Raw genomic sequence first — 65,352 nt, forward strand, 5'->3', positions numbered from 1 at the left:
TGTAGAATTTATAAAACCAATTTTGAGTGCGAAAAAAATTTAAAACTGTTATTTAAATTTAGAAAAACTTTTGTTATGTTTAGAACCGCAAATCACCACCTTCCAACTGAAACAGGTAGATGGAATGGTACTCAGAGAAATGAAAGAGTTTGTAGCTTATGCAGTAGTAACCAGATAGGAGATGAATATCATTATATCTTAGAATGTAGTGCTTTAAACCAACTGAGGAAAGTTTATTTGAACAAAAAAATTTGTTCTAATCCAAATATTATCAAGTTTCTTGAAGTCATGTGCCAAAATGATGTTGATTCTTTGAAAAAAAATATGTACATTTATTTCTAAAATTAATAATATTGTCTCTTCTCCTTAGTTATCATCTTCTGCTAGACCAACTGTATTATATGTATATATGTTTTATGTGTTTTTGTACCTCATGTACCATTTACATGGTTTTGAGTGAATAAATTGAATAGAACCTCATGTACCATTAATTGGTTAGAGTGAGTAAATTGAACTTGAACTTGGCGACTCTAGAGTAGACGCTCTAACCACTGCGCCACGCGGGCGACTTATGTACATTGTATTTAGATTAAAGCTGAAATTACATACTCTTCAATTCTATCAGTCTATATGCATTCAGAAGATATTCAATTGGTATTTTTGTGCATGATTTTAATACTTTCATTACACACATAATTATCATTCATTCTTTGCACAGCCTGCAATGACAGCCCCAGTGCCAATTGTTCTCTCTACAACGACACGGTGATATGTGATCTACACGGTGCTTATTACCTCTGGGCAAGGAAACACTGTCCTCTATTTTGTGGATTTTGCCACGGTACGTACACAATCAGACAGATCTATAGTTTAGAGTTAAAATGTTACAAAAATATAGATTTCAGGATAGGTATACAATTTGTATTTTATTAGGCCTCATTATGGTGTAAAAAATGTAAAAATAAATATATTAAGAAATTGTTAACTTTCTATGAAATCAATATTTTTATTTATAAATATGTAGATGCCCAGCGCACAAAGCTAGAGATGGATAATTTTCAATTAAAAAAAATGAAATAGGTTGATTATATTCAATTAAATTTAATTGTGCATAAATACGTTAGTGGCTTCGGGACCAGCAACGGTGATGATTAATAAATTTTATATTACAAAAATTAAATGAATTCGTAGTTGTTACGTGCAATGATAACCCAAGTGCTAACTGTGCTCTTTATAATTCAACTGCAATTTGTGATGTGAATGGTCCTTACTACACTTGGGCCAGAAGGAATTGTGAGAAGACCCGTGGATTCTGTCAAGGTAACAATCTTACTATTCAGTTATATCCAGAAAATGGTTTTTTTTCCAAAGATGCTCTACAAGTACAAATGTACTTCTATTTGCCATTTTATGTAAAAAAAAATAATTTCTTACTGAAAGGAACCAACAAAGAATCAGATGACAGTGGAATCATTTTTATTTGTGCGGATTAGCAATATTTTCTTCCTTCTGGGGAGTGTAATTTCGTCGGTTACTTGTATATTTTAGAGATTAAGTGAATATATAATCATATTGACAAAATAATTGTTCTCGGGGATGTAAATTCGTGGATAAAGGTACCTTTGTCCACAAACATTGGTCCATCACAAATATGATGATGCAACAGCATACAGTTTAACATACCTATGCGTAATTTACATCTTTCATCTAGCAGATATTAAAGTAAAACTGCGATAATAACTCGTCACCTAAAGAACATGAGCTCGATCTGCATCATTGATAAATAGCATGGTTTAAATTCATGCATTGCTGATTCGATAAAAAGTAGACCCGTCACTTCTTTCCCGTATTTTAGAATATAAAATTAAAACTCTTATTTGCTGTAATTTTTTTTAACAATTGGAACACCCCAAGGAAACACTAGATCCACCACTGAAGTTTCTAGTTTTGTCATACCTGAAGGTAATCTACACTCTTTCAATTGAACTTCCGTTTCCCATATTTGTTGGTGAAAATTAAAAAAAGATTTGCGAGAAATGAAACAAAAGTTAGGACAAAAACATTGATCAATCTTAAAAAATCTACAATCATTACAAATCTTTGAAGCTGTGAATTTAAGAAATTTCTAAACATTTGATATTAATTAAATGGCACATTACTACTTCGAGGATTGTTAAAAATTCCAAATGTTTTAACTTACTTAATCCTCTTCGTGCTGGATAGCACATAAGGCCGTCACCAGAGACTTCCATGCTGGCCTGTCCTGTGTCCATTTCTGTATCTGTCCCCATGTCCAGCGGTTCTTTCCCATCTCTTTCTCTACAGATCTTCTCCATGTTTCTTTTGGTCTTTCTCTCTTTCTCTTGCCAGGTGGTGTCCATTTCAAAGCAACCCTTGGGATGGAAGTTGGGTGCATTCTACGTACATGCCCTATCCACAGCCATTTTCTTCTCTTTATAACTTGAGATAGAGGGGTGGTGTTGGTCTTTTTGTATAGCTCCTCATTTGAGATGGTATTTGGCCAGAAGATGCGCAGTATTCTGCGAAGGCAGCGTGTCTGGAAGGTATCTAGCTTGTTTGAGATGGTTTTAGTAACTTTCCATGCTTCAGCACCATATAGGAGGACCCCAAGCACGTTGCTCTTGAAGATCCTTATTTTGGTGTTTGTGCTGATCTTTGCTGACCTCCAGATGTTTCTTAGTGCAACATACGCTCCTGTGGCTTTTGAAATTCGAGCTAGTACATCTACCTCTGAGTTCCCATCTGTGGTGATCTTGCTTCCTAGATAGACAAATTCTGAGACTTCTTCTATTTCTTCGTTATTTAAGGTGATGGGCTCCTCTGATTTAGTATTGACCTTCATGATCTTGGTCTTGGTGTTGTTGATATTAAGGCCAATCTTCCTTGCTGTTTCTGCTAGTTGTTTTGTTTTTCTTGCATGTCACGATGGCGGTGTGATAGCAGTGCTATGTCGTCTGCAAAATCCAGGTCTTCTAACATCTCTGTCATGGCCCAAGTAATTCCCGTCCGCTTATTCTTGATGGTTTCTCGCATAATCCAGTCAATGCAGAATGTAAAGAGAAGAGGGGAGAGCAGACATCCTTGTTTTACTCCAGTCTGTAATTCGAACTCCTCTGATAAGCTTGATCCACAGATAACTCTGGCATTTAGGTCTGTATACAACATCTTAATGATGGAGATAATTTTATCTGGCATCCCATAATGACTGAGAATTTTTTCTAAGGCTAGGCGATTAACACTGTCAAAAGCTTTTGTAAAGTCGATGAAGTTGATGTAAAGCGGAGAGTTCCATTCATTGCTCTGCTCTAGTATTTGTCTTAGAGTGAATATCTGGTCAGCACATGATCTCCCCTTTCTAAATCCTGCCTGTTCTTTCCGCAGTAGAGGATCTGCTATGTCTGTGATTCTGTTCAATATCACTCTGCTTAGCACTTTCATCGATACTGAGAGCAGCATTATCCCTCTATAGTTGTTGCAGTTGGAAAGGTCTCCTTTTTTTGGAAGTTTTACAATAAGGCCTGTTCTCCAGAAGGTTGGTGTCTCTTCTGATTCCCAGATGTTCTGTAGAATATTTGTCAAGATGGTAGGTGTCCAGTACTCTTCGGCCTTGAGGAGCTCTGCATTTATCTGGTCAATGCCAGCAGCCTTTCCATTTTTTAATCTCTTTATTGCCTTTTTTACCTCTTCTATACTGGGTGGATCTGTATTAATGTCCAGTATGTTAATGGCTGGTGTTATCAGGACCTCATTTCCTGTATCATTTGTATTGAACACTTCCTCAAAATGTTCTTTCCATCGTTTCTGTATATCTTCTTCCTTTGATAAGACATTTCCTTTTTTGTCTCTTACTGGTTAATCTGCTGTCTGAAATTTACCTGCTAGTGTTTTGGTAATTTGATAGAGGGTTAGCATATCTTGTTTAGAAGCTGCTTGTTCTGCTCCATTATAGCTAGTTTTTCAGTGTATGCCTTTCTGTCTGCTCTTGCATTTTTCTTAACTTCTTTGTCTATAGTTCGATATTCTGCTTGGAGCTGGTCTTTTTGTCTCTTTGATTTAGTGGACAGGATTTTCTTTTTCTTTTCTTTTCGTTGTTCTACTATTTTCCATGTGTTCTCTGATATCCATCCCTCTTTTTTCCTCTTTCTTGGGCCAAGTATTTGTTGCGCATTTTCTAAGAGTATCTCATTAAATGTTTCTATATCAATTTCATCTGGGTGTTCCATAAGAGCCTCAAACTTGTTCTGCACTTTCAATTGAAAAGATTTCATAACTTTTGGATCTTTAAGCTTTTGGATGTTAATAGGAGGCGGTCTTTGATCTTTCTTCCTTGATTTCCTTAGCTTCAGCTTGACTTTAGCCAGTACTAATGAGTGGTCACTTCCCACGCCTGCTCCTTGCTTTGCAACCACATCCAGAAGGCTACTTCTCCATCTTTTGTTGATGATGACATGATCAATTTGGTTTTTCGTATGTCCATCTGGGGAGTTCCATGTTGTCTTATGGATATCTTTGTGCATAAATATAGTTCCACCAATTATCAAGTTGTTTTCTTGGCAGAAAGTGCACAGTCTCTCTCCACTGCTGTTACATTCTCCTAAGCCTTGCTTACCCATGATGCTTTCTCTTCCTTGATTGCTTTTCCCAACTTTTGCATTTAAGTCTCCCAAGATAAGTAGGACATCGTGAGATGGTGTATTGTCTACTATTTCTTGTAAGCTGTCGTAAAAGGAGACTTTTTCGTCGTCTTCTGCATCATCTGTTGGTGCATAGCATACCACTACTGTAAGTTTGGCAAAGGCTGAGTTGAATCTTGCTGTTATGATTCGTTCATTCACTGGCTTCCATTCTAACAGACTTCTATAAACTTCTTTTGTTGTGATTATTGCTACTCCTCTGCTATGATGTTCATCAGTTCTTCCAGAGTAGAGTATTTGATGTCCTGACACTAGTTGTTTTGATCCCTTGCCTGTCCATCTAGTTTCACTTACTCCAAGAAGCTCGATCTTGTAATGCTCCATTTCTCTCACCACTTGTGCTAGTTTTCCTGTTTGGTAGAGGGTCCGCACGTTCCAGCAGCCCACTCTACGTGTTATTTTTGGTCGAAGGACATCTCCTATCAGGGTGGGGGATTCACCCGTCATACTATCAGTATCCTGAGTGGTTTCAATCCTTCTTCCATCATTTTGTTCTCTGGTTAAGGTTTCTGTAGCTGCATTGTTTGACATGTTAGGGTTGTTGGCCCTAAGCAAAACCCCTTGAACTCGGAAGCCCGGGACAGTGGTTTTCTTTCAGGGTTGTCCTTTCCTTAGATGATTGCGTTCCCTTGCTTTCGTGCTCATCTACACGGATTTTCTGTGTGGATTATCTTTCATAGCCTTTGACTTTCCCAAGCCTCCCCGCAAGGCAGTGCGGCTGTTTGACCTATAGCTGGGGGCTAGAATTGCAGGCATCAGGGCATATCCACACGCCGGTGGGCCATGCATGCCGTGCATTTAGGGGCCTAGTCTCCTCCAAGACCCTGTGGTTCTGCTTGGGGCCGCAAGGTACCCAATTTCCATCTGCTACCTCGAGGAGGATCCCATATCTGGGCCACATAGGTCTAACTGCGGAGAGGCTATACCTGGCAGAGAAGACTTACATATTTTGCTAACTCTTTCGCAGCGAACTGCTAGCCAGGGGTGGAGCTGAAAGCGAGAGTGACAAGCACAGACACAGACAGACACACACACTGTACGCATCACACAGCCATTAAGCAGACAAATGTTTTAAACATTTCATAATAAACTATTGGACAAAAATTAATCCTCATAGACTTTTTTGCACAATGTTTGAAAATGACATAGGTAGTGAAAGAAATGTCTACTTTAATCATATAATGACATATGCCTATGACCCCCCCCCCTAAAAAAAAAGCTGTATCTGTTCATTTGTTTGTATCTAAACTTGTTCAGTTGATAGCTTGTAGAGATACATTGAATTGTAAAGTGTTCAATTCGGAGAGGATATGCAACAAGACCGGAATATACTTTCCATGGGCAACAAAAAACTGTCCACTATACTGCGGATTCTGTCAAGGTACGTGTATTAAATAAGAAAAGCTTTATGGCATAGATTTAAACAGAAACAATATACTTATCATTGGAATGAGTTCTTTTTTTTTATTTTGGTTAAATGTCCCTTTTGAGAAATGTTCACTCATGTTAAGACACCAACACTTGTCTTTGGGGGCAGAAAGACCAGTTCTGGGTACTCAGGGCCAATAATACATAAATAATTATACAAGATAGGCTATGAGAAGAAACTACTGAAGGGAAAAAAAAATTAAAAATATGGCGTTATGGATAGAGCGTTTGCTCTAGAATCGCGAAATAAGGAATTGATCTTAAAACTTGCATGTCAGTAATTCACCTCATTTTAAAAATTGTACGTACACATGTACTATACGTAGAGCATGTTTTTGCGTATCGAATCAACTGAGAGATATCAACTCCGTACGCAGGTGACCAAGGTACAATGTATATTGCTGCATAAGTAAGGGAAGTTGACGATTGAAAAGTTAAAACCATCAGTTTTATCACAGAGCTTGGTTGTTAGATTATCATTAACAACTTTTTCAAGTAAAATATCTAAGTATGAAACAGATGAGTTACACTCTATGGTATCTTTTATCTCAAGCTCACCAGGATAAATCGTATCAGTATAAGTATGGAAATTACCATTGTTAATTGACAATACGTCGGAAATATACTAGAATCTAAATGTCGAATTGAAGGCCACGGCGGTACGACTTTACTTTGCCGGTCCCCAGAAAAACGCGCTAAAATGTAGTGTCGCCGAAGGTGACTTCAGTATGTATGAGATCGAAAAAATTTTTAAATATGAAGTTTTTTGGCCTTTTGACCCCAAAATTGAATTCTACGGTTAAAAGTTTAGTTTAAAACTTTGTTTTTAAACAAAGTTTTTAACCTTGTTCTCTGAAAAAATTAATAAATAGTTGTTTATTCATGGAAAAAATTGACAAAGAATAATTCTGAACGTGCGGCGCATGCTTAGTGTCATTTCTTTCGGACTTAGCCAATCTTCCATGTAAACAAACGAAGGAAATGCCTATGAATCTGAATTATGATCTTGGAAAAATTACAGAAACAACTGAATTTCTTAACTTAACTAAAAGAACGATTCACTAACCCTAATCCATCGTATGGTATGCAAGGACTAAGACGTTCAGACGAAATCTCCCGGGCAGATGCTAAACTAACCCTAATCAGTCGAATAATGTGCGAGGACTAACCCTAATCTCTCGGATGGACGCGAGACTAACCCTAATCAGTCGAATACTAGTGCAATGACTAACCCTAATCTCTCAGGTGGGTGCAAGACTAACCCTAATCAGTCGAATAGTGTGCAAATTTCAGTTGAGTGACGTAGTTGTTACGTCATAGTCCAATGAGCGCGAGGATCTTGCGGATCTGGGGACCGGTAAGGTAAAGTCTACCCAAATATTCTTATACTAAACGTGTGCTGAGTAAAATGATAAATTTAAAACATTATTTTTTCCTTCTTAGCACCGACAGTAACAATAGCGTGCCAGGACAAACTTTCCAATTGTAACGAATATCAAAGTAATTTATGCATCGAGCCTCTTTATCGTTTATGGAGGGAAGAAAACTGTAGAAAGTTTTGTGGAATTTGCACAGGTAACTATCTTTGTAAAGGAATTGTATGAAGTTTCATATACTAGTGTTCTTATTTTTCCTCTTTCTGTCTTGCACACTGACAAATATTTCACATAAAAAGATAATTTGTACGTTCTACTAGATCTTTAGGTACAGTTCCACTACAGCTTATAATTTTCATTTTGCATACTTTATAGTATGTACTCACCATCTTAAAGTATACAATTACTTTAGAACTGGTAATTGAATTGCGTAGTTAAAGGCTCAATTACCGACTCATAAACTTATACTTTAATCACTTTTTTTCTTCTAATGAAATGACAGACCAAGCTACATGTATGATTACACTTCTGCATAAAAAGCTTAAATTTCAAGAGAGCTTTCATCTCTACATTGAAAGCAGTTTTACATTGAAAATTTCAGTAACATTTTCTTGAATTATAGGGACTGACTCAGTGATAGACCCTTCTTCAGCGCTTGGATGATATCTTCGGAAAGAGTTTTATAAAAGAGCGTAATACTGTATTCAATTTTATCAACAAGTTTTTTTTCAATAAAAATGACGAAATGCAAAAAATCCAATTATTATTGTTTGGAATGTGTTTGATCCTCGTGTGAATTTTTCATTGATACCCTACAGAAAGTTTACACAAAAGCCTTGAAATAACGAATTATTTTAAAGCAACGGGTAATTTGTAATACATATTTTTATTTAGTGAATATAAACAAGAAAATAATTTTAAGTTCTCAGAAAATCTTTTAAATCAAAGAATATTACTACTTTTATCTTACCATAACTCGTACTAGTAATTACACTTCTATAAACATTCACTTTATATTAATATCATAAAACCTCAGTATCTCACAATATTAGGACATAAAAGTTAATCTTGCTGGACTGCCTATTTACTGTGCCATGTAAATATGATTACTTTTTTTTTTACCTGAAGATAGTACAGTAACTGTTAATGGCACTGTCCCGTTAATCATATATTGCTTTGGTTCCAAAGATTAGATTGATTGACCTAAAGAGTCGCCAAACTCATTAAAATTTTTAAAATCACAACTTGGGGACTACCATTTCCTTGTTTTGCTCTCAGGACATTAAGTCGAAAAACTTAATATGTGCATGTGCCCACAGAACAATCGTTACTGATTGAAATTATCTAAGAAGAGAAAAGTTCAGTAAAAAGATCCTTTGCTTGCCCTGTGAGACAGATGGCAAATATTCAGATGAATCAAATTATGGAACTGTTTGCCGGGATTGATTGTGGCCACTTCAAACAGGTATGCTGTGAGGTGAGTTTGATGAAAGAGCAGTTTTGACTGAAATTTTGATATTTTTTCCTGCTGAAAAACCTTTTCTTCTGTATTTGAAAGAATTTTCACCTTAGGTTCAATGTTTGTTATCAGTCATATAACACTTGAACTTCTTGATATAAACATTGCTAGAAGTTTTATCCAATTGAAGTCAATTATACACGAGATAAGAGGAAAGTGAATGTCATCACTGTACTTATCGTTCAATCTTTTACTTCATAAAAAGTGTGTAAAATATATGGGACGATGTTTCATTTGTGGTTTCTAGTAATATTAAGTAAGCTTATATGTGTTTCTTGTTTACAGACATGTACATGTAACTTAAATACAAAAGAGTGTTTTAAAAGAAATGACCATGTAAATTTAGCCTTATAATAAATGGAGATAATTTTAATTCTTTTTCAGGCGTGACATCGAACTTTGCAAACGCGGGTCCAGTAGTTCTGGAGGAAAGTATGTTTAAAAGTGTCTGTTTGTAAGAAACCTTTTGAGGCCTGATCAGAATGATTTTTTTTTGCCTTGAAACGCAAAATTTTGCGTTTAATGGCAAAGATTAATGAGTATTGCGTTGTATAAATGCAATAAAAATATTTCTTTCACTGAACTGGCCTCCACGGGATTTCGCTAAACCCAAAATTGCAGATTTTTATTCTCTCGATCATAGATACTTATCAATTAACTCACAAACATGGGTATGGCGAATATCTGGTATCCTTGTATCATGATTTTGCAGTGCCTAAAGAGACATCAAATAATGCGATTATTGGTCTGTCTTACGCTATCACAAAACAAATTTTCCAGTTTATCAAATAACTGTACGTGGAATTATGACAATATACGAGTACTAAGGATATTAAATTTTACTAAACTCTGATTTGCACAGAATCATGGTCCACGACTAGCAACCCATCCATGACTGGTGCATCTGCATGGACAACACCCAAAGGTATATTGGACTGTCGCGCATAATGGTGAATTTGGAAAGAACCTTCTTGCAATACTATACCTTTTGCTACATAAAAATTAAAAATGGATACAACAGAACAAATCAAAGGGGTGATTAAAGATAACTTGATAGTTAATTTCCACACCTAATTAAAATAGAAACTATGTCTCTAATTTTCTTACATGTATAGATTCTATGTTGCAGTGTGCATGGACACCCATCCTTGTGCTGTATATAGAAAGGAAGAGATTTGTAGAAGGAGTGGACCATTCTATCAATGGTCTGAGAAAAATTGTCCGCTGTACTGTGGATTTTGTCAGGGTAATGTTGAAAAGATATTATTATTTGTAGACAAAAATAGCCATTGATATAAACTTACAAAAATACTAAAAAAATAAATTGATTCAAAATTTTGTGCAAAAAAGAGTTTGCTATAGCGTTCATACAAGATGTTCTGCATGAAAACGATTTAAATTTTTTTATTATATATTTTTTTGCAGGATAATTTTCCTGCTACTTTAATACATGTATGCACCTGTAAATACATAAGCCCGTTTTTCTCCTGCAGCGCCAACTATAACTGTACCCTGCGAGGACAAACTTTCTAACTGTAATCAATATGGTCAAGATATGTGTACCAATAGTCGTCAGATTTTATTCAGGGAGAAAAATTGTAGAAAATATTGCAATATTTGTTCAGGTAACATATGTTTTTAAAAACATGAAACTCGGGATTGTTTACTAAAGACTTTTTTAAGTGTGTTTTTTGTGTTACTTGTATGTGTTTTGCTCTTTTATTAAAAAAGATCTTAAATTAAACTAAATAAAGGTTTTCAATTTTTATTTTAAATTTGACAATTGAATGGAACAAAATTTGTTTGAAAAATATATATTATAAAACAAATTGTCCTTATTTACTGACATTTAAATACCATTGTTCGCGTTGAGGTTAGTTTGGAAGGAAATTGCTTAAATTTCATCGCAATTATTAGCGTTAGAAGTTCTTTTACCTCAAATCGTACTTCATATTCTTTTCAATCTCCTTTAAGGTTCATTTATACTCTGATAAGAGAGATAACTCTTAATGACATAAATGTCTATTATTCCTTTATAGATTTGCCAAGTTGAAGTACTTGTTTTTTTTTTCTCCAATTTTGCCCCGCAAGCTATGCTATAATTGTTTGCATTTGTATTTTACTGATAAAATACACATCTTTTGGAAAACCAAATAAAGTTCAAGCAACATTTTATATGAGTGAGCAGAGGGTTTATTAGCCTAATGTACATTTACCCAGTTCTGATCCTAGAATAATTCCTTTGTGGTTTATTTCAGGTACAGACTCTGTAGTAGACATGTTTTCCATGCTGGGATAATGTAAATTATCAAAATTATATTCGTGTATTCAACGTTTTAAATAAAAAATCTCAAACAATTGGGTTTTGTTTTTGTTGATTATTTTGTAGTAAAAAAAATTCTAGTCCAAATAATTGGCAATATACAGCTCAACAAACTTTTTAAGCTCACATCGTTTTTCACACAAATTAAGGTCACATTGTTATAATGTAATATTGTGTATTAAGACATCAAAATACATTTTAAAAGTATTTGTTTACATTATTTGAGTTTTATTTCATTTACCAACTTTTAGCACAGGGTGATAATAGTATTTTTCATCTGTTTTACTGCTTTGTATGTTAATAAGGTGGCATTTTTCAGAGTCACCTTCTAAAATCTAGAATCATGAAAGATTCACCCCACACCAAAATTTTAACGTTTCAAACTGTAAATGCATAAGAATTTTCCTTTTCATAGAAAAAATTTACTATTTAAAAAAAATAAACAATACTTCATAATCCTACCATGTAGTATGGTTTCTTTCTGCAATGTTATCCCTTTTCGGTGCTACATTTCGACAAAATCCAGATGAGTATGGTAAATGAGCAAAGAATTTTTAAAAAATACTCACCTTTAAGAAGAAAATTAAAAATTTTCAATTACATTATATCAAAGAAAGCACATTTTATATTATTTGTAAATAACCTATGGTAGAGGCCTATAGTAGAAACATCGAACCATTTATTGATAAATTCTCCTCTGAAACATCCACTTTGGAAACTTAGATAATAATTTTAAAGGACATTAATATTTGACATTATACAGTGTATATGTAATATTACGAAGGACCATGTCATCTTTCTGAGGTTCGAAAATGTACAGCTCAACAAACTTTTAAAGCTCAAATGGTTTTTCACACGAATTAAGGTCACACTTTTTAGCTCACCTGAGCCGAAGGCTCAAGTGAGCTTTTCTGATCACATTTTATCCGTCGTCCGTCGTCCGTCCGTCTGTCTGTCTGTCTGTCTGTCTGTCCGTCTGTAAACTTTTCACATTTTCGACTTCTTCTTAAGAACCAATGAGCCAATTTTAACCAAACTTGGTACAAAGCATCCTTGGGTGAAGGGGAATTTAAATTATTAAAATGAAGGGACATATTCCCTTGCAAGGGGAGATAATCAAGAAAAGACAAAAATAGGGTGGGGTCATTAAAAAATCTTCTTCTCAAGAACCACTGGGCCAGTAAAGCTGAAACTAATGTGGAAGCATCCTGGGGTAGTGTAGATTCTAAATTGTACAAATCATGACCCCCAGGGATAGGGCGGGGCCACAATGGGGAATCAAAGTTTTACATAGAAATATATAGGAAAAATCTTTGAAAATTTTCTTCTCAAGAACCACTGAGCTGGAAAAGCTGAAACTTATATGGAAGCATCCTGGGGTAGTGTAGATTCTAAATTGTTCAAATCATGACCCCCGGGGGTAGGGCGGAGTCACAATGGGGAATTAGTGTTTTACATAGAAAGATATAGGAAAAATCTTTGAAAATCTTTTTCTCAAGAACCACTGGGTCAGAAAAGCTGAAACTTACTGGAAGCATCCTAGGGTAGTGTAAATTCTAAATTGTTCAAATCATGACCCCCAGGGGTAGGACGGGGCCACAATGGGGAATCAATTTTTTACATAGAAATATATAGGAAAAATCTTTGAAAATTTTCTTCTCAAGAACCACTGGGCCAGAAAAGCTGAAACTTATGTGGAAGCATCCTGGGGTAGTGTAGATTCTAAATTGTTCAAATCATGACCCCGGGGGTAGGGCGGGGCCACAATGGGGAATTAGTGTTTTACATAGAAATATATAGGAAAAATCTTTGAAAATTTTCTTCTCAAGAACCACTGAGCCGGAAAAGCTGAAACTTATATGGAAGCATCCTGGGGTAGTGTAGATTCTAAATTGTTCAAATCATGACCCCTGGGGGTAGGGCGGGGCCACAATGGGGAATCAAAGTTTTACATAGAAATATATATAAAAAAATCTTAGAAAATCTTCTTCTCAAGAACCACTGGGCCAGAAAAGCTGAAACTTATGTGGAAGCATCCTGGGGTAGTGTAGATTCTAAATTGTTCAAATCATGACCCCCAGGGGTAGGGCGGGGCCACAATGGGGAATCAGGTGAGTGTTGTACATAGAAATATATAGGAAAAATCTTTGAAAATTTTCTTCTCAAGAACCACTGAGCCGGAAAAGCTGAAACTTATGTGGAAGCATCCTGGGGTAGTGTAGATTCTAAATTGTTCAAATCATGACCCCCGGGGGTAGGGCGGGGCCACAATGGGGAATTAGTGTTTTACATAGAAATATATAGGAAAAATATTTGAAAATCTTTTTCTCAAGAACCACTGGGTCAGAAAAGCTGAAACTTAGTGGAAGCATCCTGGGGTAGTGTAAATTCTAAATTGTTCAAATCATGACCCCCAGGGGTAGGGCGGGGCCACAATGGGGAATCAATGTTTTACATAGAAATATATAGGAAAAATATTTGAAAATCTTCTCAAGAACCACTGAGTCAGAGAAGCTGAAACTCATTTGGAAGCATCCTATTGTAGTGTAGATTCTTAATTGTTCAAATCATGACCCTAGGGGGCTGGGGGCCACAATGGGGAATCAATTACCGGTATATAGAAAATCTGAAAATCAAAGCTAAAACCTTATTTTGAAGCATAACTGGAGTAGTGTAGATTTCAAATTGTTTAAATTATGATAAGTGGGGTAGGGTGGGGTCACAATATGTATTACAAGGGGGAAATCTGGTGAAGAACAGAATGGCCAAAGCTTCTCAGGTGAGCGATGTGGCCCATGGGCCTCTTGTATAATAAAAATTTATGTTTTATCAAATGATCTGTAAAAAATCATATTGAATCTAGGCAATCTATAAAGCAAATGAGTACTTGTTGTAATTTTCAGAAAATTGCTTTGTAAAACCTTTTGCTTTTTACGACAATAGTTTATTAATAGGAATTGATAAGTGTACCGTCAATTAGATTCAAATTAGATATGATCTTAATATAAGCCTTTTAATCTCTTACATGTATCTCTGCTTGAGAAATAACCTAAAGAGACAACCACAACAAAAATGACAATCATTTGAATAAATGCGTAGTTATTTGACCTAAAAATAATTGATAAGAAATGTATAAATGTAATGTATATTTTTCAATATTGGAATTCGAAGAAACCAAGATAGACACTAACTACGAGAAAATTCGATTGAACAGGGATCCTAGTGTGACAAGATGCATCAAAAATGGTTAATTCTTGGGCTGGTAATAGTAGGTAAAAGACACTCTTAGAATTCAGTAATTAAAAATTCAAATGAAAAAAAATTCTTTAATGATTTAATTCTGGTTGTAACGCTGTATTTGATTGGATGAAAATACAACTTTATATCGTATAAAATGGGTTGCCTACGTCACAATGACTGGCGTCAAAAACGTAACAATCCGCCTGATGTTACAATAAATTTTTTGTACAAATTGAAGTCATTTTTAAGAACAATCATCTTTTTTTCTTAAAGCAAATAAATGAAAATCAATTTATATAGAGAATAAAACATACCCTTTTCCATATCACATCCTGTATCACCCTGAGACACCAATATTAGCCAAAGGGCCGAAGGATGTGATGTGGAATAGGGTATGTTTTATTATATCTATTACATACTTAGTAATAAAATACAGAACACATTTAGTTGAGAAGAAAATGAGTAAATAATCTTCTTAAAATGTACACAGTCTATTTTCTCATACAGTTTCGGTTTGTTTCTGCATGTACTTCTATTTCAAATGTCCCCAATTCGTAATTTTAAAATAATCTATTTTTATCAATTATATTATCATTACATTCAAAAAGGTATTAAAATTAAGGACAGATGGTACAAACAATTTTTTTACTTTGAAAAAGATTTAATATCATGTCACAAATTTAGAAAAGTGGATTTTTCTTTAGGTTAGAATTTTTTCACCTAAGAACTGGAGTATGAAAAAGGCTTGGAAAATATAAGTAATATTTCAATGAAAAACCAAATATAGACAAATCACATTCAGTACAGGTTTACAGGTAAAAACAAATTTCAGAATATGTTACCATCGTGCTAAAAGTGTAATATAAACTTAAGAAAAATATACCAAGCCAGGTGAATTTTATTAGGTAAAACTAAATGGTAAAAATCACCCTATGTGATATTGCTAAATTTTTGTCATTTTGATATGCCTCTTAAAATTCACCTGGCTTGGTATATTTTTCAAAAGTTAATATTACACTTTTAGCACCAAGGTAACATATTCTGAAATTTGTTTTCACCTGTACATGTTAACCTTTACTGAATGTGATTTGTCTATATTTGTTTTGTTTTTTTGAAATATTACTAATATTTTCCAAGTCTATTTCATTTTCCAGTTCTTCAGAGAAAAAATTCTAAGGACCATCCACTTTTCTAAACTTGTGACATGATATTTAATCTTTTTCAAAGAAAAAATTTGTTTGTATCATCTGTCGTTAAGAGAATTATGTAACCCCCAAAATATGTGTATGATCACAATTACTGTTTTTTGAGGTTTAATTTACTAGGGATGTGATATTAATCCCTATCAGCCCTGCAGGGTTGATAACCTATATCAGCCCCGCAAATCCATATCAGTCCTGCAGGGCTGATACGGCTATTGTGACGTCAGCCATATCGCATATATGCAAAAAAACCTGTATTTATTACTAAGTACCGTATGTATTCTCAGTGAATATGTTATTGATATCATCATATGCAAATTCGTTTAATGACCGTAATTTTAATGTTAACAGATTACAGTACAGGCTGCTCAGAATAAAGTGTAAAATTCACAGATTAAAGTGTACAATTTACAAATTAAAGTCTCAATTTTACAGATTAAAGTGTAAATTCTACAGACTAAAAAATTTACCGATTAAAGTGTTGAAATAAAAAAAAAAGTGTCCAAGTGGCACTAATACGCTTCCAGTAGCTATTAAATTGATTTCTTAAGGCTTAACTAACTTCATGATCCGTATTATTTAGGCATGGTGACAGTGGAGTCTTTTTTCCCGGTAGTGAATGTCCCCACAGAAAACCCTGCAATAAAGAATGGGAAACGTTCTGGCATCCATAACTGTGATGGAAAGTTTGTATTAGGGGTGATAGTGGGTCATAATTAAAAAAACATGTTTAAACGAATTAAACATATTCATTCCGAGGAGTTGGACAAAGAGATTTCCAAAGTAAGAGATTGATTTTTTCTCAGAACAGTGAAATGAAGAAGCAGAGAACACCCATTCTCAATATAAGGGCACAAATGCCTCTCTGATTTTTTAAAAAATGAAGTTCAAGAAAACAATTTTTCTATCAATTATCTTTGAAAGAAAGTATCTGAAGATTTTGTTTCCAGATTTTTTTTCATCAAATTATAATACATGGAATAATGACAAGACGATAAAGCAGAGGGTGATTTTATTCAGAAATGTAGCTTGAAATGTACGTTACTCTTTCTTCAATGTCCAAAAAGATATGTAAAAAAAAATGTAGTCATTAAAATCACAATCGGAATAGCTCATCTTAACACCAGCACATCCTACCAACTCTGTCAGCAACATATTTTCTCAGCATACGAACTTGCGTTTGATTTTTCCTTTCAAAAAACAATGGTTACTTTTTGATCCAGATGTATAAAAACATTTTTTAAATATATGCTTTAAATTCTTCTCTCTGTTTTGTTTAGAGCGATCAGTTTTGGAATCTTGTCATTTTCTATAGATACTGGAACCTAACATGTACATGTAGTAAAATTCTATTTTGTAGTTACTGTCTTTTTTTAACATATATCCATGCCGATTTAGAAAACTACGTAAATGTAACGTACATTTCAAGATATATTTCTGTTTAATAAAATACTTAAAATTCATCTAAAAATTCATCGTTTTGTTTCAGTTTATTAAAAAAAGATTCTCTATGTAATCACATTGTGTTATATGTCGCAATCACAATTATAAAGACATGATTGCCTCAGAATATGAGTAGGTAACGTACATTTCAAGCTTGTAATAATATGTAAATTAGTAATAAAAAAATTTTGAAAAAAAAGCAATTATTGACATAAAAATCATTTTAATGAAGCGTTTTAAGGCAGTAATATAAGAAATCATAATGTAACAAACGAGGTTATTTGTCATCAACTACATGAATGTCACGTCACTTCGGTAACGTTCATTTCACATATTATTGGAGAGTCCCCTCCACCTCAGTTCATTACCATTCTTTTGTGCTATTTCGCTGAAATTGACACCGGTCGTAGCCTGGTTATTTCTACCTGTGTGCAAGGGTACAGACAAAAAATATAAGAGTCAGACGTATTTTGCTATGATCTAACAAATGCTCGTGTTTGGCCATTGAAACTTGACATAAATCTATTCCGAATATATTCATCGACAGTTTGTTAACAGTTTCATTTAGTATGTTGCAACTTCGTTTTTCAAAACACAAGCATACGTGCTTTTCAGCAGATCTGGAAAAATATAACCCAAAATGCAATAATTCAAACAAAACTGAGTATTGTGTGCCTTTCAGTATTTGAAATGTACGTGACCGTCTTGTGTTCTGGGTTTAGGCCTATTTGTTTCTTTTTTTCTATTTTTTGTTTCTTTTTTTACCAATTATAAGCCTATGCATACCTTGTTTTAAATTATCAACAACAATTAAATTAATATTGACGAAAAGTCGTATATTAAAAGTAAACAAACTGCAAAAAGGTTGCCAAAGATGAATTTAAGACACTTTGAAATAAATTTTCTAGCATGTGGTAACAGTCTAAAACATTTACGAGGATTAGGGGTGCATTTAGATGGATTTATGTGGCCAGTTGTCAAATGGATTGTAACGATAATTTTGTTTCGCTCGTGTAAACGCAATTCATTGACTAAATTAAAAAAAAATGTCAGTAAAAATACGAAAAATGTACGTTACCATACGTAACGTACATTTCAAATATAAAAATCAATTCTCTTCCACAAGCGTACGTTAGACACGCAATATATTGATACTATTCGAACTTGCATATGATAAGAAATGCATCATACAGGATTCGTATTCAGAAATATATACCAGGTATCAAAATTATATTACATATAATTGACCTTAATATATTTTTTTCCTCAGCAGAAACGTTTCTTTTCATTAATTTTGGGATTTAGCCGACCTACAACCTTTGAAACTTTCCTTTGTGTACACATTCGAGTGTATGAAAGTATGAGAATACATGAAAATTCGTGCGAGATTCACTTAATTCGAATTTCATGGTAACGTACATTTCAGTCACGTACATTTCAAATGATCACTTTTCATGTAAAAAATAATTTTTAATTGTGTTACGCAAAACGTCTTTGCCAGTTTACAGGATACAAGGGGTTGCTTATTCAGAGTCGTCTCATATTTTCTACTTAATATATATTCTTAATGGAAGAATATAGGTAACGTACATTTCTTTCTTATCTCTACGATTGAAAATGTCTTTCATTCCGTAAACATATTTATAAAAGTTGCTCAAATTGTTCAATTTCATATTACATTATCTAAGTAGGAGTAATTAATCTATTGAAATTTCAAATTTAGCCCATCAGTAAATAAAGGAGAACAAAACTATCAGGTGTATAATCTTTGTGTTTGCTTGTAATGTGGTTGAAATAGAATTAAGCGACAGGGACATTGCACAATAAAAATTATTTATTATCACAAAGAAAATGTATTTATTGTTATGAAAAGAAATATATATGATACAAGGTTTAACAATAATCTTCTTAAAATGTACACAGTCTATTTTCTCATACAGTTTCGGTTTGTTTCTGCATGTACTTCTATTTCAAATGTCCCCAATTCGTAATTTTAAAATAATCTATTTTTATCAATTATATTATCATTACATTCAAAAAGGTATTAAAATTAAGGACAGATGGTACAAACAATTTTTTTCTTTGAAAAAGATTTAATATCATGTCACAAATTTAGAAAAGTGGATTTTTCTTTAGGTTAGAATTTTTTCACCTAAGAACTGGAGTATGAAAAAGGCTTGGAAAATATAAGTAATATTTCAATGAAAAACCAAATATAGACAAATCACATTCAGTACAGGTTTACAGGTAAAAACAAATTTCAGAATATGTTACCATCGTGCTAAAAGTGTAATATAAACTTAAGAAAAATATACCAAGCCAGGTGAATTTTATTAGGTAAAGCTAAATGGTAAAAATCACCCTATGTGATATTGCTAAATTTTTGTCATTTTGATATGCCTCTTAAAATTCACCTGGCTTGGTATATTTTTCAAAAGTTAATATTACACTTTTAGCACCAAGGTAACATATTCTGAAATTTGTTTTCACCTGTACATGTTAACCTTTACTGAATGTGATTTGTCTATATTTGTTTTGTTTTTTTGAAATATTACTAATATTTTCCAAGTCTATTTCATTTTCCAGTTCTTCAGAGAAAAAATTCTAAGGACCATCCACTTTTCTAAACTTGTGACATGATATTTAATCTTTTTCAAAGAAAAAATTTGTTTGTATCATCTGTCGTTAAGAGAATTATGTAACCCCCAAAATATGTGTATGATCACAATTACTGTTTTTTGAGGTTTAATTTACTAGGGATGTGATATTAATCCCTATCAGCCCTGCAGGGTTGATAACCTATATCAGCCCCGCAAATCCATATCAGTCCTGCAGGGCTGATACGGCTATTGTGACGTCAGCCATATCGCATATATGCAAAAAAACCTGTATTTATTACTAAGTACCGTATGTATTCTCAGTGAATATGTTATTGATATCATCATATGCAAATTCGTTTAATGACCGTAATTTTAATGTTAACAGATTACAGTACAGGCTGCTCAGAATAAAGTGTAAAATTCACAGATTAAAGTGTACAATTTACAAATTAAAGTCTCAATTTTACAGATTAAAGTGTAAATTCTACAGACTAAAAAATTTACCGATTAAAGTGTTGAAATAAAAAAAAAATAAAGTGTCCAAGTGGCACTAATACGCTTCCAGTAGCTATTAAATTGATTTCTTAAGGCTTAACTAACTTCATGATCCGTATTATTTAGGCATGGTGACAGTGGAGTCTTTTTTCCCGGTAGTGAATGTCCCCACAGAAAACCCTGCAATAAAGAATGGGAAACGTTCTGGCATCCATAACTGTGATGGAAAGTTTGTATTAGGGGTGATAGTGGGTCATAATTAAAAAAACATGTTTAAACGAATTAAACATATTCATTCCGAGGAGTTGGACAAAGAGATTTCCAAAGTAAGAGATTGATTTTTTCTCAGAACAGTGAAATGAAGAAGCAGAGAACACCCATTCTCAATATAAGGGCACAAATGCCTCTCTGATTTTTTAAAAAATGAAGTTCAAGAAAACAATTTTTCTATCAATTATCTTTGAAAGAAAGTATCTGAAGATTTTGTTTCCAGATTTTTTTTCATCAAATTATAATACATGGAATAATGACAAGACGATAAAGCAGAGGGTGATTTTATTCAGAAATGTAGCTTGAAATGTACGTTACTCTTTCTTCAATGTCCAAAAAGATATGTAAAAAAAAATGTAGTCATTAAAATCACAATCGGAATAGCTCATCTTAACACCAGCACATCCTACCAACTCTGTCAGCAACATATTTTCTCAGCATACGAACTTGCGTTTGATTTTTCCTTTCAAAAAACAATGGTTACTTTTTGATCCAAATGTATAAAAACATTTTTTAAATATATGCTTTAAATTCTTCTCTCTGTTTTGTTTAGAGCGATCAGTTTTGGAATCTTGTCATTTTCTATAGATACTGGAACCTAACATGTACATGTAGTAAAATTCTATTTTGTAGTTACTGTCTTTTTTAACATATATCCATGCCGATTTAGAAAACTACGTAAATGTAACGTACATTTCAAGATATATTTCTGTTTAATAAAATACTTAAAATTCATCTAAAAATTCATCGTTTTGTTTCAGTTTATTAAAAAAAGATTCTCTATGTAATCACATTGTGTTATATGTCGCAATCACAATTATAAAGACATGATTGCCTCAGAATATGAGTAGGTAACGTACATTTCAAGCTTGTAATAATATGTAAATTAGTAATAAAAATTTTTTGAAAAAAAAGCAATTATTGACATAAAAATCATTTTAATGAAGCGTTTTAAGGCAGTAATATAAGAAATCATAATGTAACAAACGAGGTTATTTGTCATCAACTACATGAATGTCACGTCACTTCGGTAACGTTCATTTCACATATTATTGGAGAGTCCCCTCCACCTCAGTTCATTACCATTCTTTTGTGCTATTTCGCTGAAATTGACACCGGTCGTAGCCTGGTTATTTCTACCTGTGTGCAAGGGTACAGACAAAAAATATAAGAGTCAGACGTATTTTGCTATGATCTAACAAATGCTCGTGTTTGGCCATTGAAACTTGACATAAATCTATTCCGAATATATTCATCGACAGTTTGTTAACAGTTTCATTTAGTATGTTGCAACTTCGTTTTTCAAAACACAAGCATACGTGCTTTTCAGCAGATCTGGAAAAATATAACCCAAAATGCAATAATTCAAACAAAACTGAGTATTGTGTGCCTTTCAGTATTTGAAATGTACGTGACCGTCTTGTGTTCTGGGTTTAGGCCTATTTGTTTCTTTTTTTCTATTTTTTGTTTCTTTTTTTACCAATTATAAGCCTATGCATACCTTGTTTTAAATTATCAACAACAATTAAATTAATATTGACGAAAAGTCGTATATTAAAAGTAAACAAACTGCAAAAAGGTTGCCAAAGATGAATTTAAGACACTTTGAAATAAATTTTCTAGCATGTGGTAACAGTCTAAAACATTTACGAGGATTAGGGGTGCATTTAGATGGATTTATGTGGCCAGTTGTCAAATGGATTGTAACGATAATTTTGTTTCGCTCGTGTAAACGCAATTCATTGACTAAATTAAAAAAAAATGTCAGTAAAAATACGAAAAATGTACGTTACCATACGTAACGTACATTTCAAATATAAAAATCAATTCTCTTCCACAAGCGTACGTTAGACACGCAATATATTGATACTATTCGAACTTGCATATGATAAGAAATGCATCATACAGGATTCGTATTCAGAAATATATACCAGGTATCAAAATTATATTACATATAATTGACCTTAATATATTTTTTTCCTCAGCAGAAACGTTTCTTTTCATTAATTTTGGGATTTAGCCGACCTACAACCTTTGAAACTTTCCTTTGTGTACACATTCGAGTGTATGAAAGTATGAGAATACATGAAAATTCGTGCGAGATTCACTTAATTCGAATTTCATGGTAACGTACATTTCAGTCACGTACATTTCAAATGATCACTTTTCATGTAAAAAATAATTTTTAATTGTGTTACGCAAAACGTCTTTGCCAGTTTACAGGATACAAGGGGTTGCTTATTCAGAGTCGTCTCATATTTTCTACTTAATATATATTCTTAATGGAAGAATATAGGTAACGTACATTTCTTTCTTATCTCTACGATTGAAAATGTCTTTCATTCCGTAAACATATTTATAAAAGTTGCTCAAATTGTTCAATTTCATATTACATTATCTAAGTAGGAGTAATTAATCTATTGAAATTTCAAATTTAGCCCATCAGTAAATAAAGGAGAACAAAACTATCAGGTGTATAATCTTTGTGTTTGCTTGTAATGTGGTTGAAATAGAATTAAGCGACAGGGACATTGCACAATAAAAATTATTTATTATCACAAAGAAAATGTATTTATTGTTATGAAAAGAAATATATATGATACAAGGTTTAACAATAATCTTCTTAAAATGTACACAGTCTATTTTCTCATACAGTTTCGGTTTGTTTCTGCATGTACTTCTATTTCAAATGTCCCCAATTCGTAATTTTAAAATAATCTATTTTTATCAATTATATTATCATTACATTCAAAAAGGTATTAAAATTAAGGACAGATGGTACAAACAATTTTTTTCTTTGAAAAAGATTTAATATCATGTCACAAATTTAGAAAAGTGGATTTTTCTTTAGGTTAGAATTTTTTCTCCTAAGAACTGGAATATGAAAAAGACTTGGAAAATATAAGTTATATTTCAATGAAAAGACAAATATAGACAAATCACATTCAGTATAGGTTTACAGGTAAAAACAAATTTAAGAATTTGTTAACATGGTGCTAAAAGTGTAATATAAACTTAAGAAAAATATACCAAGCCAGGTGAATTTTATTAGGAAAAGCTAAATGGTAAAAATCAGCCTATATGATATTGCAATATTTTTGTCATTTTGATATTTCTCTTAAAATTCACATGGCTTGGTATATTTTTCAAAAGTTAATATTACACTTTTAGCACCAAGGTAACATATTCTGAAATTTGTTTTCACCTGTACATGTTAACCTTTACTGAATGTGATTTGTCTATATTTGTTTTGTTTTTTTGAAATATTACTAATATTTTCCAAGTCTATTTCATTTTCCAGTTCTTCAGAGAAAAAATTCTAAGGACCATCCACTTTTCTAAACTTGTGACATGATATTTAATCTTTTTCAAAGAAAAAATTTGTTTGTATCATCTGTCGTTAAGAGAATTATGTAACCCCCAAAATATGTGTATGATCACAATTACTGTTTTTTGAGGTTTAATTTACTAGGGATGTGATATTAATCCCTATCAGCCCTGCAGGGTTGATAACCTATATCAGCCCCGCAAATCCATATCAGTCCTGCAGGGCTGATACGGCTATTGTGACGTCAGCCATATCGCATATATGCAAAAAAACCTGTATTTATTACTAAGTACCGTATGTATTCTCAGTGAATATGTTATTGATATCATCATATGCAAATTCGTTTAATGACCGTAATTTTAATGTTAACAGATTACAGTACAGGCTGCTCAGAATAAAGTGTAAAATTCACAGATTAAAGTGTACAATTTACAAATTAAAGTCTCAATTTTACAGATTAAAGTGTAAATTCTACAGACTAAAAAATTTACCGATTAAAGTGTTGAAATAAAAAAAAAATAAAGTGTCCAAGTGGCACTAATACGCTTCCAGTAGCTATTAAATTGATTTCTTAAGGCTTAACTAACTTCATGATCCGTATTATTTAGGCATGGTGACAGTGGAGTCTTTTTTCCCGGTAGTGAATGTCCCCACAGAAAACCCTGCAATAAAGAATGGGAAACGTTCTGGCATCCATAACTGTGATGGAAAGTTTGTATTAGGGGTGATAGTGGGTCATAATTAAAAAAACATGTTTAAACGAATTAAACATATTCATTCCGAGGAGTTGGACAAAGAGATTTCCAAAGTAAGAGATTGATTTTTTCTCAGAACAGTGAAATGAAGAAGCAGAGAACACCCATTCTCAATATAAGGGCACAAATGCCTCTCTGATTTTTAAAAAAATGAAGTTCAAGAAAACAATTTTTCTATCAATTATCTTTGAAAGAAAGTATCTGAAGATTTTGTTTCCAGATTTTTTTTCATCAAATTATAATACATGGAATAATGACAAGACGATAAAGCAGAGGGTGATTTTATTCAGAAATGTAGCTTGAAATGTACGTTACTCTTTCTTCAATGTCCAAAAAGATATGTAAAAAAAAATGTAGTCATTAAAATCACAATCGGAATAGCTCATCTTAACACCAGCACATCCTACCAACTCTGTCAGCAACATATTTTCTCAGCATACGAACTTGCGTTTGATTTTTCCTTTCAAAAAACAATGGTTACTTTTTGATCCAGATGTATAAAAACATTTTTTAAATATATGCTTTAAATTCTTCTCTCTGTTTTGTTTAGAGCGATCAGTTTTGGAATCTTGTCATTTTCTATAGATACTGGAACCTAACATGTACATGTAGTAAAATTCTATTTTGTAGTTACTGTCTTTTTTAACATATATCCATGCCGATTTAGAAAACTACGTAAATGTAACGTACATTTCAAGATATATTTCTGTTTAATAAAATACTTAAAATTCATCTAAAAATTCATCGTTTTGTTTCAGTTTATTAAAAAAAGATTCTCTATGTAATCACATTGTGTTATATGTCGCAATCACAATTATAAAGACATGATTGCCTCAGAATATGAGTAGGTAACGTACATTTCAAGCTTGTAATAATATGTAAATTAGTAATAAAAATTTTTTGAAAAAAAAGCAATTATTGACATAAAAATCATTTTAATGAAGCGTTTTAAGGCAGTAATATAAGAAATCATAATGTAACAAACGAGGTTATTTGTCATCAACTACATGAATGTCACGTCACTTCGGTAACGTTCATTTCACATATTATTGGAGAGTCCCCTCCACCTCAGTTCATTACCATTCTTTTGTGCTATTTCGCTGAAATTGACACCGGTCGTAGCCTGGTTATTTCTACCTGTGTGCAAGGGTACAGACAAAAAATATAAGAGTCAGACGTATTTTGCTATGATCTAACAAATGCTCGTGTTTGGCCATTGAAACTTGACATAAATCTATTCCGAATATATTCATCGACAGTTTGTTAACAGTTTCATTTAGTATGTTGCAACTTCGTTTTTCAAAACACAAGCATACGTGCTTTTCAGCAGATCTGGAAAAATATAACCCAAAATGCAATAATTCAAACAAAACTGAGTATTGTGTGCCTTTCAGTATTTGAAATGTACGTGACCGTCTTGTGTTCTGGGTTTAGGCCTATTTGTTTCTTTTTTTCTATTTTTTGTTTCTTTTTTTACCAATTATAAGCCTATGCATACCTTGTTTTAAATTATCAACAACAATTAAATTAATATTGACGAAAAGTCGTATATTAAAAGTAAACAAACTGCAAAAAGGTTGCCAAAGATGAATTTAAGACACTTTGAAATAAATTTTCTAGCATGTGGTAACAGTCTAAAACATTTACGAGGATTAGGGGTGCATTTAGATGGATTTATGTGGCCAGTTGTCAAATGGATTGTAACGATAATTTTGTTTCGCTCGTGTAAACGCAATTCATTGACTAAATTAAAAAAAAATGTCAGTAAAAATACGAAAAATGTACGTTACCATACGTAACGTACATTTCAAATATAAAAATCAATTCTCTTCCACAAGCGTACGTTAGACACGCAATATATTGATACTATTCGAACTTGCATATGATAAGAAATGCATCATACAGGATTCGTATTCAGAAATATATACCAGGTATCAAAATTATATTACATATAATTGACCTTAATATATTTTTTTCCTCAGCAGAAACGTTTCTTTTCATTAATTTTGGGATTTAGCCGACCTACAACCTTTGAAACTTTCCTTTGTGTACACATTCGAGTGTATGAAAGTATGAGAATACATGAAAATTCGTGCGAGATTCACTTAATTCGAATTTCATGGTAACGTACATTTCAGTCACGTACATTTCAAATGATCACTTTTCATGTAAAAAATAATTTTTAATTGTGTTACGCAAAACGTCTTTGCCAGTTTACAGGATACAAGGGGTTGCTTATTCAGAGTCGTCTCATATTTTCTACTTAATATATATTCTTAATGGAAGAATATAGGTAACGTACATTTCTTTCTTATCTCTACGATTGAAAATGTCTTTCATTCCGTAAACATATTTATAAAACTTGCTCAAATTGTTCAATTTCATATTACATTATCTAAGTAGGAGTAATTAATCTATTGAAATTTCAAATTTAGCCCATCAGTAAATAAAGGAGAACAAAACTATCAGGTGTATAATCTTTGTGTTTGCTTGTAATGTGGTTGAAATAGAATTAAGCGACAGGGACATTGCACAATAAAAATTATTTATTATCACAAAGAAAATGTATTTATTGTTATGAAAAGAAATATATATGATACAAGGTTTAACAATAATCTTCTTAAAATGTACACAGTCTATTTTCTCATACAGTTTCGGTTTGTTTCTGCATGTACTTCTATTTCAAATGTCCCCAATTCGTAATTTTAAAATAATCTATTTTTATCAATTATATTATCATTACATTCAAAAAGGTATTAAAATTAAGGACAGATGGTACAAACAATTTTTTTCTTTGAAAAAGATTTAATATCATGTCACAAATTTAGAAAAGTGGATTTTTCTTTAGGTTAGAATTTTTTCACCTAAGAACTGGAGTATGAAAAAGGCTTGGAAAATATAAGTAATATTTCAATGAAAAACCAAATATAGACAAATCACATTCAGTACAGGTTTACAGGTAAAAACAAATTTCAGAATATGTTACCATCGTGCTAAAAGTGTAATATAAACTTAAGAAAAATATACCAAGCCAGGTGAATTTTATTAGGTAAAGCTAAATGGTAAAAATCACCCTATGTGATATTGCTAAATTTTTGTCATTTTGATATGCCTCTTAAAATTCACCTGGCTTGGTATATTTTTCAAAAGTTAATATTACACTTTTAGCACCAAGGTAACATATTCTGAAATTTGTTTTCACCTGTACATGTTAACCTTTACTGAATGTGATTTGTCTATATTTGTTTTGTTTTTTTGAAATATTACTAATATTTTCCAAGTCTATTTCATTTTCCAGTTCTTCAGAGAAAAAATTCTAAGGACCATCCACTTTTCTAAACTTGTGACATGATATTTAATCTTTTTCAAAGAAAAAATTTGTTTGTATCATCTGTCGTTAAGAGAATTATGTAACCCCCAAAATATGTGTATGATCACAATTACTGTTTTTTGAGGTTTAATTTACTAGGGATGTGATATTAATCCCTATCAGCCCTGCAGGGTTGATAACCTATATCAGCCCCGCAAATCCATATCAGTCCTGCAGGGCTGATACGGCTATTGTGACGTCAGCCATATCGCATATATGCAAAAAAACCTGTATTTATTACTAAGTACCGTATGTATTCTCAGTGAATATGTTATTGATATCATCATATGCAAATTCGTTTAATGACCGTAATTTTAATGTTAACAGATTACAGTACAGGCTGCTCAGAATAAAGTGTAAAATTCACAGATTAAAGTGTACAATTTACAAATTAAAGTCTCAATTTTACAGATTAAAGTGTAAATTCTACAGACTAAAAAATTTACCGATTAAAGTGTTGAAATAAAAAAAAAAAAAGTGTCCAAGTGGCACTAATACGCTTCCAGTAGCTATTAAATTGATTTCTTAAGGCTTAACTAACTTCATGATCCGTATTATTTAGGCATGGTGACAGTGGAGTCTTTTTTCCCGGTAGTGAATGTCCCCACAGAAAACCCTGCAATAAAGAATGGGAAACGTTCTGGCATCCATAACTGTGATGGAAAGTTTGTATTAGGGGTGATAGTGGGTCATAATTAAAAAAACATGTTTAAACGAATTAAACATATTCATTCCGAGGAGTTGGACAAAGAGATTTCCAAAGTAAGAGATTGATTTTTTCTCAGAACAGTGAAATGAAGAAGCAGAGTTCTAAGATATAAGTACAGTATATACATGTAACTCTTTTATTAAGCGCTTATGGGCACGGCTGCAATTGCAAAAAAATTAATGGACCGTCGGCATATTAAAGGGAAGCTCTAAAGAGAGAAAGAAATTCAGCATAAAATATTCATAAACAAAGTACAGAACTTATATTATATCAATGGATGTTTAAGATTTTAGTTTTACGTGGTATTTCGATAAATGCTTACCAAATGGTTGTATACATGTATACTTTTTAGGGATCCTCCATTTTGTTATTCTACTTACCCACAATCCTGCATCTCGAATGACACCAGACCTCTGTGTCCATTTGTTTGTAGTATGTGTAAATATACCGGTACTCCAGGTACATTCTAGAAATAACTATTTCATTTCTCTTACCAATGGCGAAGAAAGCTTGTTTATCTTCATACTTCTATATACTACAGTAAATACTAGAATTTGCTTCACACATCAAAAGATAGAATTAAAAAGCCATTCATCCTTTTCCCTTAGAAAATAACAATCTCTTCAACAGGATATCTGAATAATAATATTTTCTCATTAGCGTGATGTATACTTATTTTTATATGATATACGAAGATAACGAACTGTAATTTTGCTCAACAGTTAAGGTGGGACCAGGTGCCACGAAGGAGGAAATATCTGTCACACCCATCATGTGTTTCTTGTCACGATTACAATAGGAAACACAAAACCGGATAGACTCTAAATCCCTTTGTCCTTATTCTTGTAATATAAATGACAGTAAAAAGATTAAAGAGATATTTAAATGATTATCACATTTTTATGTGGCAAAAAAATAGTTTTTTTTTTGAAACTTAACCTGAAGATGACAAGGAGCATACCGCGTATGTGACCCGTTGACAAAGGATACTTATTCCTCCATGATACTGGTCCCACCTCTAATGTTTTAGCGACCCATGTTTGCTCTGCTCCTAAGTCGTAATTTACATGGACTATCAAGAATGATATCTTCATTTTAACAGATTATACGTGATTATCAAAGGATAATCGATAATAACCTATTTTTTATTCAAATGAAGCAGAATTTGTGCAAAATCGTACGCGTGTAAAGAAGAAAACACTTGCTATGGCCTTCAACTCGACATTTAGATAAATCGACGACGTATTGTCAATTAACAGTGGTTACTTCCATTGTTAATTGACAACTAAGCTCTAAAATAAACGTGACGACTTTAACGTCTCTATCGTCAAGTTTCCCTTATGCAGCAATATACCTTCATCACATTCATACGGAGTGTATATATCACAGTGATTCGATAAACAAGGGGATGCTCTAAGTATAAGCAATTTCTTAAACGAGGTAAATTGTTAATAAAGAAGTTGATGAAACAAGAATACCAGTATCAGCAGTCTCATTGAAAGTCATGATTTCGTAAGTTCTATGATCCATACAATACCTTGTCTGCAAATATAAATTATTATTGAGTAAAATTCTGACTGATGGTTTTCATACTTATTGTTAGTCCAATATTTATACACTGAATTGACGACAGATTTTTCCCGTTATTTCCTGATCATGACAAGGAGCACAAGGCGGGTGTGACCGGTCGGCAAGGGATGCTCACTCCTCCATGGCACCTGATCCTACCTTTGATGTTTCGGGGGTCTGTGTTTGCTCTGCTCTTATTTTGTATTGTTTTATGGACTTTGAAACTGAATACTGTTCGCTAACTCCATATCCTTCATTTTCCCGTTATTTTGCGATCATGACAAGGAGCACATAGCAGGAGATGCTCACTCCTTCATGGAACCAGACCCCAACTGTAATGTTTTCCAGGTCCGTGTTTGCTACGCTCCTATTTTGTATTATTTTATGGACTTTTAATCTTAAATATTGTTCGTTATCTCCATATATTTAATAATGCATTGTTTTGTCATTATCAAGAAAAACTTAAATAATTCAGTATAAAATATCACTTTGTTTGAACGCAGTTAGCATTTGACTTCACAAAAATTGCTTTTCTTACCAATGCTATTGTTTAAAACATAGAATTTGCGAAATGTTGACCTTGAAAAATTAATGCCGATTTTTGGAATTAACTAATTATTTGTCAATAGCCTGTTCCTTTGAAGAAATTGTGCGAAGAGCATAATCTTGAGTATCAAATAAACATGGAAAATTAAACTCCATATGCAAATGAAAATGTATGGTGTACTGCTGCAAAATTTAGGAAAGTAGTCGCGTTTTTTTTCTGTGTTACAATTTTACAGTAAAATATCCAAAAATATTTTTTTTACATTATTCGTGGTGTTTTATATTGGATATTTTCTTTTTCTAATGAAGTTACTTGGACAACTCCTTTTACAACTCCATCCTCAACACGGACATCACTTTTAGCTTCTGAAAGTTAGTATATAAAGGCTTAATGAAATACTTAAAGAAATTGAAATCAAGAAATAATAATAAATGTGTCTGGCTTTAGTATACTATATAGTATTTATCACGTACAATACAGTAAATTACTTTTGGAAAAGAATATCTCCCACATCCAAGATATTTTTATAACTTCTAATTAGTGGTGACTTTCTGTTTTCAGAGCAAAATACGCGTACGCACTCAACAATACCACCGTCTATTTCTACAGCACAAACAGGTTATGTTTTAAATCACTTTATTATAAATTTCCACTTAAAACAGTGCATTTGATTTTCGAAGTCTACTCCAGCATACTCTTATTATTTTCATTATAAAATAATGATTTGTTTTGAAAAAGTTCAGAGTAGAAAATTGAAAGAATATTGTTTATTGGCATTATACAATTTTTAAAAACAAAAATATCTTATACGATAAACAGAATCTTCTGCATGCATTTTTAGCTTCTAATAAACATGATAAACACATAATTATCGTTGATTCTTTGAACAGCCTGCAACGACAGCCCCAGTGCCAATTGTTCTCTCTACAACGCCACGGTTATATGTGATCTACACGGTGCTTATTACCTCTGGGCAAGGAAACACTGTCCTCTGTTCTGTGGATTTTGTCACGGTACGCCAAGCAAGAATTATATAACATTTTTATATATTCCGAAGAAATTTTTTGCTTTTTAAATCAAATAATAAAAATCCAAACATTTGGATAATTATATTTGAAAATGAAGAGTAAACTGGTATTATAAAAGTAATGGATTTGAAATATTTTTCAATGTGTATAGCTATAGTTTAGGTACATATAAAATGGTTAATTAATGTACATGTACTAGTAAATATTTTTGTAGTAGCTTTATGCAAAGATGAACCAAGTGCTAACTGTGCTCTTTACAATTCAACTGCAATTTGTGATGTGAATGGTCCTTACTACACTTGGGCCAGAAGGAATTGTGAGAAGAGCTGCGGATTCTGTCAAGGTTTTGTTTGTTTGTTGGTTAACGTCTCTTAGGATAATTTTTCACCAATATCGAGACGCTTCCACTTACTGATGGAAAGTTGCAAATTTTGACATGCTCAGCAACTAGGGCAATTCAGTAGTAAGGGATCTTCTTCGTGCCAGCACATACTGCGACACAGGACCTCGGTCTAAATATAGTGTCAGCAGAAGGACTGGTCTCCACGTCCCGTAATCGAATTCGAATCCACGATGTAAGAATCAATTCCTTACTTTGCGTATTTAGAGCAGATGTCTCATGATCGAATTCGAACCCGCGAAGTTAGGATCAACTCCTTACTGCTATTTTGTCAAGGTACAATTATTCATTTGTTTGATCGAGAAGTATGCTTGAATGTTAGAAAAAAGAAATACTGTCAAAAAATGTCTTTAATTTTTTTTTACAACTCATACTAATCTATTCATCTTTACTGTGTTAATTCAATTTCAAACATAAATTTTATCACAGGGTAAATGATAATTAATATGATAAAAATACCTAATTATTATTCATATCATTTTCAGCATTGCGTAAATTCTATTGTCGATACGTCGACATTATGAGCAAATATAACCAATAATAGGATTATATTTTGGCTAACTTATTTCATATTAATTGTAAAGACTACAGAGGTTCTGTCGCTTGATTATTACCTAGAACTCACGACGGGTGACCAGCCAACAGGGGATGTTTACTTCTCCTAGGTACCCGATCCCGCCTCTAGAATTTATCTTGAATTTCGAGGGGTGTTTTTGTATTCCATTTTTATAACTTTTACTGAGTGATGACTTTCTGTTTTCAGACCAAAATAGGCACTCTACAATTTCACTGTCTATTCCTACAGCACAAACAGGTTATATTTTATATTAATTGAATTCCCAGTTAAAACAGTGCATTAATTTTCGAAGTATACTCTAGCATTTTAATTTTTAAATAACTAGTGAATTAAAACAAGAAAAAGTCGTTCCAATAAAGTTACATTGACGAATTGATTGTATGTTATTCAGCGTCACATTACATATAGTTACTCAGAGAGGGTTTTTTTTATCGCACCAACAGTGACACGATATTTGCTATATACCCAGCAGATCAGTACTTTTCATATTTAATATAGGGTGCTTGGTGGATGAATAATTACAACGTTTTCATCAAAATTTTCATCAAAATTCTACAATAAGACACATTGATCATAGAGCTAGAATTTCTTAAGGTAGATATAGTCAGCGGGTTTTAGGAAAGCATAATGTTCAAATATAGCAGATTAGTCCTTGTTGGCTAAGCGGGAAAAATTCATAATCATTTCTGTCTAAAATTATTTTCTAACAATTTCTATCAAAGACGTCATTCAACATTCAAATTCAAGGCGTTTTTTAAAATTTGAAAACAAAGTTTATGCATCATTCATCAATCATAGACTTTCCTAATTGCTGATTGTAAAAAAAAATGTCGATACATGTAACCTTTTGTTATTAGCTTTTGGTCAATACCCTGTCTCATTGTTATGTTCCCATTTTCTGAATGTGGTCTTCTTTTTTAGCTCTACTGGTCAGAGACCAGAAGAGCTTATGCTATAGTAATGCGTCCGTCGTCCGTCCGTCTGTAAAAAACTATTCAAAATGCTACTCCTCCTACAGTTTTGGTCTGATTTCAATATAACTTGGCACATACATAAACTTCACTAAGATAAATATTTCTGTATATCGTTTTTTTTTAATTTCGATGAATGGTGTTACCGTATTTACTTAAAATAGATATTTTACTTAAATCCTTTAAAATGCTACTCCTCATACAGTGTTGGTCTGATTTCAATATAACTTAGCAAACAAGTAGACTACAGTAGTATACGGAATTATGTATATCGGTTTATGATTTCGATGAACGGTGTTGCTGTATTTATTAAAAATAGAAATTTCTGTGAAATATTTTAAAAATGCTATTCCTCGTACAGTTTTGGTCTGATTTCAATATTACTTGGCACATAACTAAACTACACTAAGATACGTTATCCTGTGTATGAGTTTTTGATTTTAAAGAGTGGTGTTGCCTTGGTAACTAAAAAAAATAATTTCTGTGAAATACTTTCAAAATGCTACTCCAAATACAGTTTTAGTCAGATTGTAATATAATTTGGCATGCATGTAGACTACACTAAGATACATAATTATCAGTTTTGTGTTTCTGATTTTGATGATTAATGCTCCTATGGTAACTAAAATTGAAAATTTTGTAGATTGTAAAGCTACTTTTACAACTGGGCTTATTGCAATCTTGCCATAAAAAGAAAATTAATAAAGGATCATTATTCTATTTATTGCTGTCGTAAATTTTTAAGTCCCAACTGCTACTTTTCTCTTCCTTATTATAAGTTTAAACTAGTAGAGCTACAGTCTGAACAGATACTTCTGGTTTTTATAATATCCAGTTATAAATATATCTTTGAAAAAAAAAGAACTTGCTAAACATATGTATTTCCAATTTACATTTCGTTATTTTTGGCTATCAAAAAGTTATTTTTGTGAGTAAATATAATTGTATAAATCAAAATGAAAAACATTTGATTGTTGTATTCTAACTTGTATCTTAACTATTTTTTGTGTAAGATTGCAGAGATACACTAAATTGTAAAGTATATAATTCGGCAAAGATATGCAGCAGGGATGGAATTTACTATCCTTGGGCTCAGAGTAATTGCCCGTTGTATTGTGGATTCTGTCAAGGTATGCCATTAAGAAAGTAATGAGGTGATTTGTCTTGTGTATAAACCGGTGGCAATTTTCTATAACAAAATTTATAAATCAATTTGTCTCTGCTATTCTCCAGAAAAAAAGCTTTGACAGGTACCAGTAATACAAATATAGTTTCATATTAGGGAACTGATACAGTTTTAAGGTGTATCGATTCTTAAATAATAAATTAAATTTTGAATGTAAAGTAATCCTATGAAATTACTAGTTTTAGTCAATCTTGTCAATATTACAGATTTCTCAAAAGTATTAAAAACAAAACAAAACAGAAATAAATAAATCAATTGAATTAACAAAAACTCGCGAAAACATTGAAGGGTAATAGAGGATGTTTGATTCTTTTAATTTGTTTATGCTTTGACCAAAAAATATGGGATAAGCAAAATCTAAAACAATATTTTTATTTTTTAGCACCGACAGTTACAGTTGCATGTCAAGACAAACTTCCTAACTGTGACGAATATCAAAGCGATTTATGCATAAATCCTCTGTATCGCCTATGGCGCGAAGATAACTGCAGAAAATTCTGCGGTATTTGCAAAGGTAACCATTTTTACAAAAAGAATGCCAAAGTTTATAATTTTTTGGATTCCTCTCTCTCTCTCTCTCTCTCTCTCTCTAGCCATTCAGAGTAAAATAATATGATGTTACCATTCATTAATCCAATGAAAGGTTCGAAATATTGAATTTTATTAAAGATTTGTTTAATTTTAAAAATATTGTATTGTAGGAACTGATTACATGTATGTGGTAAAAACTTCCTCAGTGCTTGGTTGATGTCTTTGAAAAAAATTTGTCAAAAAGCTAAATTAAAAAAAAATATTTGTCAATATTGAAGCTTTTATATTCTCATTAAAAATTCTTTGGACCTTTTTGGCCAAAAATATCTCGTATTGAAAAATGGCGGAAATCCTACTATGAAAAAGAAAGGGGGATTGTAAGATTTCACCTCGGGTGGAAATCTTACTTCATGGAAGAGATTCCGGGAGAGAGCTAGCTGAGGTTGTCCTGCTCTACTACACTGGTAATTTTTCAGACATTTTGTGCACCCGTTTTATCAGTACACAGTCTTTAAATGAACTGATGACACAGAGTGCTTTGCCTATCGGCAATTTTTGTACTACAGTTTCAATGCATTGAAAAACTGTAGTAATACAGGAACTCTCCAGGCATTAAAGGCACAAAAGTAAATTCATCGATATCAATACGGAGACCTCAGGTCACCTTATATATTAATTGAATTTTATATGATAGACAATTTTCTTTGTCTTACTCCAAAATAATCATATTTATAACTTTATAAAGATCAACTTTCTAATATATATATGTATTAGCAGAAACGTGAAAGTAATAAAGGGTGACCAGAGGTAACCTCATATTGTACATCAATAGGGGGACCAAAGATCACCTTACATTGTACATCAGTAGGGGGACCAGAGGCCACCTTATATTTAACATCATTAGGGAGACCAGTGGTCACCTTATATTGTACATCATCAGAGGGATCATAGGTCACCTTACATTTTAAATCAATAGGGGTCCAAAGGTAATCTTTTATTGCACATAATAGGGGGGACCTGGGGATACCTTATATCGTACATCATTTGGGGGACCAGAGGTCACCCTATATTGTACATCAGTAGGGGGACTACAGGTAACCTAATATTGTACTGTACATCAGTAGAGGGACCAGAGGTCACCTTATATTGTACACCAATAAGGGGACCAAAGGACACCTTATACTATACATCTGTAGGGGACCAGAGGACACCTTATATTGTACATCAGTAGGGGGACCAGAGGTCACCTTATGTTGTATATCAGTAGGAGGGAACAGAGTTCACCTTATATTGTACATCAGTAGGGGAAACAGAGTTCACATTATATTGTACATAAGTAGGGGGACCAGATGTCACCTTATATTGTCCATCAATAGGAGGACCAGAGGTCACCTTATATTGTACATCAGCAGTAGGGGACCAGAGGTCACACCTTATATTTACATTACATCACCTTATATTGTACGGGGACTAGCGGTCACCCAGTATTGTACTGTACATCTGTAGCGGGACCAGAGAACACCTTATATTTAACACCAGAAAGGGGACTAGAGATCACCTTATATTGTACATCAGTAAGAGGATGAGAGGTCACTTTATATTGATCATCAGCAGTTGCACCAGGGGTCACCTTATATTGTACATCAGTCGGTTGACCAGAGGACACCTTATATTATACATCAGTACGGGGACCAGAGGTCACCTATTTTACATTGTACGGAGACTAGTGGTCACCTTATATTGCACTGTACATCAGTAGAGGGACCAGAGGTCACCTTATATTGAACATGAATAAGGGGACCAGAGGACACCTTATATTGTACATCAGTAGTAGGACCAGTGGTCATCTTATATTGTACATCAACAGAAGGACCAGAGGTCACCTTATATTTAACATGAGTAGGAAAACCAGAAGTCACCTTATATTGTACATCAGCAGGGGGACCAGGGGTCACCTTATATTGTACATCAGAAGGGGGACCAGAGGTCACCTTATATTGTGTAACAGTAGGGGGACCAGAGGCTACCTTATATTGTTTATCAGTAAGGGGGACCAGAGGTCACCTTATATTGTACATCAGTAAGGGGTACCAGAGGTCACCTTATATTAACATAAGTAGGGGGACCAGAGGTCACCTTATATTGTACATCAAAAGGGGGACCAGAGGTCACCTTATATTAAACACCAGTAGGGGGACTAGAGGTCACCTTATATTGTACATCAGTAAGGGGATGAGAGGTCACTTTATATTGATCATCAACCAAAGGTATACCAGAGGGTCACTCTTATATTGTACATCAGTAGGGGGACCAGAGGTCACCTTATATAGGGGGACCAGGGGTCATCTTCTATTGTACATCAGTAGGGGGACCAGAGAACACCTTATATTGTACATCAGCACAGGGACCAGAGGTCACCCGATATTTTACATCAGTACGGGGACTAGTGGTCACCTAATATTGTACTGTACATCAGTAGAGGGACCAGAGGTCACCTTATATTGTACACCAATAAGGGGACCAGAGGTCACCTTCTATTGTACATCAGTTGGGGGACCAGAGGTCACCTTATATTGTACATCAGCAGGGGGACCAGGGGTCACCTTATTTTGTGAACCAGGTGGGGGACCAGAGGACACCATATATTATACATCAGCAGGGGGACCAGAGGTCACCGATATTTTACATCAGTACGGGGACTAGTGGTCACCTAATATTCTACTGTACATCAGTAGAGGGACCAGAGGTCACCTTATATTGTACACCAATAAAGGGACCAGAGGACACCTTCTACTATACATCTGTAGGGGACCAGAGGACACCTTATAAGGTACATTAGTAGGGGGACCAGAGGTCACCTTATATTGAACACCAATAAGGAGACCAGAGGTCACCTTATAAGGAGACCAGAGGTCACCTTATATTGAACATCAGTAGGGGGACCAGAGGTCACTTTATATTGTATAAGTAGGGGGACCAGAGGTCACCTTATATTGTACATCAGTAGGATGACTAGAGGTCACATATGTACATCAGCAGGGGCACCTAGGGTCATCTTATATTGTACATCAGTAGGAGGACCAGAGGTCACCTTATATTTAACATCAGAAGGATGATCAGAGGTCACCTTATATTGTACGGGGACTAGCTTATATTGTACTGTGCATCTGTAGGGGGACCAGAGGTCACCTTATATCTAACATTAGAAGGGGGACCAGAGGTCACCTTATATTGTACATCAGTAAGGGGATGAGAGGTCACTTTATATTGATCATCATCAGCAGTTGTACCAGGGGTCACCTTATATTGTACATCAGTAGGGTGACCAGAGGACACCTTATATTGTATATCAGTACGGGGACCAGAGGTCACCCGATATTTTTCATTAGTACGGAGACTAGTGGTCACCTTATATTGTACTGTACATCAGTAGAGGGACCAGAGGTCACCTTATATTGAACATCAATAAGGGGACCAGAGGACACCTTATATTGTACATCAGTAGTAGGACCAGAGGTCATCTTATATTGTACATCAGCAGAAGGACCAGAGGTCACCTTATATTGTACATAAGTAGGGGGACCAGAGGTCACCTTATATTTAACATCAGTAGGATGACCAGAGGTCACCTTATATTGTACATCAGCAGGGGGACCAAGGGTCACCTTATATTGTACATCAGAAGGGGGACCAAGGGTCACCTTATATTGTACATCAGAAGGGGGACCAGAGGCTACCTTATATTGTTCATCAGTAAGGGGGACAAGAGGCTACCTTATATTGTTCATCAGTAAGGGGGACCAGAGGTCACCTTATATTTTACATCAGCAGAAGGACCAGAGGTCACCTTATATTGTACATTTGTAGGGAGATCAGAGGTCACCTTATATTGTTCATCAATGAGAGGTCACCTTATATTGTACATCAGTAAGGGGATGAGAGGTCACTTTATATTGATCATCAGCAGGGAAACCAGAGGTCATCTTATATTGTATATCAGCAGGGGACAGAGGTCACCTTCTTTGTATCAATAGGGGGACCACACTTTATATTGATACATCAGTAGGGGGACCAGAGGTCACCTTATATTGTACATCAGTAAGGGGACCAGAGGAGTCACCTAATATTGTACATCAGTAGGGGGACCTGAGGCCATTTTTCATTGTATATCAGTAGGGGGACCAGAGGTCACCTTTAATTGAACATCAGAAGGGGGACCAGAGGTCACCTTATATTGCACATCAGTAAGGGGATCAGAGGACACTTTATATTGTACATCAGCAGGGGGACCAGGGGTCACCTTATATTGTGAATCAGTAGGACCAGAGGCCACCTTATATTGTACACCAGTAGGGGGACCAGAGGTCACCTCATATTGTACATCAGTAGGGGACCAGTAAGGGGACCAGAGGTCACCTTATATTATACATCAGTAGGAGGACTAGAGGTCACCTCATATTGTACATCAGAAGGGGGACCAGATGTCACCTTATATTGTACATCAGTAAGGGGATCAGAGGCCACTTTATATTGCACATCAGTAGGGGGACCAGAGGTCACCGTATATTGTACATCAGTAGGGGGACTAGAGGTCACCTCATATTGTACATCAGTAGGGGGACCAGAGGACACCTGATATTGTACATCGGTAGGTCACCTTATACAAGGGTCGTTTAATAAATAATGTCTTCGGTGCTCGGAAAGAAACAAAAGTCGCTTTTCAATAATTTAGTTATAATGATTTAACCTAAAATTATCTTTTCATTAAAACACATGTAAGTAACATTTTTATCCAATTTCTGATTCATTTTCAATTGTTTTTTGAACTCATTTTCTGGTATGAACCTTTGTATACTGGATTATTGCAGATCCTATGATTTCCTGGACTTGTTTCTTCCTTCTGAAAGGCGTTTTCTCAAGTTTGGCAAATGGAACAAGTCAAAAGGCGAAAGATCTGGCGAATATTGTTAATGTGAATGAACATTAACTTTTGTTTATCCCCAAGACTCCTTTACTCTTCAGGGCTTTCGGGTTTGGACGCTGTCATGAAAAAAATCTAATGTTGTGGATTCCTTATTCTCATTAACCTTTTGATTTTTTTGCCAAAAAATTGCTTTCTAGATTCCTCCAGAAATTAAACTGCATCCCCGAATACGAATTTGAACAATAAGACCACTAATATTTAAGAAAATTGCCTATAAATCTATCTTTGTGCTCTTGCAATTCTCTGCTCTTCTCAGACCTTTGCTGTTTTTGTCAAGTACATCTTATTGTAAATTTTGTTTTGAGGGTTTTAAGCAATAGATTCAAGTTTCATTATCTGTTTGAAATTCAAATAAACGTGGATAACTACAATTACTGATATTTTTAATAATTGTTCATATATTCTTATACGCAGTCGTTTTCACTCATTTTTTTAAAGGGTTACTTTTGAGTACTAAGCTTTTTTTCTGTCAAACATTTTTAAAACAGTGTGAACTACTCCCGAAATGATGTCTATTTTGAAAGAGGGCGTATAAGGCGTGTAAATCCCCCGCTCTGAGACAAAATGTTTCTCATTTTTCAAAATTCACAGAAAAGATATATATTTCTAAAATCATGTTCTCAGTAATGTCATCTTCAAAATATTTTATTATTTTATTTTTCTGAACGACTTATCATTTGATAATATTTATTTCAAAGTTGACAGTTAAGCATATTTAGTGGAAAATGGGTTTAATAGAGCTATAAAAAACGAATTTTGAACATGAATGGGTCAAGTCTCCATTCTTCGTGAACGCTTAAATGATGGAAATGTAAATGTGAAATCTATTTCATTTGTCCAAAAAATGGAATCTGAACCCATTCTATGTGAAAATCGAACTTTTCTGATAAAATTTACGCTTCAACAAACCCGTCCATTGAATAACACTGAAAGACGTCAATAGTGGATATACTTCGTAGCGTAGTGGTTAAAGCGGTTGGTCTTGGACTAAACCTGAGCTATGAAGAGAGTTCGAATCATACATGAAGCTTTTTCTTTTTTTTGTTTTCAAATGTCTTAAAAACATGTGTAAAAAATAAATTAATTATTAAAACAATGAAATACAGAATTTGATATGTAAAAGATGATATAAACCATAAAATTTTGAAAAAATACTACTTTTCGAATTGAGAAATATCTTTTTTCAGAGCGGGGGATTGTCCTCGCCTTGTACGCCTCCATTCTTTGCTATGTGTCGTATAGTCAATCATACACCATCAGTGATTATTTGTTGAAATTTGGCAAACAGTACATTATTTGTTTAATTTTTGTTTGCAAGTACGGTATCCATTTTTGATGCCCATTATATATTTTTATCATTGAAATCCACCTGCTCAATTGTCTATAAAACAAACATTGATTGCAGTAAATTTTTACATATTTCAGTGAGTATTTCTTTGGGATTCTTAACAAGTTTTACAGCAGCTTTAATGGACGGTTTAATTTTACTTTAGTTTACTGATTCTTTACAATTCATTTTTAATGCAGTGTCTCGAATACCCTTGTTTTCCAGCTTCTCACAATTAAACTATGTGATGAAAAGTAGTCACATCAATTGTTATAAATTCATTAAAGATGCAATAATGCGAAAAATTCAAGCTTAGTATTGTATGTCATACAGTTCAGGACATTATTTATTGAACAGCCCTCGTAATTTGTACATCAGTAGGGGGACAAGAGGTCACATTATATTGTACATCATTAAAACTAATGATAACACTATTTTGAACGACAATGAAGAAACCGGAAGACACTTTATATTTTACATCAATAAGAAGACCAGAGGTCATCTTATAATATTATATTGTAAGTCAACAGGGAGACCAGAAGACACCTAATATTTTACATAAATATTGAGACCAAAGGACTCCTTATTTGGTCACCTGAATCAACGCATGTGACTTATTGCTATCAGTTTTTTTTTCTGGCGTCGTGCGCTGTGCATTGTGCGTTAACATTCGAACATTTTCAGCTTTTCTCTGTAATCCCTCAACCATTTACAACCAATTTTGGCATAAAGCATCTATGGGTGAAGGGGAGATTTTTTAATTCATGGTCCCTGCCCTCCACCCCCTAAGGCAAGAAAGTTTGGGCGAAACTACTACAATTGATGAAATCTTTAAGAATCTTCTTTACTCATTAACATCAAACTGTTGGCATAATTATTATAAGCATTGACTCCATACCAAAATTGTGAAATTCATTGTCCCAGGGTCAGGGGCCCTGGGTTAGGACAGGGCTATAAAATTTATATTAATTTATATTCTTCCTCACTTCGTTCGTCCGAATATAAATTAATTATACTTTTTATTCTGTATTGAAAGAATAATCAACTCATATGTATGGAATGCTGCTCGTCAGAACGTTTATTACAGATTTAAGACATTTGTATTCACTTCAACACATTTCAACACACGTTATTTTTAATCATTAAATAATACATACATATATGTGTGTGTGTGTGTGTGTGGCTTATTTACTGGTTTCCATTCCTTACACGTTCTGTACGAGCGGTAGAGTAACTTTTTAAGCACGCACCTGCTATTTATATGACCATGTCACGTGACATAAAAACCACACAGATCCACCACTCTGTTCACACAGGAAATACCCATAACAACAATAATAATAATTATGAAATGCATTTATTCTTTGAAAATATTTCCCTCTGCCCCTGGATATTAAACAGACTAACTACATGAAAAGTTGTGATGAGGAAGGGTATTCTCTCCAAAGTTTTGAAATTCGTGACCCAAAGGTCAGGGGTTCCGGTGTTACGGTGGGGCTATATAAACTGTAAAGTTTAAATTCATTAAAGAGGCTGGGGGGTGGCAGCCATTTTCAGACTATTTTGATCTCCTTTAAAAGAAGAGCTCCATATAAAGATATACAAAAATGATAAAATTTTAAAACTAAAATGTATGAATTTTTTCTTTGCCAAATGATAGTTGACATTCTATGATACCGTATCTAAAAAAAAATTAAATATGATGGTTAATTTGTTGACCCCCAAGCCTCCTTAATTCTTTAAAAAAATCTTCCTCTCTGCTCCTGGATATTAATAGCCATTCTCTGTAACCACTTAAACTTCGTTGCCACGCATGGTCACCGATTTTGATGAAACTTCACCCATTCTTAGTACTTGACCCCAGAAACATATGTCAAACAAAATTTCGTTGCTAATGTTTTGCCATGGTAACAGCCGGAAAATATGAATAAGAAGCCCCTTTAAATCCTGAGGCTTAATCTATGAAAAGGCAAACCATCCTCACAAAAAATGACACCTTGTTGCCACTTATACTGTAAAGAAATTAGACTCCTTATATGCTAATATAAGTGGTAATTTGAAACATTTGGAATACATTTAAAATGGTGACCTGCTGAAAAACACTTATTCACTAATTGTAGGTGTTACATGCTCAAACTTTAAGAAAAACAATGAAAATGTTTTACCTTAAGTATATAGGCATAAGCAATATTTCTAAAAATAACGTTTATGGTTGCCTTTTGTAACCAAGCAAAATCAGACACTAAGATTGGGTTAAGCTCATTAAGGAAAAAATGGAAATTTTTCTTAGGACCTTGCAAAACCAACACCATAAGAAAAATGTACTTTGCCCTCCATGGAAACAACGTACTAGTGGTTAAAAAATTATTTTTTGCTGCATTCAAATTAAGTTTGATGAAACATCTATTGAAAACCTTTTACTCATTAACATCAAGACGAAGAAAACAAACTGTTGCTAATTACCAAGAAGGGCATTCGATTACCAAATGTGAACTTTAATCAATATTAAACCCTGTGTGCCAGCTTTTGCCCAGTTAGAGATTGGATGATAGTCAAAATTAAAAGTCAAGTTAGCTGTTAATAAGAATATCAATCATAAAAGTTTTGGGAATTGCATTTACAGGTACGTAAAGGAAACAAAATATTTTTTTAAGCATATTTTTTCTTTAAAATATTTATTTAAAGAATCCCCAAATGGATTTAAATATAAGGACCACACAACATCATCATTAGTTATGAAATGTGCTTTCTTAAAAGATAAATGATTTAAACATACAGTGTAAATTTAAAGGTTCTCTCTTGTATAAAATCCTTGGCAACCATTGCCAACCAAACTGAAATATCATAATTTGTTCTTGGTATGGGGCTATATAAACTTAAAGTTCAAATTCATCCTAAAAATGCTATTTTTAGGTGTATGCACTTTATAAAATTCAGTGAATATTTTTTGACTTTTTAATACTTTGAGCTCCATATAAAGATATACAAAACCTGTTTATCAAATTTTTAAAACTAAAATGTCATTGAATTTTTTCTTTGCCAAATGTAAAAAATGTCATTTTTTGACATGTTGCCATGATACCGTATAAAAAAAAAAGCAACCAATTTTTCTGATGGTTAATTTAAAGTTTAATTTGAGAAATTCCCCCATGCCTCCTTAATTCTATATAAAATTTCCTCTCTGCTTCTGGATATTAATTAAACTAACTACATATAGTTATGATAAGCAAGGGAGCGTCTTCCAGAATTATAAATTTCAAGGCCCCTGGCTCATGGGTACCATGTAATTTGTAGACAATACTGTAATTGAATTAATGCTTTGAAATTTGTTCTTTGGTATAAACCAATTTTTTTTAATGAACAATGGTCCTTTTTTCAAAATTGTGAAATATATGACCTCAGGATGAGGGTTTTTGTGGTCAATGAGCACTACTAATTATTGCTAATTATTACCGATTATTTGAAATGAAAGTTTTAAAGTTTTACAAGATGTTCAGATGACCTATAAGATCAATAGGCCTCTTGTCGTGTTCTTAAGTGAACCTCTAGCATCTCGTTAATAAGCATTTTATCTGTACTCTCTGGTCCGCCCTTGGTTTCTTTTTAGGTGTCTGTTGGTTAAGACGGGTCTAGAATCGTTGATGCTTTATCTCTCTGCATTCATATTTCTTTTATGCCTGATTTCTTTAAAAAATGTACAACAAAGGGGACCACTGGTCTCCCTATTTATGTACAATACAAGGTGACCTCTGGTCCCCCTTGTGATGTAAAATATAGAGTGACCTAAGGTCCTCATAATGATCTACAACATAGGGTGACCTCTGACCCCCTATTGATGTATAAGGTGACCTCCGTTTCCCCTTATGATGTACAATATAATCTGACGTCTGCTCTTGTACAGTATAAGGTGACCTATGGTCCCCTTTCTGTTGAACAATATAAAGGTGTCCATGAGTCTCCATAATGAAATAACATATAAGGTGACCTTTGGTCAACTTATTGATGTACAATATTAGTTTACCTCTGGTCCACCTAGTAACGAACGTTAAAACTGAACTGAAGGCTCTGTCCCCCTACTGATGTACAATTTAAGGTGACCTCTGGTACCCCTACTGTTATCTCCTACTGATGTACAATATAAGGTGTTCTTTCGTCCCCCTAATGTTGTACCTACTGATGTACAATATAAGGTGACCCCTGGTCCCCCTACTGATGTACAATATAAGGTGACCTCTGGTCCCCCTACTGATGTACAATATAATGTCTCTGGTCCCCCTACTGATGTACAATATAAGGTGACCTCTGGTCCCCCTACTTATGTACAATATAAGGTGACCTCTGGTCCCCCTACTGATGTACAATATAAGGTGACCTATGGTCCCCTACTGATGTATCAATATAATGTGACCCCTGGTCCCCCTATGATTAATATAAGGTGTCCTCTGGTCCCCTACTGATGTACAATATAAGGTGACCTCTGGTCCCCCTACTGATGTACAATATAAGGTGACCTCTGGTCCCCCTACTGATGTAAATATAGGTGTCCTCTGGTCCCCTACTGATGTACAATATAAGGTGTCCTTTGGTCCCCCTACTGATGTACAATATAAGGTGACCTCTGGTCCCCCTACTGATGTATGATAAAGGTGTCCTCTGGTCCCCCTACTGATGTACAATATAAGGTGACCCCTGGTCCCCCTACTGATGTACAATATAAGGTGTCCTCTACCCCTGGTCCCCCTACTGATGTAGTAATATAAGGTGTCCTTTGGTCCCCCTACTGATGTCCCCTACTGATGTACAATATAAGGTCCCTGGTCCCCTACTGGTGCACAATATAATGTGTCCTCTGGTCTCCTTTTTGATGTACAATATAAGTTGACCCCTGGTCCCCCTGCTGATGTACAATATAAAGTGTCCTCTGGTCCTCCTACTGATGTACAATATAAGGTGACCTCTGGTCCCCCTACTGATGTACAATATAAGGTGACCCTGGTCTCCCTACTGGTGTACAATAAAAGATGTCCCCTGGTTCCCCTACTGATGTACAATATAATGTGGCCTCTGGTCCCCCTACTGATGTACAATATAAGGTGACCAATGGTCCCCCTACTGATGTACAATATAAGGTGACCTATGGTTCCCCTACTGATGTACAATATAAGGTGACCTATGGTTCCCCTACTGATGTACAATATAAAGTGATCTATGGTCCCTCTACTGATGTACAATATAAGGTGACCCCTGGTCCCCCTACTGATGTGCAATATTAGGTGACCTCTCGTCCCCCATATGATGTACAATATAAGGTGTCCTCTGGTCCCCCTAATGATGTACATTATTAGGTGACCTCTGGTCCCCCTACTGATGTACATTATAAGGTGTCCTCTGGTCCCCCTACTGATGTACAATATAAGGTGACCAAGGTCCCCCTACTGATGTACAATACAGGGTTACATCTGGTCCCCCTATTGATGTAATGTGTAGTATTGTCCTCTGGTCCCCTACTGATGTTCAATATAAGGTGACCACAGGTCCCCTACTGATGTACAATATAAGATATCCTCTGGGTGACCTACTGATGTCCCCCCACTGATGTACAATATAAGGTGACCCCTAGTTCCCCTACTGATGTACAATATATTGTCCTCTGGTCCCCCTACTGATGTACAATATAAGGTTACCTCTGGTCCCCCTATTGATATACAATATAAGGTGACCTCTTGTCCCCCTACTGATGTCCCCTACTGATGTACAATATAAGGTGCCCTCTGGTCCCCCTATTGATCTAAAGTGTAATATAAGGTGTCCTCTGGTCCCCCTACTGATGTACAATATAAAATGACCTCTGGTCCCCCTACTGATGTACTATACAGGGTTACCTCTGGTCCCCCTATTGATGTACAGTGTAATATTAAGTGTCCTCTGGTCCCCTACTGATGATCAATATAAGATGACACATTTCCCCTACTGATGTACAATAAAAGGTGACCTCTGGTCCCCCTACTGATGTCCCCTACTGATGTTAAATATAAGGTGTCCTCTGGGTCCCCTACTGATGTACAAATATAGATGATTACTGGTCTCCCTACTGATTTAGAGTATAATATAACTTTTGTTCCCCCTTGTTATTTGCTGATTATAAGGTTTCCTCTGGTCCCCCTACTGTTATTCAATTAAAGGTGACCTCTGGTCCCCCTACTTATGTACAATATAAGGTGATCCCCGGTCCCCCTACTGATGTACAATATAAGGTTTCCTATGGTCCCTCTACTGATATACAATATAAGGTTACCTCTGGTCCCCGCAGTGATGTACAAAAAAAAGTGGCCTCTGGTCCCCCATATGATGTAGAACAGAAGATGACATCTGGTCTCCCTTTTGATGTACAATATAAGGTGACCTATGGTCGCCCTAAAGATGTACGATATAAAGTGACCTCTGGTCTTATTAACTTTTTATTACCTCTGGTATTCGCATAAAGATTATGGAAACAAGCGGAAGTCTTATATTGTCCATCAATAAGGATTTCATACTTCACAAATTGTAGTATATGAATGAGACAAAGGTAATCTTATGTTGTACATTATTACGATGTTATTGAAAGTTGTAAGTAGGCAATAATTTAAAATCATGGTATGTGTAGAATTATTTTTCAAATCCTCTCAAAAAAAGAATTGCGACCCTAATTTTTTGACCGAGGAAAAAGTGCACAATTTCTCCGAATTCTCTAAATGTACATGTATGTAATTGGAATTTGGAGGATTAGTCAACTTGCTTGTCTTCAAATACAGTATATGTATCCCAAAGTTAAATAACAATTGGTGCATTTTTTAAATTTTATTTCCTTTTTTAATGTAGTTTTGATGGGTTTATGAATTTGATGTGTTAATTCCAGGGAAAGGGGAGGAGAACTCCATGCAGCCCCAAACTTTGCAATACAGGGTGTACATCTTCTTTGTAAGATAAATAAAAATCAGGGATTTCCGGCAAAGAGTGTTAAAGTGATGAGGTCGCCTATTTAAGCATGACCTCATAAGGAAGACAAAAGAGACATTAAATAATTTATTAACAAATAATTATTCCATTATGTTAAAGGATTGGTGAAAAGTCCGAGCGAAATGAAAAGGGGGTGGTAGGGGGCAAAATCTTCACCCCCCCCCCCCCCCTGCTTGTTAGAGATCTGCGAATGCAGAGATTTGACGTACGTCGTTTACTCTGAGTCGCTTACTATTAGTAAGGAGATCAGAAGTTAGGCACTGTGTTATATAGATACTATAACCTTACATGGAATAATAAAATCATAGGGGAGACCACAGGTCACCCAACATAATCCATAAATGTTAAACTCTAATATATCATATATCTTATAATATTGCAGTTAATGTTGCTCAGCAACCCCCCTCCCCCTCTTTGTTTTCTAATACCCATCACAGATGGTTATTCCCTTGACAAAAACAAATTTTCTGTTTTTTTTTTACACTGAAAAGGCTTCACAGTATTACGATTTATTCTATTTTCACTTTACGTATGCAACGCACTACATTTTGTAGCGGAGTAAACAGACCCGATAGACGTGAACTGCGCGGGGGACCTAAGGTCCTAGTTCAGCGTACGTTTTTGTAAACATAATCTCAAAATATTAATTGTAAAACACACTAGATTTTCAAAAAGGTTACAGTGTATGTGGTCGTTGTTTAAAATCGTGCATTGAACAGTTCGCCTGTCAAATAGTTAAAAATATAGAAATATTAAAAAGATACTATAAATGATCAAGATAAACTTATCATTTAAACCCACACTGCTGATTTCTGAGTGAGGGACAGTAAAGTTCATCTTTTGAAGATGGTTCATTGTTCAATAATTACATTTCCAATGTCTTTGTACAAGATAAAATTACAAATATTTTATGTACTTTATTTCTCCGTCAATGTTCTGGTTCATCGATGGGCGCGAATAAAAAAAAAATCACAGGGCAGGACAAATAGAGACAAGAAACGGGGGTTTTAGCACGTGGATTGGAGGAATCAATACCATGTAAATATAAGGAATAACTTAGATTTTTCGATTTCATGACAATGATCAATCGATTGGCTTGCGTGATAATTTTATGCGTAAACGCCTTCGGCGTATATCAATATATTACTCATTATGAATTCAATATTGTCACGGACTTCATTTAAAATTCACTTGAACGTATTGAAAATCTGCTACTCTAGGAGATGAAAAAGATAAATGCACTTTTTTCAGTGACATTTAATTTTTTTTATTGTGTATATCTGCAAAGCATCATTGCTACAATGAGAAGCACTAATAGAGCGGAATATTTCGGTGTCTAATTTTGTAGGATATTACGTACATCGATTTGATCCAAACTGACTAAAAATTTAATGTACACGACTTGTTAATTTTCTCCTAATTCCCAATACTACCATAAAGATATGAAAAGGTCATTTTCTTTCAAGACATTTCTGAAGATCTAAACCATAGTTAAAGATTTTTTCCTAAAGTCCTAAAACTATGTTATCAACAATTACGTTTTACAATAGACTTATTTTTATTAATTATATTAAATTGATGGAGATACCGCACAGTATTCAAACTCAAAAGTCCGTTGAACAATGCAAATTTTGGAGTAGAGCAAATATGAACATCCAAAACATCAGAAATGGCATCAAGTGCAATGGAGTAATGCTGACCGTTCCACTGCTGACCGGTCACATCGGCGGTGTGCTTCTTGTCATGATCGGGGATCACCGGAAAAATCCTTCGACAATTAAGTGTGTAGATAATGGCTTACAATTAGTGTGAAAAGTGTTAGTCAGAATTCAAGTAAATGATAGATTGTATTTGCTGACAGGGTCATTTTATCTACCATACAACTAACGGAATTATGACTTTAAGCGAGACTGTTGATATTCTTGTTTTATCAACTTGTTTGTCAACAACTTATCTTGTTTTAAAAATTGTTTATTCTTTTAGCAGTTTGAACGTTTATTACTTATTATGTTCCCCCAATGACTTGAAAGACCATGACTTGAATCCACACCAGAAGAGTTTTGAAGAATCCTATACTATCATTGTTATTTTAATTATTTAATTAATAAGGAACTACCCCTTGAAATGGGTTAAATATGCCTGAAAATATTATTTCGCAGAAGTGAAAGAGATTTTGAGAAAAATATATTTCAAATCATATTAAATTTTCACTAGCATGAATTTGTAGATGCGAGGAATAAATAAACCTAAAAAACGGGTATTCATATTCAATCCGTCTAATACATAATTTATGTATTCATCATCTAAAATTCATCAAATAGAGGAGAGAAAGGCGATAGATATTGATATTTATTTGTTCAATCCATATTCCTAGTATTAAGAATGTTTTTAAAATTTTTAAAAGGGGTAACATTTTTTCCACAACGTAAGAGTTGATAATTCGCCGCGATGCGGTACATGTAACCATGCAGTGCTGAAAGTAAATCTAAATAATTCTTATATCATTTATCTTATTAATTTACATAGAAAATAGAGTTCATATTTGAAATATTGAAGAGGACACTCATAATGGAAAGGCTCCGAAAACACATTCAGGTAATATATTTTATTTCATGATTTATGGAAAAAAAAATAACTATGCTTTAAAAAATGATTAATTTAGACGTGAATTAGCCAACAATAAACTCAGTTCTTACTGATAATAAGAAAAAATGTATGATAGTTTTTTTTAAATATTTAAATTATACATATATTGATATGACATGTTAGGCCATCATTCGATTTGTTGCTTTTGAAAGCAAAAAAGATTGCCGATTACTATTATGTATGACCCCTTCGAAGAAGGAAGGGTATATTTCTTAGCTGCTGTCTGTTGGTCTACCAAGTTGCCGTTCATTTTCTTCGCAACAGTTGCACATACTGAAATGAAATTTGGTATACAGACTTATCATGAGAATATCTTGGTCAAGTTTGGCTTTACAGGGTACGATCGAGCCATTTTTGATAGAGTTGGACCTTGGACTTACAAAAAATCCAATTATTTGCAGTGTCCGTTCATTTTCTTTGCAGCAGTTGCACATCCTGAAATGAAAATGGTATACAAATTTATCATGAGAATTTCTAGGTCAAGTTCGGTTTTGGTTACGATCGAGTCATTTTTGACAGAGTTATGCCCTTTGGACTTAGAAAAACTCCAATTATTTGCAGTTTCCATTCATTTTCTTCGCAGAGTTTGCACATACTGAAATGAAATTTGGTCTACAGATTGATAATGAGAATATCCAGATCAAGTTGTGTTTTAGATACGATCGCTCCTTTTTTTGACAGTGTTATGCCCTTTTTGACTTAAATAATTCCAATTTGGGGGAAAGAGGGCATAAGTGTTTTACAAACATCTCTTGCTACATGTATGTTTAAGGATTTAAAAAAAAAAATTTCACACTGATTGGTGTTTTTGTTCATTGGCTTTATCTTGACCAGGAGCTCAACCTGGTATAATCTATTGAAAGGTATAACCGGTAAAAATGGTGGAGGCTTACAGTACACAGAGCATGCTTTTGAACTTCGAATAAGATTAGAGACGTAAATACCACTTACAGCTGATGAAAGAATATTACTGTATGAAATATGGAGATAACTAATACTGTAAATTCCTAAATATACGCGTGGAATTAATTATCGCGTAATTTCGCGAGAAGCACCACACGCGAAATTAAATTACTCGCCTTTATTTTTATGGTGCTGAAATCTATGTTAAAACTCTTGATCGACCGTCCATTTGTGAATTCTTATTCTTGCGATTTGCTGTTGAAGAGCCCATTCGCGATAAAAAGTACTCGCGAAAAATAAGGAATCTACAGTAGTATTCAGCTCAAAAGTTTAAACAAACGATACATATCAGGAGAAGACAAAAACAGACCTCTAGAACACAAGAGGTAGGATCAGGTTCTATGGAGGAGCAATCCCTGCCAAGCATTCACACCAGCCGTGTGCTCCTTGACTTGATCGTGAATAAGGAAAGATCCGTAGACAATTCATAGGGTAATTAGTAGCCCAACAACTGTTCTGAAAAACGATAGTAAGCATTTAGCTGAAAGCTGACAAGGGCATTTTATCAACATTAGAACTTCTGAGATGATTACAAAAAAATACACCTCTTAAAGGTGTAAAAAAAATATCGAGATAACGATCCTTATTCAAGCTTAAAGTCCATTAAACAATACAAATCAGGAGCAGAGCATACACGGACCTCTAAATTGTCAGAAGTGGAATCAGGTGCCTTGGAGGAGAGAGCATCCCCTGTTGACCGGTCACATCCGCTGTGTGCTCCTTGTCATGATCGGAAAGTTTTTCATATTTACTGTTAGGCCATTGTTCACATAGTGAGCATTTGACTAAATAATAGATTTACCGCCGAGGTCATTTTATTGACCACATAACCTCTAAAATAATGACGCTCTTGCGTTTCGAATTCACTGAGAGATATACATGTTAACACCGTATGCACGTGACAGAACACAATTCCTTATATAAAACTTCAAAAAATTTAAATGTGTTCATTAAACGTTTACTCGAAATGGGTGGGGGAAGTCTCCTTATATCCAGTTTTTACCCATTATTTTATAATTACGGATCTATGAATATGGGTGTAACATATAATTAGGGTGTAATACTCAATTAAATCATTTAATTTATACTTTTTCCTGTAGTTTAACACCAAAAACATGGAAAGAATTATTTTGAAATCATGTAATTCTGATGAGTTCTGACTTCTGTTATTACATCTTCCACTTCAATTATTACAGAAAATCGTAGATAAACGAAAAGCTAAAAAAGAGAAATATGATTCAGTGAAGGATGTCTTTCACTCACTGGGCGTTCAAACAAGTCTACACGGCATTCCAAGAATTCTCTCATCCAAGCACTGGTATCAACGAGGTCTTTGGACGTGTCTGGTTCTGGTGACATTTGGATTTTTGGTACACCAGATTTATCAACTGGTTGACGAATACACCAACTATCCTATTAAAACAAAAGTATCTATGAAGAGGGATACTCTGCGATTCCCTGCTGTCTCTCTCTGCAACATGAATCCAGTGAAATATTCATCGTTATCACTTATCAATGGATCTGAGCTCAAAAATATTATAGACCCTGTACCCGAAGAGAGGAAAGTATCAAATCTAAATAATATTGCCAACGAAGAGGTAACAAGTGCGAGTCCATTTCGGACGACAAGTTTAACAAGTTCGAGTCCACTCTGGACGACAAGTTCCCATGATAATGGAAGTACAAACCATTCGGACTACAGCTATTATGATGATGACTGGTATTATTGGTGGTGGTGGGACTATTGGTTCAATGATTATTATTTAGATCTCAATAGTGACCAAGATGATTCCTATCGTCAATCAGCCAGCGACTTTGGAGATTATCTGGAGAATCAAAGGGCCTGGGAAAACGATGAATGGAGCGAAAAAATTGAATATTTTAAATACCTCTTCCAAAACCAGTCAAAGTAAGTCTGTTCATGACATTATTGTATTTCTCTTCATGTTATTATTTAACGTAATATTTTTGACGATATTGAAATGACTTACCAAGCATAATAAGAGGAATTTAAAGTTTCAAGCCTTGCAATCATAACAGATTTATTATAATAAAGGTTTTAAAAGCCTCAATTTCGGGTAGATTTTTCCTTTTTCTTTTTTTTGAAATAAATAAGCAATAGGTATTTACTTTTTCAGGGACACCCGGAAAGAATTGGGACATTTGATTAAAGACATGCTAATATCTTGTTCCTTTAATGGAAAGAAATGCTCAGCAGAGTAAGTTGATTTTATTTCTCACTAGTAGTCTTACCGACCCCATCCCTCTCCACATAAAATAACTAGTGCTGGGCTTTTAAGGTCAAGATCTAAAGCTAAACTTATAGAGATCATTAAACAATTTTTTTCCTCAAATTTGATAAATTTGTAGGCATTTTTCATTTAATAGATCTTGACCTTAAGGCAAAATATAGGCGAAGATGATTTTAAGATGCACTGTTTGTAAACATTCCTTTTTTCTACATTGTATGCGCTCATGAAAGTCCTTCCTAAATTTCATCAGCTGTTCAAATTCACTCGATAGACAAAAAAAAAACATAAAAAAAACAAACAAACAAACAAAACAAAACAAAACAAAAAAAAAATCTATTAATAAATTATTGCCTTCTGCAATTGTGGAAAATTGCACTTTTTATTTTGCGTTCTGGAAATAAAATAATGTGATGCTTAAAAGACCATGAGTCCATGATAACTAGCAATACACCCGCTTTGATATAAATTTGTTATGGACAGACGCTTGGTTAAACAGGAGGTTAACATAGGAATTCATACAAAATTAATTTTACCATAGTTTCTGCCTAAACAAAAAGTCTGCTTAAATGTTGAGCATCTGTGATAATCAGTTACTAAGTGCGTCTTCCAAATATTATGCAATTTTAAGATAATGACTTTATGTTTATGATGTTTATGAGTATTTAAAGTGTTATATCCCTCTGATAAGAGAAATATTTTCTTCACATTATGCTTTGACATATTATTCACTTCTGAAAAAGTAAGCAACGCTTCATGCTCCAAACGATTTTCCATGTGAATTTAATGCTATTGTTGTTGATGAAAGTCAATGCTTGGAATAAAAAAAAAAGGGATATTTCACCTGTGTTAGTTAGGTTTCTAAATGTCTCAACATACATTTAAATAATTTTCAAGTAGCTCAAATCAATAGCAAAACTGATTAAATCAATTCATTTTTAATATTAAATACGGAGCGGTCTTATCGCCCGATTGTATAGTTTTTTTGCAGAAGAATAGAGTTTTTGTTATCAATTTTGCTTAACTTGTTTACTTTAAATACATTTTATCTTTTATCCTCGTGATTCCATAGTATGGAAAGCCGTAGGGTACCCCCACATTATTATTATTTTTTCCTATATATCTATACCAAAAATAATTATGTCATCGAAACTTGCTTTTTACAACATTATTATTATTTTCCTGCAACAATTATAATCTTCTCTGTTAAATGTGTACACATTATTATAATTGTGTCCTACAAATATAATGATTCACTTCACAACAATAATCTTGCCAGTCAATATGTAGACACATTATTATAATTTTTCGCCTGATGATTATAATATTGTCAGTCGATGTTTATCACATTATAATTATTTTGTCCTACAATTATAATGATCCAAACTTTACAATAATAATCTTGCCAGTCTAGTCTATGTGGACACATTATTATAATTTTTCGCCTCATGATTTTTAAAAACATTATTTTTATTTCACCACAAAATTATAATAATTATTCCTACTTTACAATGATAATCTTGTTTGTCCACAAGTATACACATTATTTTTATATTTACAATGATAATCTTATTTTTCCATGTATACACATTATTTTTATTTTCAACATACAATTATAATCTTTTCACTTCATATGTGTGTACACATTATTTTATTTCGCTTCAAATTTTTTTCTTTTATATTTCCACTGAAACAATTGAACAGAATTATTATTTTTATTTCCGCTCAATAATCTTGTTCATCACAGCCATCATACAATAATTATAATCTGTGGTACTCCAACAACAATAATAATCGCGACCAGAAAAAAAGATGCAACATTATTATTATTTAGACGCTTGACAAAACCAAACGTTTGTATGATTCTGATGCGCAGTACAATTATAATCTTGACTTTTACAAATTTCTGGAAAGATTATTATTATTTGGACGCTTGACAGAATCAAACATCCTGTGGATGCAGATCACCACGTGCAATCAAACCACGTGAAGCATAGCGTTGACAGCACCCTACTGAGCAAGGACTACTGATAAACTGACAAATTGCTTATCGTATATGGAAAGAGGTAAGGCTCATGTAGGAACCGGGGATTTTATTTAACTTTGGGGGGGGGGGGGCTTATCAAGGAATGGTTGGTAGTTGATAGTCAACTGATAATATATGGCTGCATCCCTCTCCGAAAAAAAAGTTTAGAATCTCTCTCTCCAAATAGCCCCTTTGGAGTATAAAATCCCGTATGGACTTTTTATTTTGAACTGCTGAGAAATCAAATCTCCTAATCAATAGGCATACAGAAAAACTTAATAGTCGACCAAAAGTTATGTTTTTTAAAAAAAAAATTGATGCGGATATATGATGTTCCACGTGTGGATCAGGAATTGAAGTTAGAGGGGGCCCCAAAAGTAAGCAAGATGTCTATGGGCTGCCCTGGTGGGGGCCCAAGAAGTCCGGAAGCTCCTGGATTATAGATATTTTGAAGGGTAAAAATGAGGTCTATCAAGTAGACCTATTTACTTTTTTGAGACAAAACTGATTTACGCTAACATTGACAATTTTAAGAGGTCGTTCGGTTGTGCCCCTCCCATTGAATCCGCCACTTGAATATGATGTATGCATGAGATCTTTCGTACTTGCAAGCCAATAACTGATTAGTGGTGGGTCTAAAGAGGAGTTGCATCCAACTGTTTAGGATTTGCTTTAAAAAGAGAGGGGGAGTCAAGAAACAGATTGTGTTTTGACTACATTTGAATCCACACTTTGCAAAAGTCATGTCCCTTGGTTGCCATACTTTGGGAAAATCCCATAGAATCCTTACAGTGGCCTTTTCATTTTTGTGGTTTGTAACTTTTAAATTTGAATTAGAAAATTATGTGTATAATGATTGCCCAAAGATGGGGCTATCTATATATATATTAAAAAAAATTAAACTAGTGGATTTATCAGAACACGTCCTAATCAGTGTGCGCCAAAAGGACTAGCCCGATGCCCGAACACTAGTAAAAATTCGATCGGGCTAGTAGAATGTAGCCCGATTGGTCTAGTGAAAAGTTGCATTTAACATTTATTTGTTGATAAATCTTTAAATGTAATAAAATAAGTATAAGAATTCTTATTGTTTCCTGTCTTTTTACATGTGTGTGGGTTTCTTTTGTTTAAGCGTGTCGAGAACTTTCTACAATCGGTCTTCTCTGTACAGTTTGGGTTTATAAAATACACATCAGCATTTACTTCCGGTTATGGCTGCGTTATATCAAATCAATATGAATTTTGACTGGTTTAAGCGAGACAACAAATTCATGTTGTAAATATGTGGGCTAGCAAAATCTGATTCGGACTAGTAATTGTTCTTCATTACTAGCCCGATTGGGCTAGTGCTGAAAAAAGTTTTTTGCGCACACTGCTAATGTTAAGTAGTGTAAAGAGAGGAAATGTCATTTCTTCCCCTTTTGACCTTCTGGTTGACCTAACGAAGGGACATAACTATTGTAATGTGTGGAATGGACTATAAATATTTATCAAAATGTTCTGTAAAAGTAAGAAGAGATGTAATAGTTGTTTCTAAATTTTTCAGGCAATATAGAATTCTTCCCCCTGGCTTGTCCCCACCCCCTCTTTTATGAAAAACAATTTTACTTTTAAGTATTTTTACTAGTCCCATACCAGTGGAACCATATGGGACTATATGTTTCCTCTGCGTCTCTCCATCCGACTGTCCCCGTCTGTCTGTCTGACTTGGTTTTCCACACTTTTTTTTCTAAACTCTTGTAGATATCAAGCTGAAATCTGGTATGTAAGTGTATCTTGATTAGTTACAGATCAATTTTTAATGTTGTAATTTTTAGCTCTACTGTAAAGAGACTAGTAGAGCTTATGCAATAGTAATTCCTCCGTCCATCCAGCTGTCCGTCTGTCTGTGAACAATTTTTCAAAATTCTACTCCTCCTACAGTTTTTGGTCTGATTTCAATATAACTTGGCACACAAGTAGAATGCACTAACATACATAATTATATTTATTGGTTTTTGATTTTGATGAACGGTGTTTCCGTGGTTACTAAGAATAGAAATTTCTGAGGAAAGCATTCAAAATGGCTAGCTCGACAAGATAATTGAATTTAACTTTTTTCAAATGGCTTGTTTGTACACATGTATCAGTATAATAATAATATTCAAAGCATATCATTGAGGGAGTCGGCAAGATTCCAGTTCCCCTGGAGCAAGCCTATTGTTTCCGCACAAGCGCTTTGGGAAATTAATAGACTTACTCTTGGGAAACTGGGATCTTGCCGACTCCCTCAATGATATATACTTTAACTGTACAGTGAATAAACAAATCCTGTGCATTTGTCAAGCAAGATATTCCTAGCTTTGAAAGCTGATTCCAAATTATATTCTTAAAACATTTGCCTATTTTTTTTTTGTAATACTTTAATTAGATTTTACATATAATTAATGAATAAAAATGATGTTCCAGATGTTTTGTGTGGAGTGTGGGACATGCCTAAATGGCCTTGCCAAATTTTGTGGCCACTGTGGGGCCCAAGTTCAAGGTATATATTAAAAGCAATCAACTCATGATCACTGAGAATATTTTAAATGCTTAAAGAATGTGTTTTGTAGGGTAAAGTTGTGTTCAACTTTTCAAAGTAGTGTGAACATTACTACACAATATTTTTTTCAAATTGTAACTGTCTGAATGTTTAAGAGCCATAAAAATCAGATATATGATTTGATCACAGAAATTGTGATGAAGAATAGGAGGCTAATAAATTGCTCAGGTGAACAAAGTAGTCCATGGGTCTCTTCTTTTTGAACTAGATGGAAATCATCTTGCTATGCCAGGAATGGTATCATAAATATTTACATATTATTAGGCTTAAAATAAAATATTGTTAGTTTGCAGTTGCCGACCAACCCACTGAAAATGCACCCAACCCAATCTTTCTTTTAGCTATTTTGTAATTTCTTTTTATCTCTCCAATTTTTCAGGATATTAAAACTGTTTCATTTTCAATTTTTGTCTTCATCAATCATGAGTTTATACAAAGAGTGCAACTTATTCATGTTTAGTAGGCCTATAAAAACCTCTATTTTTAACAAAAATATGGAAACAATTTTTTTTTCCCAAAAAGAAATTGCGTACCTACCTACCCAGAGTAAAAATTATAGGTCGGCAACTGCAAACAAAGAATTTTTTAAGCTTGGCCTTACATGTATTGTAATACTGGTATTATTGGTATGTGTTATATTGTTACAGTAGATAAAAATTCAGTTCCCACCTGCTCCAGTCAAGCAATGGAAATTGAAAGCCTCTCACCAGGTAATAGTTTTAAGCTTATAATATATTTAAAACCAGTACATGTTCATTTAAGGATAATGCACGCATTCAAGTGTACATGTATGTGTTTATCATTTATGAGTATGAAAATTGTAATATCTTATACAGAATTCATTCCTCTGACACATTTTTGAATTTTACTTTGCAAATCTTAAAATCTAGATGCGAAGAAAAGCTTGGCTCTTCTTAAGGCTAAATATTCACCTGCACTAAAGAAAGAGAAGAAAGAGAAGAAAGGTGCTAAGAGCAGTATTGATATGATTAATGTGAGTGTTCTTGTTGTGTTAAATACAATTTTTAGCTCACCTCAGTCGAAGGCTCAAGTGAGCTTTTCTGATCACATTTTGTCCATTGTCTGTCCATAAGTCTGTCCAGCTGTCCGTGTGCCTGCCCATCTGTAAACTTTCCACATTTTCGATGTTTTCTCAAGAACAACTGGGCCAATTTTGACCAAACATGGTACATAGCATTCTTGGGTGAAGGAGAATTTAAACTCTAAAAATAAAGAGCTAAGTCTCTTCTCAAATGGAGATAATCAAGAAAAAAAAATAAAATATGATCATTTTTCTGGCCCAGTAGTTCTTGAAAAGAACTTTAAATAACCCCATCTGATGGGGTTATTTAAAGTTCTTTTCAAGAACTACTGGGCCAGAAATGCTGAAACTTATGTGGAAGCATCTTGGGGTAGTGATCAAATTTTTACATAGAAATATATTGGAAAAACCTTTAAAGATATTTTTCTGAAGAACAAATGGGCTAGAAAAGCTGAAACCCATTGGCCACCATATTGGAGGCCAACATGCTCATGTTCCTTCATTATTCAAACATCTTTAACTTTTATATCTGGAAATTGTGGGATAAGAATGATTGTTTCTCTGGAAAATATACATTTGTTACTTCCTCCTTTATTTCATAATTTTTATTCCATAAAGATTTTTCCAAAAATATTTCTGCTACGTCATCTTACATTTGGTAAGCCTAATTGGAGAAATTGTCAGGCTGACCACCAAAGATGGTGGACAATGGAAATACCATGTGAACTTTAAATAACCCCATTTATGTGAACACTATCTATAAGAAGTATGTTCAAATATAGTTCCTGGTCAATATCTATAGGTTGCAGGATGAGCATGAATGTATTAGACTATTTCATTCTTTTTGCTACAAAGTTAAATTGTATTTTCTTTCATGCCTGTAAGAATTAGTAAAAAAAAATTATCAATCAATGATTTGCATTTAATTAGTAAGAAGTTGTTGTTTTCTTTAGAATGGAATGGTTTATTCAAATTGTCACAACATTATTTTTTGCCTTTCCGAAGAAATGGGGATGCATGCAACATTCAAATGAAAGCAGAAAACTTTCCATTCCATTGAAAAGTTTTACCACTTCAACTTGCTTCATTCTTCCTATTGAATGGATCCATTGTGCCAATATGAATATTTGAGAGATATATATTTTGTATATCATTTAATATTTGTTATTACTTCAGGATTGTGTTACATATATATAAAACTTGAATCTACAGTGGAGAAGTACATGTACATTTTTCAGCCAATTGAAATCCAGTGTTTCTTTTCCCCTATTCTTTCAAGCAGAAATCAGTTTGTGCATTGCATGCAAGTGAAGGTCCTACTATTTTTACAGTGATTATTGAACTTTACAGGATAAAACAATATTAGCTTTATTTATTGCACTCATCATAATTAAGAATATGAACTAAATTGGTATAAAGACAAAAAATAAATTACTAGTATTGATTTCATAAGATTTGCACTATATATACACACTTTCTTTTAGGAAATACAAATGCAAATTTTGGATGGGAAGAAGAAAGCTCTGAAAAGAGCTTTCCCCAGTGATACAGGATTGACAGGGGCTCTGAAATTGACAATTAAACCATCAGAAAATGCCACTGAGTGGATGAAAAGATTGAATGGTAAATTTAGTGGTAAGATCAACTTCATTCCATACATTATGGGGCCAGCGGGTCTAGAAGAAATAAATGAGCCCGAGGAATTCAACGTCAGTAGTCTTGCCTCCTTAAAGACACAAAAGAAGACTACTGGTACCTTAAAGATGTATGCCTTGGCAAAAGGCAAAGGTGAGAATTAAAAGCCCAGTAGTTTTATGTATTATTTACTAGAAAATTGATACTCATTTGCTAATTCAAGAAGAGTAAGAGCCATGAAATAATTTGATCCATCATTTTCTTGACTGACAAATGTAGTGACAGATGTTACTAAGTACAAAGATTGAATGCATTTTGGAAAGAAATAAAAAATTGTCTTCAATAATTTTTATGAAAGATATGCATTACCCATATAGTGTTAACATAATTAATTTATTGTAATATGAATGTATAATATGACCTTTATAGGAAGAGCAGAAATTATGGACAGTTTCAATAACTGCACACAGGTTAAAAGCTTAAAATGTATTTCAGACAACTGAGAAGCAATATTTGGCAAAATATATGTTTCTTCATGTTTTTATCTCTTCTGGTCAGAGTCCAGAGGAACTTAATTAAGGTGTCCATTGTCTGTTTTTCAAAATGCTACTCCTCAGTTTTGGTCTGATTTCAAATTACTACGGCATACAAGAAGACTGCGCTGAGATTCCTGATGAATTATGTTGCCATGGTTATTTAAAGCAAAATTTCTGTTAAATTTTTTTAAAAAGCTACTCCTCCTTCTGTTACCGTCTACATTAATAAATCTTGCGGTTGAAAAATTTTAAATCCAATTGGTACTTTTTGTCCTTGAATTGTTATAAGTACCGATCAGTAAAGTAATTGTCTCAATAGAGACTTTGTAAAAAAAAGATATGAAAACATGTCAGATATCAAATTTATGATAACAAAAATAAAGATAGTATAATTGAGAAATAGAATTGCAATTAATTGATCATTTGTAAGTACTGAAAGCTTAGTGATTGATGAATCTGATATGCAAAAACATTGCTGCTCAGTTGGCTATTTTATATTTTGTTATATATTTCAGTTTGAATGTTTTAAAATCTTTTTTTGTTTAATAGTTCTGAGCTAACCTGAAGTGACAGTCAAGCTTTTTTGGTTAAAATTTGTCAGTTGTCTGTCATCGTTATCATTGTCATTGTAAATTTTTTCATGTTTCCATCTTCAATCCACTAGGGCATTTTCAACCATACTTACTAAAAACAGATCACCAACATTTCGTGAGTACGCATCAGTAAACTGTTTACTGCTGCATTTTCACGAAGTGTTGGTGATCTTTTAAGTTTATAACTTTAGTTACAGACCCTATTGAATACGTTTTGGTATCCACACGTGAGAATCTTCCGCAATTTCAACCTGAAAGTGTTGGTCTCCAGCTTTTCTTTGTTTTGTATAAAATTTAAAGCTAATAGCTAAAAAACATATTCCTTTTCCTTCTTGAAAAATAATTGTCCATAAATTGTTTCAACTATTGTCTATATGATTATACCCCAAATGTCTTTTTCTTTTAAAAGATAACAAAATTCAGAAGTAAAAAAAATAATTTTTGTTAGGTCACACATATAGTATCTCTCATGACTCGTAGTAGGATATGAATTTTATCCAACAAGTTGTGTTGATTTTATCCCGTATCCTTGGCGAGGTGATAAAAACACACAACGAAAAATCATATCCAACTACAAATCATGTGATCGAGATTCTTTTTATCCCATGTTTTTTACACCATGAACAATGTTGGACACTGTTTTATAAGGACTCCATTTCATTTTGTTTCATCACTCTAACGCAAAAGTCACAACTGTGTGATGTGAAAACGATATCACATGAGCTATATCAATGGGATAAGAGGTTAAGCATGGGATAAAAAAAATAATCCTAGTTTTTTGATATTGCGTGAAATCACCTTCGAGAAATTAAATGTATTGTTAACATGTATAACTTATGAAGAACAAACCTGAGCATTTATTTTCACAACAAAGTACGTATACCTGTACCCAGGCATTATTTTAGCTTTCGTTACTATCCTTCCTTTTTAAAAAAAATCTTTAAAAATATCTGATTTTCCTTTAATTTTTTATTCTTTAAAAATGCATATTAATATGAAAAACACTGTGGATTGTAGTCAGTAAATTTCTTAATTTTTAAAAGATATATCATGACTTAGACTTTTACTGATGGGAAAAAAAATACCTAGGTTTAAATTCTCTTCATAATTAATATAACCGATAAATTTATTTTTTCAAACTTAAGGTGACTTCACAACAGATCTTAATTTCCCATCAGGAACTTCTGTTTGTCAATAAGGTTTTTGATCCATGTTTTCCATGTACTTTTATTGTTTGAGATAATATGTGCCTGTTTCTGATTAAGCAACTTAAATTGAATAAATAGAATTATTACTTGATACAGGGGAAACAATTTCCTGTTGTGTAGACTAAAAGATCATGGCTGACTTATATGATTTTTCTGGCCTATGGGCCACTTTTTAAAAGTGTTTGACTTGTTCACAAATATTTGTGTGAAATTTAGAAGTTTTAAGTTTATATCAGTGTAAGGCCAATCATGAATATTTGAATACTGTATACATGATTATTTTCGCCCCGTCTTATTTTCGCCCTTTCACACTTGCAAACAATTTTGCCCCGTTTTAAATTCGTCCAATCATGGTTTTGTTTAAGAAAATTTTACTGTATTCTTTGATTCGCCCCGTTTCATTCGCCCAAAAGACCGTAGGGCGAAAGGAGCGAAAATAAAACGGGGGCGAAAATTTCCCTGTATACAGTAATGTAAAAGTACATTTTTATGCTTGGTATCATTGAATTGACATTTATGTACAGTGTAACAGATTTTCTGCATAAATTTGCTCCAGCATACCTAAAGTACATAAAAGATTAATACAGATCGAGACTATATAAGAAATCTTTTTTCCATTTATTAAATTATGGAACCATTTATTATAACAGAAATTTCATTGTCCATGAACTTCTTAGACAACACTCGTATATACATATTATAATTTATAATGTTCTTCCAAAAGCTATAAAATAAAACTAGCACTTGTACAAATCTGCAGAAAACTGATGCTATAAAGAGACATAGGGTAACATAACATGCACTTATTCTTGAATTACATGACCAGAATTGTAAATAATGGTAACACGATAGTCTTGGTCACTCATGTGCCTAGAGTTACTCAAACTGAGCTGCCATGCATTGCATCACATATATAGGGAAAATGGTTATGCTAAGAGCATACATAATACTAATGGCTACATAAAATTTGCAAATAAT

General features: G+C 33.7%; 3 protein-coding genes and 1 long non-coding RNA gene across 4 annotated transcripts; all 4 read left to right on the forward strand.

The window, feature by feature from the left end:
- Positions 1 to 1,898: 1,898 nt before the first annotated feature.
- On the forward strand, positions 1,899 to 11,366 carry LOC134242858 (uncharacterized; the record flags this gene model as incomplete). Its single annotated transcript, XM_062725000.1, has 8 exons — positions 1,899 to 1,962; positions 5,980 to 6,096; positions 7,587 to 7,718; positions 9,423 to 9,470; positions 9,901 to 9,963; positions 10,168 to 10,284; positions 10,532 to 10,663; positions 11,297 to 11,366. Coding segments are annotated over 8 exons (714 nt in total), but the record flags the coding sequence as incomplete, so codon positions are not given.
- A 17,262-nt stretch (positions 11,367 to 28,628) lies between these two features.
- On the forward strand, positions 28,629 to 35,836 carry LOC134242855 (uncharacterized). Its single transcript, XM_062724998.1, has 10 exons — positions 28,629 to 28,729; positions 29,126 to 29,232; positions 31,198 to 31,260; positions 31,451 to 31,507; positions 31,780 to 31,902; positions 32,132 to 32,260; positions 33,081 to 33,131; positions 34,879 to 34,995; positions 35,434 to 35,565; positions 35,753 to 35,836. The coding sequence occupies exons 1-10, from the start codon at positions 28,629 to 28,631 to the stop codon at positions 35,797 to 35,799; spliced, it is 927 nt and encodes a 308-aa protein (XP_062580982.1). The 3' UTR covers positions 35,800 to 35,836.
- Positions 35,837 to 51,385: 15,549 nt separating this feature from the next.
- Positions 51,386 to 54,724, forward strand: LOC134242856 (amiloride-sensitive sodium channel subunit alpha-like). The gene is made up of 3 exons (XM_062724999.1): positions 51,386 to 51,487; positions 53,698 to 54,410; positions 54,640 to 54,724. Exons 1-3 carry the CDS (start codon positions 51,461 to 51,463, stop codon positions 54,722 to 54,724), a joined length of 825 nt encoding a protein of 274 aa, XP_062580983.1. The 5' UTR covers positions 51,386 to 51,460.
- Positions 54,725 to 55,828: 1,104 nt separating this feature from the next.
- On the forward strand, positions 55,829 to 60,070 carry LOC134242857 (uncharacterized). The gene is made up of 3 exons (XR_009986935.1): positions 55,829 to 56,816; positions 59,225 to 59,300; positions 60,008 to 60,070. It is a non-coding gene; the product is annotated as an uncharacterized LOC134242857 (long non-coding RNA).
- Positions 60,071 to 65,352: the final 5,282 nt, after the last annotated feature.

Source organism: Saccostrea cucullata, unplaced genomic scaffold (genome assembly GCF_032062105.1).
Source record: "Saccostrea cucullata isolate Sc308-1 unplaced genomic scaffold, CSIRO_AGI_Scuc_v1 ctg2572, whole genome shotgun sequence".
In the NCBI taxonomy this organism is placed as follows: Eukaryota; Metazoa; Mollusca; class Bivalvia; order Ostreida; family Ostreidae; genus Saccostrea; species Saccostrea cuccullata.

Coding starts and splice junctions, on each gene's coding strand:
- LOC134242855 (XM_062724998.1), top strand. CDS start 28,629: ATGGTGACAGTGGAGTCTTTTTTCCCGGTAGTGAATGTCCCCACAGAA. Junction 28,730..29,125: donor ATCCATAACTGTGATGGAAA/GTTTGTATTAGG, acceptor TATACTTTTTAG/GGATCCTCCATTTTGTTATT. Junction 34,996..35,433: donor GTATTGTGGATTCTGTCAAG/GTATGCCATTAA, acceptor TTTATTTTTTAG/CACCGACAGTTACAGTTGCA.
- LOC134242856 (XM_062724999.1), top strand. CDS start 51,461: ATGGAAAGGCTCCGAAAACACATTCAG. Junction 51,488..53,697: donor GGCTCCGAAAACACATTCAG/GTAATATATTTT, acceptor CAATTATTACAG/AAAATCGTAGATAAACGAAA. Junction 54,411..54,639: donor CTCTTCCAAAACCAGTCAAA/GTAAGTCTGTTC, acceptor TTACTTTTTCAG/GGACACCCGGAAAGAATTGG.